General features: G+C 37.6%; 1 protein-coding gene across 1 annotated transcript; it reads right to left on the bottom strand.

The window, feature by feature from the left end:
• Window positions 1-11,802: 11,802 nt before the first annotated feature.
• On the bottom strand, window positions 11,803-44,172 carry LOC140239412 (uncharacterized). The gene is made up of 4 exons (XM_072319255.1): window positions 43,779-44,172; window positions 27,019-27,582; window positions 18,286-18,410; window positions 11,803-13,329 (listed from the first exon to the last, which is right to left on the bottom strand). Exons 1-4 carry the CDS (start codon window positions 43,906-43,908, stop codon window positions 13,132-13,134), a joined length of 1,017 nt encoding a protein of 338 aa, XP_072175356.1. The 5' UTR covers window positions 43,909-44,172; the 3' UTR covers window positions 11,803-13,131.
• Between the last annotated feature and the right edge of the window lie 27,917 nt (window positions 44,173-72,089).

Here is a 72,089-nt window from a genome sequence, read left to right on the forward strand (position 1 = left end):
TAGGTCATATTCAGTACTTCTGTTCTTGTTGTGCCCATAGTTCTTCAAATGAAGTATCATTTTGTGAGGATGGCAAGATTTTTTTTAATGAAAAATAATAGAAAAGTAAAGCCATCTTGCTGCAAGGCTTTAGACTACATAGATTTTTTCCCTCTTCTTTCACGTACTCGATGTTGGCATGGCACCGGTAAGATGTGGTTTGATAAATCAGTTGTTACCATCTCCGGTTGTGTTGTCGGCATCTTCGTCGACGTGGAGATCCCTCCCATCCCTGCAGCCCTTGCCCCTCGGCACTGTCCTGTATCACATGCCCTTTTCCCCTCTCTCCGTCAAACTTTGAGGTGTATCATTGATACATTTTTTACCTCAGAATATTATCAAGCAGTCTGTGCAAAGTTCAGATGGGCAGTGATACATGAGTGACCAAATATGACCAGTGACCACATTCCCCTTTAATACAAAGTTGCATGATAGGTTGAAATATAAGGAAGTTGTAATTGTTCAAAAAATTTAAAAGTTTAATGTTTTAACTACCTTTTCAGACTAATAAATGTGTTGCAAACTTTGAAATTTTCAAATCTAAGAAGGGCTTGCAAATATGTTTTGATTTGACATATGCTGAATAGATATTTTCACTTGTGTTTATATATGTTCATCAATGTTTGTAAAAATTGAATAAAATAAAATGGAAAAGATGCAAAAGAAACAAAGTTTTTATACTTATCCTACAAGTCAGAGTGGATCCTATCACATTTCGCTCTTCAGACATTTCCTTCCGAAGACCTTTCATTATGGGATGATTTACATTCTGTTCTTTAAGTTCCTTTGGGCAAAATTTCAAAGTCAGTTTATCAACCTGTTAAAGACTAGTCCTGAATATAGTCGGCAGGTGTCTATGGGAAATATGCATTAAAATAGCAAAATCAGCTTATCCTCAATGGGTTAAAGTCCTAAATTTATTGTCTTATCCTGGTCACTGCAATTACTTGTGTGAACTCACAATGAAGTCTAGCTTTGGTGGCCAAATTTGTTTGACCAAATTGTTCCAAAGCTTTGTTACAAAGCTTTGTTACCTGAGGTTTACGCATGAACACTGTCATTAAACCTAAAACAAATATTAGTAATATCACAATCTTAAAAATGTATCTAAATAATTTTCAGTTGATTAATCTATAATATCTGTCACTTGCTTTGCAACGAAACATCCTTCCTGATGTTCCGCGCCAGTACCTCCATTATGGCAGGGTGTGTGCAGACAATCAACTATTCTGACTGGTACAAAAAGATTAAAATGAGACACTGCATAGACACCATTTGAGTCTGTGTATTGTTTATTATGAGAAATTACATACTTAGGTATGGGATCTCCAATTGTCAAAGACCATATCAATATACTTGAAATTTTGTGACCTTTGGTAGATTATAAAAAAGAAAAGGAAAAATGATAATTTATCAATTGCAGGACAAAGATAATCCAAATATAAAGATGTAGTTTCTCACACATATTCAATCACTCAGATTGAATCTGAAGGTAGCTTCTCTCATCAGAAATGTATACTTTCAGACTACTGTAAAAGTGAAAATTTTCGCAGTGTGGAAATTTTTGTGCATTTCACGCAACCAGAAATTATCATGAAAATAAAAACATGCAAATTGCATGCTATATGTTCAAGTAGTAAACATCCTGATTCCACGGAATTAAAAACACACGGAATTCATTTTGCCTGGCTGAGCGCGAAAAATTACTTGCGCGGAAATATCCACTTTTCCAGTAAACTCATGTGTTTGCTTGAGTTTCCATTGACCAGTAAAATTGAATTATAAAAGTGTGTACAAGTTGGCTCTTATTAAACAATGCCTCATTTCCCCTCTTGCTTTTCTTTCGACTCTTATCTTCCATAACAACTTGCTTGGCCTTTGATCTGCCTGTGGTACTCACCATTGGCCTAATGGTTCGGATGTTGGAACAAAAAGGTGAGTGCACTGTGCTTCTTTGCCATGTACTAAATTTGAAAGATTCATGGATATGATGAGTGAATCAATGTTACAATCTCAGCATGTGTTCATGTCTTTTTTTATTCTCTGATGTAACGACTGTTGTCATGCTTGCTACGTTCGGATGCATCAGGTTGTGCTGTGGGTACTGAATGTGATCAGCCAATGCTTTTGAGATTAAACAGTGACAGGTTGTGATACATGTACAGAGTTAACAAGCCTACAGGTCAAAACAGAAACATTACTTTCGGCAAAGAATATGCACTGAGATAGCAATGTGCATTGTTATTTCAAGATGTCTTCCAGTCAGCATATCTGTATGAAAGTTATTTTCTGTTCCTGTTTATCATTGATGTTCACTTCTGGAAACCAGTTGTTTTCAAGAAAGAAATAGAAATATGATGTTAGCTCTTTATTTATTTCACTTTTCAGAGATTAAAAAAAAAAAGAGCTCATGGTCTTCATTACTCAAATTTTGAACCTAACTTCAAAGTTTTTTAGCATATATAGGACTATCATAATATGTGACTTGTGCAACAGAATCAACAACAAGTTGATAAAGACTTTGGGGTTCAGGTAAGGTGCAGAGGGAGGGGTGGGGAGGATGGTGTTTGTTCATGTTAGGGTTTTGTTGTTTTATTTCTACTTTTTTAAGATAACCTTGTCATATTGAATAATACTGTAATAACGTCCTGACTAAAACCGAACCTGCTTGACCTTCCCAGGAGAAGCTCAGATCAATTTTAGATGGTCATTTTGAAATGCTCTTGTTGACAAACATGTTTGTTTTCTATGTTTGAATTTTGATAAGATGGAAATAAAGTGTATTGAACTTATCTCCTCTGTGGGTTTGTATGTGAAGGATCAGCAAATAAGATATCATAAAAGACGATCTGTTGAAGAACTCAAAGCAATTATGGTCGAAGTGGGAGTGTATTTCCCATTGAAAAAAAAAAAGCGAGAAGTAAAAAAGATGACATCAAGACATCTTTATGACACTTGTCCTTGTCAATGCTAATAATTGCTTCCTCTCAATAAAATATTTTGCTCTCCTTTTTTTTCTGCCATATTTGTGGCAAGGGCGTATTTGATCGCCCCATTTTGGCGCTAACTGTCCATATCAATTTCCTCAGAGGTTATAACTTCCTATTGGGAAAGAGAGAAATTTGATATAATCATATCCAAACCATTTCCTTTTTTCCCCCAGAGTATTTATTTTTTCTCTCTCTCTCTTCTTCTTCTTCTTTTATTTCATTTCTTTTCTTTTTTTTTTCTTTTTTTTTAAGGAAGGGGATGGACAAGACAGAACTTTGCCAATAGCTGTGTTATGTCAGTGACAGGCAAACCTTGAATGTATCTCCTAAAGAGAAAATATGTGGAAATAAAAGTTCTGTGAAGGTTGGTTTGATGTGCTTTCCACTGTATGTAAATTATGGTGTGCTAGAGGAAACATCAATAGTCATCTTCTGCTAGCAAAATTCTTATTTGTGACAGAGTTTGTTGCTTATTTCCCATTAAGCAGTTGCACAGTAATGTATGACATAAAGGCATGAATATCTTAAAAAGTAAGGTCATACAGGCCTGAGCTTTAGATACCAGTGTACCTTTTCAAGCATATGAATATGCTATTACAGTGCCATTGCGGATGTGATTCTGCAGGCATAGATGCAAAAGATATGAATGCGAACTATATATCTGCAAAGAATGTTGCTTGTGGGCTTAACACATTCACTGTAGATTGTTTGTCCACTTTTTTTTTCCTCTTCATTTTTTGTTTTGTTTTAATGTGATACTGTCCTTCAGCCATTCTATGAAATGCTATTTATGTCCTGTTGTCAATTGATGCTCAGTATGAAGTCCACCACATTTTTGTTTTTCTGCTGGTATCTACAAAGATAGCTATCTGCCATGTTTGATGATCGAAATGATGGCATGGACATTGTCTTGAAAATGAAAGGACTTGCTGTAGCTAGATATGGGTACTTAGTGATGCAGTAAATACATTGCAGCATTCAGTACATGGACTCGGTGGGATATTTTTGCCATCAACCCCTTGAATCCAAGAAATTTCAATTCTTGTAAAGCTATTACATGGCACATCTGGTTTACATAAGCAATGGGTTAGTGGACCTAGTATCTCTTTTAATTGTGTGGAAAATGTATGCAACTTAACCCGTTGAGGACGAGTCCCGAGTATACTCGGGCAGGTGCCTATGGGAAATGCGTGTTGTAGCAAAAATCAAACCGTCCTCAACGGGTTAAAGGAGAATGAAACCCAAATATGTTATGTTAGGAATTGCAACAATGTAAAGAAAATTCACCACATTCTCACTTTTCTAGTATATTGAAAGAGCACTTGACATAGTTCTTTCAGAATGCAGGGGGAACAATATCGACCTTTAGATATGTCAGTTACAAGTTGAGGGAACATATACTTTTCATTAAAAACATAATTCTTTTTTACATGTGTTCTTTATATCATTTCGCCGCAGTGATATCCCAAACTGTTGTTCTCTCATCCAGTAATGGTTACACCAAAACTGAAAATTCATAACTTTTTTACAGATTGTATGATTATCCTAAAAATGATGTGTTCTATTTTTATGGCTGCATTCACTTAATTGTCATTATTTATTTTGGTCTCATTCCCTTTGAAGAACTGTTGTGAAATTTCATGAAAATGTTTGTGTATCACTAAACATAGGTGAAATCTTGCATAATTTGAAACATAGTTTAGTGATGTTATGCCATTTTGCCCACCACTCTTTATAGAATAGGTTTATTGGAGATTTGGAAGACTGTACAAGGCAGTTGCTCTAAAGACCCAGTTTTCTCTCTTTACAAATATGCTGAACAGCAAACTGTTTTCCTCTCTTCTCTCCTTTTTCTTGCTCCCTCACCCCCTCTGTCTCCATCACAAACTCACTGCAATTTCTCACAACCGACAATAAAATCATTGATCCAGAACTCAGTCGCATTTGATATATATAATATATATTTATATAATAGTTCTTTCTATTTACAGAAACATAGAGTTTTGAAAGGGAAATACACAAGTTTATGTTCACAAAACACATGTATATATGTATATGCACACAGATTACCCTCTAAAGAGTTGAAGAACACCCTTGAAACAGGGAAAAGACACTCACTTGTCTTTCACCAATTTTACAATACTTTGGCTGAATGGAAGACGAGACATATATTTCAAAGTTTAACAGCTTTGACTGTTTAATCCAGTCAAGCTGGAAACAGATTACAAGGCTTTCACAAACAAAACTCTGTAATTATCTCTGCATCTTTACATTATCAGCCTTATGAATTTAACAAAGCTATAAACTTCTACTCTTTTGTTTTCAATGGCACATTTATGTATGATCAATAACATAACATCATCAACATGACAAGTGAGTACAGTTGCTGGAATGACATTCACTACAATTTTTTTATTTCACTCAGCCCATCACCATTTCTATGTGTACACCTACTCCCAACAAAAGCTGGAAGAGTCCATGAGCAAAACACAAGAGGGAATTTGAATTATCTTAAATCATTTTAAATCTTTATTACTTCTATACTGTGTGTTCATTCTCCAAATAAAACTCAACCCTGGTACATTGAATGTGAAATATAAATGTGAAAGGTGCCATGCACAAAGTGCAAAATAAGTGTCAGTCAAATCATGTTCAGGACCCCCTCAGATCTTGTCACCAAGATAGCAGTTGGCTGATAGCATCTTGAGTTGGCTTATACTAGACTTGACCTACGCCATGTAAGGACTTGATTTTTTACTCAACTTTTTTTTCCTCGTCTAATTTTATCTTACAAAATATGCCAAGCCTTAAAGTTTTCCTTTTCCTAACAGCCACAAGTGGGGTTCACAGTTTTGTCTTTTCATTTAAGAACAATTTGAGGACATCTCTTTGCTGTCAAAATTGAAATAAATGCCTCTCTCAATTTCATCACAAAAATTCCACTCGCTTTGGTCAACATCTATGTATTTCTCATTCATTACAGGAGGCAAAATTATCATAAGAATCATAGAATATGTCAAAAAATACTTGATTATATCTAAGGTTAAGATTTAGCTACAGTTAAACCACATTTACACCTTGATTGTCCAGTCTGTACCCATTTCACACTCATGTGTACGTCATTTCAGCGTGACTGATTATCTTCCACCTGATTCATCTATGGTTTTAGTTAGAAAATCTTGTTAAATATAGGGTCACTGATGAGCTATGACTGAGTCAAGACAATCTCCATAGCAACAACTCATCAGTGTGTTTACCTGGTTTCTCAATAATGAAATAACCAAGTCATTACTGGATACCAACACTGCGCACACCTTCAGCATATATTCATACAAATACATTTCATGCCTATTAATAATACTGATTTTGTGCATAACTCATTTGGCTTTTCTTTCTCTCTCCCTCTCTCTCTCTCCCCTTTCTCACTTTCTTTGTATACAATTATCATCACTTAAAAATACACAATGATAGTCTTAGGATAGTAAACTATGTCACAAAGACTATGCCCTTACTAACTGAAAGTAAACTATGTCACAAAGATTATGCCCTTAATGAATGTCCATGCTAATATTGGTCAGAAACATCTGTTACAGTTAAATCAATGCTATAATTTGATATTCTCATATCAGTGTAGAACAGTTCCATCACAAAGTATACATTTTAAACAACTTTAGGTCACCTAATTAAGGCCATTAAGAGTGCACAGAGCTCTTCTTTTGGCCATAAATGTAGTAACATATATTTCAGATGCATTCTATAATGTTAAAACTTTGACACTGAACAAATCATTAGATTGTAGACTATCAAAGAGCACATGGTCAACATAATAAAGGGTAACAATTATCCTACATTTTTCAAGTGGTACATACTGATTTACAAAAATCAAAAACATTTTTTCTTTTTTTAGTGGCTTCTGACACACTGACCTGGAATACATGTCTATTTCTTTATAACATTCATTTCAGTTCAACTTGCATGTCAATATTAATCAGCGTACATTACACATATGTATTTGATTGAGATTACATATACAGGTGTGTAATTGTTTTTTTCAGTGCATGTACTTATTTAGTTTCAAAGTTTCACAGCTAGTGTCTTGTTCCTCTTCTGAAATTGGCTCCAAATCACTGTTAAGTAAAAGAAAAAAAAAAAGAAAAGAAAAGGGGTCTGTAATTCCCCCTTTAATGGGATCAGCACTCTTTTATCTCAGATTTTGCCCCTCGTGAAGGGAATGATAAATTTGGCATTTTTCTTGATTATTCAGAGTCATTCAGGATATGATAGATTACAACAATTACGCTCCAATTTCCTTAATGGCTAGACAGCCCTCCTTCATTCTCCAGCTCTGCTGGGCATGGAAACATAGACACACACACACACACACAACTCGTACACTCTCTTTCGCACACACACAGACACATACACGCAAAGGAGATTGCTGGTAATTAGCTTCTAATCCTCAGATTTGGCTTCAGAAAATGGATTAGGATAATCCATTGTTTCCTCTTCCCCCAAGCCTGATTGCCAGGGTCCCAAAATGCTACATTAGGTTGTAGTCTTGGTCTCCCCAGTGTTGTACAGTACTTCTGTTGACAAAGCCATACAACAAAAGCATTTCTCTTGCTCTGAGAATTGTCATATTGTTCCACTGGTAGGCAGGGTATTGAAATACTGTGAATGCTTTTGGAGATTATGTTATCCTTGAAACTTTAAGACAAATCCTTGGGATGCCATTAAAAACAGCATATCATCAACTTAGCTGACTGATTAATTGCATTCCTGCCGTCATTAACAAGTTACCTCTGGATCTACTCGAGTAGAATGCCCTTCAAAGAAGGATTACAACTTCATCTATTAACTGTCAACAAAATGGATGTAATTGGTCATGGTTTAAGCATCATCAATCAATTTGTAATGTTTCCTTTCTATAAGAAGTGCTTAGAAACCCATGTAGCATTTTTGTGTTTGTGTGTGTGCAACATATGAGTGGATTCCTGTGTCATTTGTCAGGGCTGTTGATTGGCTTCGTCAAGGATGTCTCCACTTCCTTTATCAGGATTTACGTCATGACCACGCCCGACAAGGTTCCAATGTTCTGTCAGATTGTATGTCATGAGAATGTTAGACACCTCTGTTCCATGTAATGAGATCTTGCCTACCCACTCCACTCAATATTCAACACTACCAGTTCCCTGCAAATTTTGATCCCCAAGTCATGTTTCAGATTTTTTTTCCAGCAATCGCTGAGCTCGTTTGATGTGGAGCTAAATTCATTTCAAGATATTAAAACAAAGTACCGATTTTACTCCTCAAGATTTCAGATAGTTCTTTAGACATCGGATGGGAAGTACATTTTGTATAGATTTACACTAGACATCATCATACATTGTAGGGTGATATTTTAACCCCTGTAATTATCAAGTAAAATGTCAATTGCTTCATCGTATTTTCTTCTTTAATTTCTTGAATGTGACTGCATAAGAACTTTTAGTTTGGATGACAAATAACAATCACATTTGACTGTCAGAATTGACTCCTTAATTTTTAACTGGACTTATGATGGTTGTATTGTGCAGTTGTTACAAAACACCTCAAATTCTATGGCATACTTTCCTTGCATCAGAAAGGTACAGATACAATGACTTGCTTTAAGATACAAGATAACTGATGTGCTTTGATAAAAAAAAAAGAAAAAATCTGGGCTATCTCTACATCAATAGAGGCAAAAGATATCATGTTCTTACATGTTGTATCCTCTCACGTACCCCAACCCATCCCATTACTGTCTACCTTGATTTGATTTTAAATTCCTGAACCTCTGCCCTGGAGTAACATATCCTTTCAAATGAAATACAGGAGAGAATGTTCACAGTGTGAGAAGCACTGACTTTCAAGTCTATTCCTATGCAGAGGGAATCGAAAGACAAAAATTATGGATCGATTGTTTGTCAGAGGAAACGTTTCTCAGCGTCGAGATTGCTAACTCGGCGTCGCTCTGGCACAACGGTGCCTCCTGTACGAGAGCTGTATCTGTGTTGCTATGGCGATTTCCTGACCACCCCCTCACTGCCATTATGCTATCCTGCGATCTTTCCCCCTTGATAACATCACATCAGAACCAAAATCAAGGAAGAAGGAGATGAGGTAGAAATGAAGAGTTTTGTGTTATCGCTCTTTTCTGGCAAGGTCTTGAATAAGGATCACATACAAGGACAGAACTCTTTTGGGAGAGTTTGAATCTCAGGTGAGTTTGTGGAAAAAGGGCGTAATTGGAAATGGATGGTGAGATAGAAGAAGAAGAAGGTGTAGGTAATCTTTGTGTGTTGATGGGATTTTTTTTCCCCCCTCTAAAGAGGAGTGCGTAAGGATTTTGTGCCTCGCCCCAAATTACCCCGCCCCTCTTTGCCCCTGGGCGGGATAATTTGGGGGCGAGGACCAATGTTTGGGATCAGTAAATCTATTTTGGGCCAGTTTTAGCTGTGGGGATTTGGATTAAAGCCTTAGAAATGGCCGAAGTGATGGAGATTCTGCCAGAGGTTCATGACAGTTCAACACAAACAGGCAGGAAGAGGAGAGAGTCTGGCTAAAATTCAAAGGACTGGTAGACCATTTTCAATCCCTTATGTCTCAATATGTCACAACAGATCATGGACATTTGCAGCCATTTGACAGTATTGATAGGCTGGTCACTTTTTCACCTATTTATCATGTCATGATACAGCATCAACAAGGAAATCAACTCCCCAAGATAGGGGGAAAAAGTGCAGTGTTTGGTACATCCACAACCAATTTCAAATCTGAGTCATAGAATTTGCCATTGAGAAGGAATGAAAAAATAAATTAAAGCACATTTCTTGAGGAAAGTTTGTCAAAACCTGTTATTGCCACACACGCTAGTAGTCATCATGGCCTTGAGTGTTACACGCACATGCCAGGTCAAATACATCTCAGAGTAAGATTGGCAAAAAAGAAAAAAAAAAGGCAGGGGGAGATACCAATTCAATCAGGGAATACTTGGTGTGCTCTATAATAACAGTTCTGATAAATCTTACTTTTTAATTTTCTACATTTTATAAAAAATATATCTAGAAATATATAAGCAAACCATTGAAAAATTTTAATGAAGGTAGATTGAAAAATATAAGACAAAAGTAAAAGTCTCAAAAGGCATTTATGGGTCAAGAAGGGTGGTTTCCTAATATTCTAATTATGCTTGAGGTTATTAAATTGTCTAGCTGTGCAGAAAGAGATAACACGTTCTAGTAGCCCAGGGGCTTCAAACGAATGTACAGATTCCACCAATCCTTGAATAATGAAGCCTATACAATCAAGCCATTGAAAGGAGGGGGGGGGGGGGCATATCCATCCATCTTACTCAGTGATGTAGCTGTTATTAATGAATTTTATATAAGATATGTTCCTGTTTCACTGACAAAGAACAATTTACAGACAAGAAGAGCTACTTGTTTTTTCATCGCAAACCAAACAATGAAAACAAAAACCAGAGAGTGGAGGTGAGATAACTAGTTGCATTATTTTTCTCTCCTTTTTTTTTTTTTGCATGTAAACAGTCAAAGAGATAAATAATTTGAAAAATCATGGACAGCTGTCCCTGATGAAATCCACTTATCATCTCCGTGACCTCACTTGACTTTTGCAGTCACCCCTCATCCTGTCCCCAAAGAGATACTCCAATGACCAGAAACAAAGCAAAGTGACCACTGCAACTCATCACCAAGTTTGCTGGACGCCAAATTGTCTCCATCAACAGTTGATGAATTGGCTTGAACATCATTCAACGGCAACCTTCCCTGCTCCCACCCCTCCTCCACTTATTGTCTGTCTGGTCTGAAATCATACTGGTGGGGAGGGGGGAGGGGTTGGAAAGAGCTATAATGATAAACCCTCACGATCATCTTGTGCTGCAGTACTGTAAAACCAGAAATACTTGTCAAATTGCTTGTGGCATGAAACTTTCGCAAATCACCACTGGTATTCAATGCACTGTGTAGATAAACACTTTCTTGTGCACTTTACTTTTGTGAATCTTAACTCCTCACAAATTTGGCACAAAGTTTCACACACAAAAATATTTCTGGCTTTACAGTATACCTTTAAGTGATCATTGAAAGGTGTTTATATCACCTTTTTGGGATGATTTGGCTTTTTAGATCGGCCATAAGGTTCGTCATGTGCCACAATAAGTTTTAGCTTCTTAATGATTACTACTTCACTTGTTAGATTGCCAAACTGTTCACAAATGCTGGAATTATATCAATGTATGTACCATATCATTTAATATTACCTCATAAACATTGATAATGATTGTTCATATCATTCCATCTTCTGAAGTACACCGGTAAATAGTTGTGAGGAGGCTTACATGTAGCTATTGTGTACAAGATCAGGATGTTATATAAATGAAGTCCAGTAGAATGCATCATTTCCCACAGTGATGACAGATTTAAAGAGGGGTCACAATGTTACAGTTAGATTGTTATAGATTATGATTATTCTATATCTATTGGAGTCTTGTAGAAAAATCTGACCTAAATACCAGTCATCATTGACCAACACATCTTGATACAGTGATGAGTTTGTGCTGGTGAATATAACGACGCTTTGAAAAAGAAAAATGACTTTACACATCACATCAGTCAAATCAACAAAGTTAAGCACATCACACAATAGAAATTTGATTTCCACGTACAGTAGCTCACATTGAAACATTGTCAAAGTCAGTTTAATATGCATTCATCATGTGCAATGTACTCTCTATTGACAAGAACATGGAACATTATTCATTTCAATAAATACTTTATATATACCTCTACAAAAAGATTATTTTTCTATTCACATATATCAGGAACATGTCCATTTGTCCAATTCTTGTGGATGGAATCAAAGCAATTCTTACATTTCTTTTAACATACAGATCAAATTCGTACTTTTGAGTATCATCAAACTCCGAACTCAATTCCCTTTTGTGTACAAAACATTGCAAGAGTTACATCTACCAAATTTGATGTGCTTGCCATTCAAAGGTTGTACTTTCCACATTCAAAGGTGACCATTCTCTGTCGTTCATTCCTTCTGTTAGAGCAAGAAACCTTTTTTTTGTCCATTGTATAAACTGTCATTAAATTCATACAGATGCCAAAGCTTTTACGTAAACCAATCCGTTTGAACAAAATAAAGCATGAACATTTCTGTGTCTTTCTTACTCTTTTATCGCTTCCATTAAAGGCGTCCCAAGATGTGATTTCCAGTTTAGTACAGTATGATACTTTTATATATCGACACTGAAAACAGTGCTCCTGGAAATCGTAACAAATCACATACCACTCATTTTGCATCCCCTATCAAACTCACTTTCTTCATATACAAGCTCCTCCTTGCAAAGCTCATTTGCATTGACACTCGTATCTGGTATGTACACAAATGAGATGACCACATTAACCTTACTTTACGACACATGAGAGAATGGTATACCGTCCACTTGAATTGTCGTCTTCCAAAACAATTTGGCACCAAATTCCGACCGCCACAACTTATTTCCCATTTGGGTTTGAAAGAACCTGTCCCTTTCAGGTTGTGCTATCTATGCTGTGGTTCAACATAAATCTTCCAGTGGTAGGTAACCATGGTGCCATCAACTTCTTTTTTTTTTTCAGCACACAATTCTAAGTGATTTTGCTGCCCTCTATTTGCTGACACTTCTATTTGCAATCAAGTAGAAGGCACCATGCGTGGATGTAAATTTTTCCGAGTTGGCATGGATCGGCTTTTGACCGGAGCTTGTCTGCTGCCCTCACCCACAATCCAACTTCTTCCAATCATCCAGAGGAAGGAGGTAGGAGAAAAATCACCATTACTTGTTCCTCCAACCCTTACTTCATCCTTGATCACAGACTATCAGGAAACTGCCGTACAATCGTCAGTCAAACAACTTCTCCGCAACGCTCAAAAAAATGTGTGAGGTCACACAGGTAGGTCATCCACCAAGTCATCACCCATGTCGCCAAATGTTTGCGCATCCTTTGCAAATACACACACCAAGAGATGTTTCATCATTATGCCAACGTCTCGTCACCCGCCCCTGTTATGAGAAGACGCTCCCAGTCTTCTGCCGACAATGTTTGAGTCCTTTCGTCTCCATCCAGTTGCAGTTTCCGTTGGGCAGCAGCACGCAGCTGGAGTATCTACCCTCACAGTCATCGTTGTCCATCATGTAGGGGTTGTATGGACAGACTTCTTTCTCTTTTGTCTCGGGTGGCCAGTAGAGCGTACCACTCTTGATCTGCAGGGGAAAGATGTCAAAAAGGAATAGAGATACAGAGATGATTAGGTTGAAGGAAAATTGAATGTCAGCATATCAGTTGACTTTGGGGAGGTCTCAGTGTGAAATTATATGCAGGGAAAACAGCACAAACAGAATAGGCAGACTTTTGCACATGGCATCAGTTGTTCTTCTGAATTGTGTATATTGCCATTTTATTAATATTAGCATGTTTAAAACCCAAAGCATACTAAAAGCAGGCTTCAAAGGGTCAAATATAAGGAATTAAGTGCAATTTCATAAGCACTCCTCAAATTTTCTTCAGTTCTCTAGTTTGCATTGATGGGACAATGTGCTATTAATGTTGTGCATGTGATTGGGACTTCTGACGTTGTTCACATTTGGAGTTCCTTTTTTTTTTTCTCTCTCTATACATTCCTTACATGATTACCAGTGTAAAATTCCCCCATCTTTACTTGAAGATGTGCAGTTGAACAAACAAGAGTTTGTTCAGTAAGTTCTGTGCAGTTACCATCTGGTGAAAGTGAGCCAAGTTTTCACAAAATGTTTACCATATTTTCACCATCTGTTTCCTCGCCATGCCTGATGATCCTAAGAAATCATAGAATCAAATATTTCATTATGAATGAGGAAACTCTATCTCTTCTATTCCCATGCCCTTGATGAATCTTGAAGATTTTTTTGTGGGGGGTTACTAAGAAGATGAAGAAATATCACTGTCTTTCGCTTTTGCCAATCTCCAAGAAACCGAAGCGAGGTCGTGTGCAAGATTTCAGAGAAGATGGATCAATCTAGCAAATTCTGTGGATGTCTCCAGATTGCCAGTAAGGACAGTGACAGGTCAGATGGATTGACAAAAATAGCAGTTCGTGCAGCGAGGAGCACAAAAATTGAACAAAAGACAGCTTGGGGATAGTCGGACGGATAAGTCGATCTATTTCGGCGAAAAGTTTGAATTACTCCGGCCAACAGGTGAGGATTATCATGACTACTCTGCAGTCTGGCCACTTTAAGGTGTAAATTGCACGATCCAAATCACTCAGAGGGAAGGATCAAGAACAAGCATACAGACAGTCGGTCTATTTTGTCAGACAATGGTGCTGGTATGCAGAGGTATTTTTGTCAGTACCAAAGAGTACAGTTGGGGGGGGGGGGGGAGTTGGGGATAAATGATCAAGATTTGGAGAGAACCAGAGTGGACAATGGGATAAATGATCAAGATTTGGAGAGAACCAGAGTGGACAATAGGAGACGAGATGACAGAATTTACCTTGTTCATTGTTGAGGAGGAAATATTTGATTATCACGGGCAAACATAACTGTCACTCTCTCTACTCATCCTTACTATCTTCAGGACAAGCATTTTTTTCTTTTTTGTCTCCATAATGAATCTCCACTACTTTGTTGCTGTTTTTTCTTTCACTTATTTTTTTTTTCTTTTCCTATCAGAAGGGAGACTGCTAATTACAGAGAGTCCCATACCAAGTCTGTCCCACTTGCTATGGGCTCAGAAGATGATGGGGGAAAAAAAATGTCTGTTGTTTGCTGGGTAGCAAACATGTTTTCCTGACAACCATTAGAGTGTCCAGGTCCCAGTAATTTCAGCAGGATATCTCGAAGGAAATGAACAGACTGTCCGATTAGCTTACTGTTGTGACATTTTTGCTCTTTCATGGAGGTTGCAAATAGGTTTGCTCACGGTCACTTGGTACATTTGAGGTCAGGCAAAAAGTGTTCCATTACATATAAACAAGCATTATTAACCTGGTAAAGACGAGTCCTGAGTATACTCGGGCAAGTGTCTATGGGAAATGCGTGTTGAAGCAAAATCAGCCCATACTCAATGGGTTAACTCTGTCTTAGACGTTCTTTCCTCTTTCCCAGAAAAATTGAAAGATATTTGCATTTAAGCAACAATATAGACAAGCACCTGTGTTCTGTTAGTAATGGAGGATCTATACTCAAGCTAACCATGGGCAGTGTTGGATACATCATATACCGTTTCCCCTCCCCCCCCCCCCCCGAATATTTTGTAAGAGTGACTAGACTACCATCCATTTTGACAGTTGCCATCTTGCATTAAGGACCAGTGGTCTTATTTGTTGGACTATGAATATGAACAGGAGGATGTCACTACTGTTTTACTCAGATTTCCTCCCTTATTAACCCACTGAGGACAGGCTGATTTTACTATAACATGCATTTCCCATAGACACCCGCCCGAGTATACTTGGGACTAGTCTTCAATGAGTTAAACTCTGTATTTGCCCAGGCACGGAGATTAACATGCCAAGCTTTTATCAACAGCATTCAATGTCAAATCCATCCAAACTTCACCTAGTCGTAAAGTTAGCAGGTGTGGGAATATGCCTCAACTCAACTGGAGAGCCATCGATACACAATAGGATTTACGTAGAGGGCTAGGTCATCTCTATTCATTGACAATTAGTTTCTAGACATCCGCACCAATCAGCAAAGAAAGCAATCCAGCATGCACGCCAAGGAGGTCTAGATACCTCCTTCTTTTTTTTTTCCCCTTTTTTTTTTCCTTTTTTTTTTTTTGTAGTGAAAATTTCTTCTTTGAAGTGTTATCTCTTTATAGAGTTGATAGTTATGGCTGTACAAGGTTGATTTTAGCATAGATGTGCAATATAGAGTAATTTGATGCCAGAATGAAAGATGTAAGGATTTATAAATACCACAGGCATGGCCACATGACCAAACATGAAAGGGGAAAAGTTGGTGGTGGAAGGGGGGGGGGGGGTGGGTGGAGCATGAAAGAAAAAGACAGGAAGTGGGGGGGGGGGGATGTGGTGACAAGGATGTGGAACTTCAGATGCACATGCAATGGAGAGTGAGAGGAATTATCACTTTGCAAGTACTTGTCCTTATTCCCAATGTACAATTCCATCACCACATCACATGGGGGTAATGGAGGGGGAGGGGGAGGGTATTTTACCCTCTTTATGCCACATTAATTTTTGACCATAGATAATTGTGTGAACTCTGTGCACATTTGACTCAGCACACAAAGAGTTAAGACCAAGAAGGCTTACATCTATACAATTAATAACCTTAAATTATAGCTCTAAACCCACAGACTGTACTCTAGCTGTGGCAGTGATGTTGTATACACCATCGGATGGGCATGGAGAAATATTAATGACTCACGCCTGCAGGCGTAATCATATGAACTGAATGAGGGCAATCGGGAGAGAAATTGATGTGTCATACTGTCACTGAACAGCCGTTTGGCACATAGACCTTTTTGGCATGGTCATTCTGGGCACAAAATCTAGTAGACAGTTAATACTACAGAATGATGCAGACCCAAGTTTGTTTTCCCCCTTCTTTTTCTTTTTCATCTTTTGTGAAATTGTGGCACTGTTGTTTTGGCACACCAAATACAGAGAATCTATAGAGTTTCTGAATTTCAGTAACTCAGCTACATGCATACAATAAATGTGTCAGCCTCCTAAGGAGAGGGTTTGGAATTTTAGAATTTTGTAAACTTTCTGTTCTCAGTGCCAAACAGTGGGGGCACAATGAAAGGCTGCATGCATGTATTGTGCATGATGTGACATCTATTTAATATAATTCAAGTCGGTTCCTGCTCTATTCTTTTATTTCGTTCTTTATTTCTCTTTCTTTTCTTTTTTTTGGGGGGGGGGGGGAATGGGGGAGGGGTAGGAATGGGAAAGTACAATGAGATGATTGTTTTGCTTGTAATTGTTTGTTTGCTTTAGCAACTAATATTTTGTGATGAAAATATGTACTGACCTTGTCCAAACTTATGATTTTTTTTTTTTTTCAAGTCCAATACTGAGGTGTCTGTATTTGTTGGCAAGTTGAAAACTTTTTATTTGCCCACATTTTGTACAAAGAGGTAGAATATCCCATTTTGTTTGTTTGTTTGTTTTTTTGTGGTTTTTTTTATTTTGCAGTCTAGGTCAGACTATCAAATTGAAGAAAAGAAATAAAAAGACTCTGTCATCCTCCTGCAGAGTTTTAGCTTTTTTTCTCCGTGACTAACCCCTCTCCTTCCAGTTTTGAAAATGCCCAAAATTGAAGATATACAATGAAGTCAAGTGTTCTCCTGCCAAAGGAAAAACATTCCAGTGATGGAGTGAAACAATGCTAATGATGGTAGAATCTTGTTTTCATTTCCTGTTTATAATGTCCTCCTCATTTCCACAGAGGCATGAATCATGCGACATGAACGTTTGACAGGTCACAGAGATAATAAAATCTACTTCTATTGCGATATCAGGGCATGACACAGCATTTGTTACAACAACCTCGCCTCCCTTCAGTGATGTCACAGGTTAACTTGGTCAACAAACCATAGAGGCAGTCTGCAATCAGCTGGGGAAAAATGCAATTCTAATAAAATTCTCATCTTGTGAGCTATGTGTACTTGCATCATTGATTTCATCAGCTGCCATTACTGTAAGGGTAGCTAAGGATTGAATGAGAAAATACAGAACAGAAACAAAAGAACAAACAAGCACACAAAGTTCACACCATTATCAAATCTTTAAGTTCACTAAACCAATTTTAAGGATTTTTCGAAATGCATATGTTCCCCCAGACATTGTAAGATTAACCGTCCAGTATGTATACTTTGTAAATATTGTGATGTAGTTGTGCTATGTGAGGTGTCTCTAAATGATTAATCACGGTAATGATGATAATGATGATGATGATGATGGTAATAGTCAAAAGTAATAATGAAAATTATGATTATATCAGTATTATTAAAAATGATGATATTGATAACAATAATAAAAATGATAATGAAGATAGAGACAAAATATATAACGAAATATTTAAATGATATTGCTCACTTTATGACATTGCAGTATATTTCTTTTTAGTAATGATAATAACAATAACGTAAATAATAAGAATGCTGGTAATAATGAAGCATAAAATGCTTTGTTGAGATTTACTCACCTTGCAGACATCGCAGTATTTTTTGTAGGTATGCCTGAGTCCCCTCCTTTGGTCCTTGGTAAGCTGGCTTTTCTCAATGACCCAGTCGCAGAGGCCTATGAAGATTTCTCCGTCAACATAGTAACCTGTAAATGGGCAGTGATAGGAGAGATCCAATGCATAATCATACTTAACTAGGCATTCATAAAGTGTATGTTTCAAGGCAAGTGCATACTTCACTCAACTCTCTCCTTATCAACAGAAACGTGCAACATTGTTTCTTAACTGGTCAAGGATGGGCTGATTTTGCCACAACATGCATTTTCCATAGACACATGCCCGAGTATACTTGGGACTTGTCTTTGACGGGTTAAAGTAAATACCATGTATCTTCGCTTTACAACCTATCATATTGTAATTATACTATATTCTGATATAAACATGTATATACGTATAGTGTGTGGGTTTTTTTTTAGCATGATATGTTTCATAATTTTGTATCATTTCTTGTGGAAAATGAATTGAATGGATAGAATTTTAAATGCAATAGAGCCAGAGAGTGAGAGAGATAGAAATGTCACTAAACCATCTCTTGAGAGAATGTTTTTGTTATTATTTTTGTTTTGTTTTGTTTCTGAACGAATGTGGACAGGGTAGCTTTTTCTTTTTCTGTCACCATAGACTGGTGACCCAAGATGACTTTTAGTTCACCCTTGTGGAATGTTGTGAACCAGCTTTAAGACACTCTTCGTTAAGGGTGACATGTCCGGATAGTCTCGCCCAGGTGATCTGTAAACAAGCTCCTCAAATTTCATAAACAAGTCAAAGGGAAAACCATTCAGGCACTTGCACTATCATTAATAGGTACACGCCTCTCAGCAAGCAACCCTGTCAATATTCCAAACTATTTCTTCCCTGTGAAGATAGCTCCTGTGAAATTGGAAGCACTGCATCTATTCGTTCCATTGGGTCTAGCTTTACCCCCATCCATTTTCCCCTCAGCCTCCTCGCTCTTACCCCCTTCCCTCCCAATTAACCCCCTATTGGGCCATCTCCTTAAGCTCTGTGAGACCCTTTCTTCATTATACCTTACATATTCCAGGCTGAGCCAGTATCTTCTTCCAAACTTTAGACATTCTTCTCTGTTGTGTTTAGATTAACTGTAACTCCTAAGATGCAGAGTTTATAGTTTAATCTAAACAGTGCCATGTCTGTTGATTAACTCTGACAACCCCATCATGGTAAGAAAATAAAACTACTTCTTTTAACAGGACTGCCCAACAAGATAAAATAAAATTTGGATGCTTGGCAGTCTATTGCACAGTAAAAACACACATTGCATTTTCATACTTCTAAGTTAAATCTATAAGTGCATCCAACAAGCGTAAACCCTCCTTGGGCACTTTTTTTTTTCTCTCTCTCTCTTTGAATAACATTTCAGTGCAAAGGCCTTGAATGACAAGTAAGCAAGCATAGTGTAGCAATATAGGAACAATTTGTCATTTGATCTTGGCAATATTTGGTGATATATTTGTATGTTTATATGTTTCTCTTCCTGGTTGATGAGATGAGATGGGGTGAAGCAATGGTGGTAATGCCCTCTTTTTTTATCTCCCTCTCAAACTGTATCCTGAGCTTAATCCACGAGTGACTCAAAACCAATGAGTAATCAAGAAACATAATAACATTGTAGTTGTTTCCCCCAGACAGAAAAGTTGGCAGAAGTGGAAAGGAAAAAGTGGACACACCCCTCTCATGATTCCTAGGGCATCTGTTACATATGTTTCTCATTCTAAATGTATGACATTGATCCGTACCAAATGACAGACATAAATGTCACACTTTCTAAAACTTCTACACATTTTTTTCTCTTCTTTTCCATACCAAAATGTCAGTCCAATGACTCGTTGCATGTAACATTTTACTTTTCTTGTCTGAGAGCTCATGATACTGTCTCCAGTGGCTCCTTCAGTAGGAAAAGAAAAATATACCACATAAAAATCAGAAACTTTGGAAGTCAACACATTTGTCTTCTGTATGATATAACACTAGCCTTTCTTTCATTCACTCTATTAGTTTTCCCTGCTCTCTTAATATGATCTGCAACTCAGTGGAAAACATAAGTGGTGCTTTCAATATTCAAGATTATGTAGTGACTCTCTGCTTCCAACAAGCTGAAATGAAACCGCAATATGTCTGATGATGACATTTCTGGCTAGTAAGTGACATATTTCAGTTCATTAACCCTCTTCTCGGTGACAAAGGGATCAAAAACACAAGTGACATACTCACTGAACTTCCTTCTGTCTTTGGGTTTTCTAGGAATCTCCTAGCTGCCCTAGAATATGCCCAATGTACCTTGGATCAGATTTGTCCCATACTGTGTGATTTTTTATCTCTTACACGGGTCGTGAGTTCAGACGAACTACATGCATGTCCATTTGGCTTTTAGACGCCTACACTGTTTTGCATGCTGCATTTTCTGACTGACAAAGAATCATCACAGAAATGCTAAGTCACAGCAAGAAGCAGATGTGTACATAATAAAGATAGACATCCAGTTTCTGAGTAGGACCAGCATGTTTTTAATGTACCAAAAAAGCAATTGCAAATGATTGACAAATTACCCTACATTGATGTAATTCATCCATCAAATTCATTCATTTGAAGAAAAAAAAAATCAGGTTTCTTGAACTATTTAGCATTTAATTTGTGGAGCCAAAAAATTATTATGATCCATCCAGATGCAAGTCGAATCATTTCCATCAACATGCATTCACAGTGTTTTTCTTTTTCTTTTTCTTTTTCTTTTATAACGTGACCAAGGAGGTAATGTGTTTGGTTGAAATCTCAACTTCTGACAATTTTATAGGGACAGACCTGTAGAAGAAGTTATTTTCTAAAAGAAAGGAAGGGATAGCGTGCAGAGGATATCGTGCAGAGCCTTCGACTTGAACTTCAAGTGTCTATGGAATAAGTTCATAAAAAATGAATTATTTAACCTAGTTTACACTCATTATTCAACTTTCCTTCTTGCTTCCCTGCATGTAGTCTGTGTGTGTTTGACTTAAGGGACAGTTGCTATGGTGATTCAATAACAAACCACTTCATAGGGCGTGGATGACACTCATGTACGCCTTTCCCCCATTTTATTTTTAATAGTCTAATTTGCTACTAATAATAGCATGCAGACTTGTGTTTATCAAAAATAAAATTGTTTAAGTTCTCTTCTCTTTATTTTTCCCCCCTCACCACGGGAAGATAATTGTAATGCAGGAAGTGTAGGGATGTTGTTATTAGGACAGTGGCAAACCTCGTAATGACGGAAAACAGCTGAGTGATTATCCATAAGCATTCCAGGAGTGCCTTTTGAATGTCAACTTTGGTTCTTTTCTGGCGCTCCATACATTCACACTGCCTGGTGTCGAACTTGCTATGTAACGCACCTCTTGCATCCTCACCCCAACCACTGTCCCCCCATCACATCAGCTCGCACAACTTTACAACACCTTCCTCTTTCACTGCCCTCCTCCAACAGAGCCGAATTCTCCTTAATGAATTGAAGAAAGTTCAAGCTGATGCTCCATAGAATTGCTTTTGTATCATGCAGTGCAGTTCAACCAAGATAGTACAATTTTGTTTTGTCCTTTATGTTTTTGTTTGTTTGTTTGGGTTTTTTAACATAAGATGTATTTTTTTTTTCTAAACAAGGTGCCATAGGATGGCAGGTTTTGATATTTTACTTACATGCATTCTTAAAGGCTAGGTAGGATGTGGGATATGCTAGAAATACATGTATGGCAGAATAATCACACACACACACACACACACACACACAAATAATTCTCCACTGGTCATGTATATGCATGTTGGATTTTACTCTCATTCCAGGCCCAGTAGAGTAAATCAGTTATGCATACTAAGCAAAAGTTGTTCAGGCAGAAAGAAAAATGCAATTAACCCCAAATGTACTCACTTGGAATTCGTTTGTTTTGTTTTGTCTGGTTTCATCCATAGTTGACACCTATTAAGAAAACTTGGGGGTTTTTTTTGTATTTGTTTTCCTTTAGGATGATTGGAAAGAAGACAAATAAAGTCTTCAGTCATTTTCTGTTAAGTAGCTGCTCATGAAATACCTTTTGATGTGGCACTTTCAAGGGCTTCTAATTTCTTCATTCTTACATGATAGATCATTTAACACTTGATTGTACGGTTAATGATTCGGCCATCAGCTTACACAAAATGTCATCCTTTCTTCATCAAGTAAAGGTACACACAGGGAGGAATAAGCTGGCTACTTTAAGTGTCGGCATGCTTGTGTTTTGGGTATTATGGGAAGGAAGGTTTGGAAACTCTGAACAATGCCGTGAAATGTTACAAGTGCTCCAAAGATTTGCATGGCTTCATATAATGACATGGTTTCCTACCATAGAATGTTGAACAAATATTGATTTTGTTAGTCTTACAGGAAACACACACAACACACCAACAATTTTTTTTCCCTGTCCCTTACCTTTTTTCATACCTCTTCTACTACTGCCCTGCTTTGCTGTCAATAAAATTCTAAGATAAATGGTGCTCCCTAAGATTACAAATCAACTTGATGTATTGAACTTTTTCATCTTTTCCATGCAAAAAAAAAAAAGTTTGTACACAACTTTCTCAGTGTGTAAAAAAGACTTATTGAAGTACGTGATAAAGAAATCCTTTGTAAAGGTATACCAATATGTAAATTCTAGCAAATGTTTCATAAGAGGGCTCAACATTAGCAGTGACTCAAGGCCACTAAAAATTGGTTCATTTTGAATCTTAGTTGCCCTATTGTGCTAATTGGCCTAAAAGAAAAAATGAAATAAAATGAAATAAAAAGTTAGTGTCGAGCATTGACAAAGGGTTAATATTGGAGTTACACATTCATTTTGAGCATTTAAAAAACCTGTGGAATGCTTTACATATATTTCCAAGAGCAATATTTGGCATTATTACAAATTCAATTCCAACACCACTTGCATAGCCATACTTGGACCCAACATGTTTACAAGAAAAATAATCAAATGTGCCACTGGGCGGGGTTCTTCTGGTACAGAATTCACAAGATCGGAACTTTTATCATCATTACATGTTGTTATGGCATTTCACACCTATACGCCCACGTACAAAGTACCAGCACCTTATTTTGCCATGTGTGCTGAGAGTTCTTACTATTTTTTTTTTTTAACCTTGTTTTCTTCTGGCTAGCGTCAACCGTCAGATGTATATTTTTGGTAGGCATTGATAGCAAACGAGTGCCATTAATACAATCATGATTGATGTTCGATTGCCAAGGTTTTTTTATCCTTTTCGCCCTCCTGGATGTACTTTGTGTGAATTTTATGCTTGTTTACGGCATCAGTCCTGGTGCGTGGGCAGAATATAAATACATTGGTCGTAGTAGCGTGTGTTGTTGTTTTCACGCACTCGTTGTCGTTACCACACCCCTCTCTCTTTTCTCTATCTACATCTGTCTCACTCAGAATGTGTTATGTTCACTTTGCTTTCTTTTAAAACCTGGCAGGGCAAAGATGTGAAATAGCAAAACATTCAGAATAAAACATTCAGTCATTTATTTGTTTTCTTCATTTTTTTTACATTCCATTATATAGAAGCGTTTTTTTTTTCTTACTATTATTTCTTTTCTTTCTTTTTTTAACTGCTGAGAGAAAGGACTAAGTTGGCATGGAGCCCTGTAGTGGAGTTGAGATCTTCAGGATTATTAGCATGTATGATGACAGCTGAAATCATCACACTTCAACTCAACTGTGCACTACTTCCTCCGACTAAACAGTCTTGTCTGCTTCAGAAATTGCGGTTGCAATTTTGTGGATGGACATCCAAAATGTTCTTGGTATTATACTTTTTAAGTCCTGGAGATAGTCCCCCTCCTCCCCCAAGAGAGTAAGAGAGAGAGAGAGAGAGAGAGAGAGAGATTTGTTAACAACAAACAAAATGAAACGAGAAGATGGTAAGAAGGGCAGTTGTGAATTGACCTTGTGGTGACACTCAAATTGAAACTAAGTCTGGAATTTTTAGTAAAAAAAACCAAAAAACTAATGGGTAACTATCATCACTAGAATGATGCTATCCATATTTACTTTTCATCAAGAGTAGTGATGTTCACTTGTTTACCACAACACAGTGATGTAGCCGTTCAAAAAATGAGTTCAGAGCAGTAAGTAAGTGTGTTACTTGTGCCAAGGTTTTAGGTCCATCAGAAGGCCTGCCTCTGATTATACAATATGTGAGTTAAGAATCAATTAACCCGTTGGGGACGACTCCCGAGTATACTCGGACAAGTGCCGATGGAAAATGCATGTTGTAAATTCATCCTGTCCTCAATGGGTTAAATGAGGTATGAAAGGGATGGCTCATGAAATTTGTAGGACTTAGAATTAATCTGTATGGCACCAAGTCTGAGAAGTTGTGATGCGAGAATGGAATGACATATATATGCTTTAAAAAAAAAAAGTGAAGGTAAATTAGTCCATTAAAGTTATGAATACTAATGGAATGAGTCTGTGAGTGCCACTTTGAAGTTTTATTCACTTTCAGCAAATTATTTCCTAGCTCTCTTCACTGCAGGTATTCCTGCCTTTGTGTGCTTGTTTGTTTGCTGAATTTCAGTGTACACAGAGCACTGCAATTGGCAGGTAAATGTTAGGAGTAGAAATTGTTAACAACAATCTTTTTGGTGTAACTGTTCCAAAACACATACCACACTTTGTACAAACCAGAAGAAGAGAAAGACATTCGAGATGATTACATGAGAGCTCAGGAGAAAATGAACACCAAACATATGCCACAGAACTAGGATGTCAAATTAGCTATACAGTGCATTGGTTTTCTTTTACAGTAATAACTGTTTTGGTCAGGTGTGTACAGTACAAATTGCAACGTGAGTGATTTTGGAATACAGTGGTACACAGACAACAAGGTCTGTAAATATCACCACTTTGCCTATTTGCCCAAATACCCCTAGTGATCCAAACATGTTGTGAGGCATGCTTTCTGGTGTATTCAATTTGGGTATTTGCATGTGATCCCTTTCTCTTTCTTTATCCCATAAAAAAAGTGTCCTTTGTACAGGTTACAGGGAAAAGCAGCTCAAACAGCATGAAAACACACTTTTGGAATGTTAATAACAAGCACTTAAAAAACAGAGTTTTGCCTCTCAAATCCTCAAAATAAGTTCAACTAAATGTTTGATTACTACAAAGGTGCGAGGTAGTCTCATGGCTAATTCTACATTTCACATTTAACAATGGTGCAGGTTACTATAGCAACTGTTTGATAAACTTTTTGAGTGAAACTCCCAAATTTTTTCTCCAGGTGCATTGAAGACATCAAATGAGAACATCATTTCCTTTGCTTTTTTTTCCACATTAGTTTCGTTCTTAAATATTTCATATGCTAACCTGTTGAGGACGGGCTGATTTTGCTGCAACACACATTTTCCATAGACGGCACTTGCCCGAGTATACTTGGGACTCGTCCTCAATGGGTTAAGCATCTTCAATTTTGTTATTTCTTTTGCTTTTTTTTTCTTAATAGTTTCATCGCTAAATATTTCATGTGTGAAGCGTTTTCTATTTCTCAATGAAACAAAAAAATAGATTCGCTATTTGGTCTGCATGCTTGCCCTGTGTGTGAACGCGTCACAAATTGACACTCCAAGCTGTGTGAGGGGGAAAACTTTTCTTGTCGCTATCTCCCTCTCTCGCTTCTGCGAAACTGCAGCATTGTGGTTGTGAGTAAGAGAGTGAGGGGGGAATTAGCAGGAAACCATTGATTCAGCGGCTAATACTTTAACCGGGGAACAGGTGACAGCAGTAATAATCATCCTTTGTTTGTTTTGCTGTATTTCACCAGGTCCCTCCTTATCTCTTCTCTTGATCTTCTCTTTCATCCATGTACCCCTCCAAGGTCATCGCTTATTTCCCCAACTTCTCTCATGTATGCATGTATGTATGTATGTGTGTCTCCTCATACTTCCCACTAGGCCAGATACATTGCAAGCGTCTATGGGAAATGCGTGTTGTAGCAAAATCAAACCGTCCTCAACGGGTTAAAGATGACAAAATGAAATAGGTTAGCTCTGTCCAGCTACCAATCCTGGCTATTCCATATTATCCTTGCAATATTCTACCTGCACATTGGCAAGTGCATATTTCACTGCTTTTTGTCTACTGCATGATATACATCATGTATCCAAGGTGTCAGATTTGAGTATTAAAATTAATCGAGGGGAGAATACATAGGATTTGTAGCCGTTGCCTCTGGCAAAGACAATTGGGGAAACCCCTTGGTACAACCTACATGTCATTGACATCAGGCAAGGGATAAGTGTTATCCATCAAACCTTTTCCAGGATTCCCCAGTCTGTACACATTGAATTCAACTTGCTTTCGTTCTTGAGCAACCCTACTAATCCCCTGATCAAATTTGTTGGTATTTGTGGGGGATGTCCCTGGACTATCTTTGATATTTACATTACCAACATCAAGTAAACAAAACGTTCGTATATATCTGCCATCTCTTGTAATAGGCATTTAAGTGGTGTAATGTCAGCAAAGAGGAAAGGCCTGGTACAATGTTCATTTCAGAGAATTTATGCCCACCAATTGCCATGTCTGGTATTCCATTTCTCCCCGTAGCTCAAAACTTGATTTCCCCAGAGGGTTCATTAGATATTCCATTTGGATTATTACGAGGACTCACCTGCTAAGATATATCTCGAGTCTATCTTGAGATCCTTTCCGCACATTCCTTCACTGGTCTCTGTAAAGATGTTGATGGTAGATCTGGCAGCAATCCTTTCCTCCCCCTTGTATACCTTGTCCACCTTAACTGTGTATTTCCTCAAGTATTGCCATGGCAACCCGTCATCCTTGAAGCCTCCGCTGCTGACTACAGGTCTGGGTTGGTGCAGGGGTTGGTGCCGGGGTTGGTGCTGGGGTTGGTCTGCCACCATGAGGGGGAGGGGGTCTTCAATGCGTGCCACTGGCGGCTGATCCGCAAGCACCAGGGGTGGATGCTGTCTGTAGCCCATGAAAGGGTTCTGCCACTGAGGAATCGGGCGGGGCTGGGGCCTGGGCTGGGGCTGTTCTCTTGGGCGTGGCCTCAGAAGAACAGGTTCCCACCATGGTTCCTGCCACTGGGGGAACTTGAATGGGGTGCGCTTGGTGGTGGTTGGTGCGGGAGGTAGGGTTGGAAGAGGTGCCTTTGAGGACGTGATACCTCCAGCCGGAACATAAGTCTCTGATAGTATTTTTCCCCTAATAACTGTGAATACAAACAAAGAAATCAAGTGCATTATATTTTGATATGACACAAATATAATTCAGAAGTTGGTTAAGCTGAAGTCCAAACATTGATAATGCGATTAAAATATTCAAAAGGTAAATTGTAGGTATTCATTCTACATTTTCAATTTTGGTGTCCTTGTACATTGAAGAGATGAAAGGAAACTAATTTTGAGTAGATGGATTGGGGATATCATAAGATGGATGTACAACGTGACGTGCAAACATTGAATTCAGCTTCGAAGTCAGGCGATTATCAAAGGAATGTAGCTGTTGCATGCTTTTCTCTACAGGTGGGTGTGTTGATCTCTTTGAAGATAACAAGTTCCAAAGTCACGCTATGCATGATGGAATATCTTTGACAATAAATCAAATTGCAGCTGTCACTGCAACAACATGCGTAGATATATAATATATTTCCTTTGCATGAGATTATCACAATTACAAGATATACTTTACACTACATGGTAAAAATATAATGGCTTTAAAAAGATTTTATTGTCAGATTATTGCATCTTTCTGCATTCCTGTCCTCTCTCCCCCAAATATATACTATATTTCATTTGCCATTGCCATTGCTGACAAGCAGAGATTTACTTGTGGGCTAATTATGAAGTTTTAAGGTCAGATATGTTTTTTTGATGCACAGAAAGAAAAAATGCTGGAAGATTGCCATATTTCCTTGTTGCCATGGTGAACATAACCCAGGGTAGGGAGACTCCTTCCTTTGGCCAAGGTGAATTTGCTCCGGCCAGCAGGTGTGACGACAGAGAAAGGGGGAACTTGATACTTCCTGAAACCTGCAGTGGACTTTGTCAGAGTTCTGGGATCCAATATGCTTGCCTTATGCACAAGACCCTGAGCACTTCTTGGTCAGTAAGAGATATCTGAAAAGTACACTTTTATTCCTTTCTTTTTGAATTTCTCTCTGATGCAATCTTCAAGTTTGGTCCTGTCTTATTCCTATAATTCAGCTCCTTTATGCAATTCATTTATCCATTATTGAGATGGAAGATGAGTAGTTGAACACACGGTGTAGTGTTCTTGAAGTTTCACAGTGCTGCTTGTATCAAGAGTATTTGTTAACCATTCCTGAAATAAAGGTCCAGTTTACCTTTAGGAGCAGTGATTTTAAAAATGTTCAAGATATCATGCTTGATGCACATGTGTAGGTCTGTTGTATCACAAAACGACCTACTATACAAAATTTTTGCAATAAAGCCTGAAATATAATGAGATATCAGTATTTTTCTAAATAGACCTTAACTGTAGACAGTTTCATCTGGAAGTATTCTTATTATAACTATTGTTCACATTTTGTGTATTTAACAATACTTAACATCGATTATACGGACTCAGTTTTTTACAGTGGTTGTTTCTATCCCTTACTCGCATTTTAGAACTAGTTTAAAGCACTAATGCTGGGTTTTTGTTTCATCTGCAAATGGTATTGTTATGCCTTTAAATAATCTTTTTATATGAGAGGCATTTAGAGGTACACTTGATCTGAATTGTAAAGGGTTAGTGAAAATAAGTTATACATAATGGACCAGGATGTATTTGATCAAGAGGTAATAACAAAACTTGGCTCCATAATAGAGGATGCCCATTCAGATCCAATTAATAGGCACCTTATGCTATTAGCTAGATTCTACTAATTGACACTGTCTGGGGCTCCATGATTACCACTCATGAACAAAATTACATGTTTATTCTGCAGGGATGGTTTTGTCACTTAAGTTACTCTTATAACATTAAGAAAAATCATATTTTCTTCGCTGCTCTGCTTAAATAATAGGGCCTACATCATTCCGTGCCCATGTCGCCTCCCACGATCTGTCAACGTGAGGTATTCGGGGTCAGGTAAAGTGGGCAAGAGTTTCATGATGGAGTCACCTCAATTTCCTGCTGCGGTCCTTGTGGTCAAGCTAGCACCGGCCGCAGCCAGAATATCATACCTCCTACACGAGAGTACCACGCCATATCATTACCAATATATCTCAATTAACCTATCGTAACTTACATGTACTACGACAAACCTGACGAGTCACAACATTTTATATATTTTCATCTTTCTAATATGCGGTGGGTTTTTCTGACAAGACTTTACTCCCGAGAGGGGTATTCAGGTTACCCACTGTTGTTTAACGATTGTCAACTCAGTGGAATATTTGGCATTTTGATGTAGGCGGTTGTGGTAACACTGCAGACTTATTGAGCAAAGGAGGGAAATGTGCCATCCCAAGGTAGCTGCTTATCCTGCTATTAAAAAAGTATATTTTAAAATGAGAATGGTGTTTCCATTTCCTTTAATTTCCTGGTAGCATGATGTGTCACAAGAGGGACATCATCATGATCGTTTCAGACTCACATGTCATCCTTAAATCGCTGGGGTGATGAAAATCCCCACGTCCTGAAGTTGCAGTAAGGATGAATTACGTAAGTGTGGATGGGTCAGTTTGAGGGGTGATTTTGCAATGTCCTCAAAGATCATTATTTCATACTCTCTGTCATACTTTCATATAGATTTGTTTTTTTAAATCCTTTTTCAATTTGAAAAAACAACAACAACAACATCAAAAATCAAACAGCAATAAATAAACTGGACTGTTAGCACATCAAACCAAAAATGTTCAGGATTGTGATGTGACTCCAGTTTTCACAGACACATACGCGGCACTGCTTCCGTTATAATTGTCATTTATACTCCTTTCGTACATGCTTCACCACCTACCATCATTTTCCAGTATTTGTCAGTGTCTATACTGTATTGTAAGTAAGAAGGACTTAAGGACAAAGAAAAACATATGTACAGGCTGTGTCAATTAATACCTTAAAAGTATAACACGCACAATACATGTAGTTAGAAATAGGTTCAGCCCAAAAGGGAAAACAAAAAAGACAGTAAACTGTCATAATAAAGACACAGAGAGTCATGTTTTCTGTCACTTCAGTGTGGGATCATCCTTGAAGTAGTCTTCCAAAGAGGCCAGTCGATATTTTACAAATACCTGAGTATGCACAAGTGTAATTATGTATATCCTCCCTAGTCACAATTATAGTTACTCTCCTGTCAGTAGATTGCAACCTACAAGTTACAAGTGCATATTAAGTCCCTCGTTTGCTGTCAACAATTTCACGCTGTCATTTCCTTTACGACTGTACCATTCACTTTTTCTGAAAAATGATTGTCATTTCTGTGCAGCTGTATTCTTGAACTGGCATCAACCACTTTCGTTTATGGTCACAGAGTGTTGTATAAAACAAATAGTGAATGGCCTTTACTTATGGTAAATGCAACTTGGATCAATTAGATCTTGCATGCATCACATCTTTCACCTGGTGTGCGAAATCATGTACTACCGCACTCGTGACCGTTCACTGTTTATGATAATGTGAAATATTAAAGAGGAATGCAGTGATTTTGACAGGTCTCTTGTCACTACTTGAGGTACAGAGCATAAGTGAGTCTGGACAAACAGACTAGTCACTCCAAGCCCATAAACTACCCAAGCAGTCAGACTCACTCAAGTTTTTATTGGCTATCATTGCTCACAATTTTTATTGGCATATCAGCTCAAACAGGTCAATGACAAGCTACAGGTCCAGGGGGCATAGAAATGATTCTTTTTCAACTGTGTGGAATGGGAGAGATTAAAAGAAAATAATCATAAATACCCAGTGTCTGTGGGCAGCCATAAATATTGCAGTATTAGCCATGATTAACTACACATCAAAAGTCATCCCCCTTATATTTGACTGTATAAACAAATGCTGATGGACAGTCACAATATACATAGACAAGAAAATTTGACATAAAAAGGAATATTTGCAATGAAATCAAACTCCAAGAAATTCTAACTAACTTCAGTTTTGGCACAACTGATACACAGTAGTTTGCAAACTTTTCAGAGGAATAATTTGCTACTTGTTTATAGCATTGTTGACGATGGAATGTCAAATTGGACTGTTCCAGGCTGTTGGGTAGTTTTGATTGATGGTATCGCAAACCTTTTCTGTTCAGATGACAGTTCTATCCTGCATGTATAGACAGTACTCTTTCGGGTAGCGTATCCCATCGTCTCCTGTCTATACCTGCTCGGCAGTTATGAATCGCTCTGTTTAACTCATTGAAATTTTGACATTCCATTTTATTTCAGGCGTTTCTGTGTAGCGTGACAGCATTTATTTCTTCTACATTCTTTTCTTGTATTTGATTTGGAAGGTTTTTCAGAAATCATTGTCATGAATGACACCAATGTCACAGAAATGTCTGCATACAGGCAAGCGTGCATGGCGATGTGCTTGTGTGTGTCCTGTGTAGGCCCTATATGTGTGTTTCCCTTTATCATGCCTACATGCCCTGATGTAACTTTCCTTTTTGTTTGTTCTTTTAATGTATTTTTTTTTTTGGGGGGGGGGGGGGGTATCGTCATCAATATTTGTCAATCATTATCAAGCAGACATATGCAGTGAGACATATGACTTTTGATATTAAAGGGATGGTACAGTATTGGTGGAGATGAGAATTGGGCTTTTAACGTTTTGCAAGAAAACACTTATGATATACAGATCATACCATTTTAAGAGGAATTCAAAGTTTATTTGATGAAAATCGGGTTTGGAATGACTGAAACATCCAAAAACAAAGTAAAACAAAGCGATTGTAATAAAGTGTGGGTCCCACACTTTATTAGATTCGCTCTTTTTTTGATATCTCAGCCATTTCAAAACCAATTTTTATCAAATAAACGTTCAATTCCTCACAGAATTACATGCTCTTTCATATTTCATAAGAGGTTTCTCATTATTTCACCAAAACATGTTAGAAACATGAAATTAGGTCTCAACCAAAACTGTATGATCCCTTTAAAGTCTTTGTGAGGTGTTTCCATTTTGAACGAGCGATGTCACACAGTTGTATAGAGACATGGTTGAATTGTATCCCATAATGACGTACGAGATCGGTGACAATGAATTGTGAGGGTATAGCATTCCTACTACATAACAGGAAGCATATTACATGCATATTGGCTGTTTCGGCACACACCACTCTAATGAGTGTTGATAAAGTCCTACAGCGAGATGTTAAAGGGACTGTACAGTACTGGTTGAGGTGGAGATTCAGGTTTATAACATTCCTAAGTGAGATTATGAGAAACCTCTTATGAAATATGAAAGAGCATGTAATCTTAAGAAGGATTCAACATTTATTTGATGAAAATTGGTTTTCAAATGGCCAAGATATCCAAAAAAGTGATAATAATAAAAGGCGACAGGCCACGCCTGTTATTAGGATCTCTTTGTTTCATCTTGTTTTGGGATATCTCAGCCATTTCAAAACCGATTTTCATCAAATAAACTTTTTATACCTAGCTTAGAATTGCATGCTCTTTGACATCTCATAGAGTTGTTTCTGAATATCTCGCAAAACGTTTAAAGCTAAATCCTCACCTCAACCAGATGATGATGATGATGATGATGATGAAACAGCAGATCTGTACAGTCCCTTTAAAAGGGCAAAGCACTTTGTACAACCGTTGTCATTGCACATGGACAGTGTCTATGCACATCTGGTGTCAGGTTAAGCCCTTCTGACCATGAACAAACAAAAGGATCATGTTCTATTCTATAACGAGCGAGCGGTAACTTGAAACATTGTCTGTCTATCCTATCCTTGGAGGCTGAACTAAACAGGCATCACATCGGGCCGAACAATAGTGTGTATTTTCTCTGTGCATCCATGTACAATGAAAAATCAAATCCGTCACGAATTATATTCACAGGACAAAGTTAACATTCCCAGGACATATCCTAAATTAGGATTTTTGTTTAATCAGGCCCTATATTGTGATAGAATATCATTCTTAGTGTTGTAAATCTCATTCTGCTTAGAACACTTTGCTCCTTTTGAGTTTCGAAATTTGAACTGAAACCTTTGTCCCCTTCATCATGCCTAGCCTGTAGAACTTACAAGATTTGGCTGCTTGCTCCCAACAGACTACAGAAGGAATTACCAAACACTTTGAATCCCTCATAGTATGCTTCACGAACTATCTTCCCGGTCAGGAGTATCTCCTGGTCTATAGTTTGGTCTCCTCCCTGGAAATAACTTTGACCCTGCCAACAGGTGCAACCACATCGGGGCCCACTAGCGAATGACGTAAACCGGAATGTCTGTCCCTGTGTCAGATGCTGGATTTGATTAAGTCATGATCCAGTCATATCGTGGTTTTCCAAGAAATATGGAGGACAGACGGGAGAATTTCTCCGATGCAGCTCGTCTCCCCTTTCCTACACAGATGCTCAGCCAGCCGACGTTGGAAACTCCTCGGTAATCAACGAGGAATGATATCTTGGAAATCTTCTCCTTGTCGGTCGAATCCTGCCTACCCCATCTGCTCCCAGAGCTTTGCAGTCTCTACATCCTACCTGGACCTCTACCCCTCCCCTCCGATCCCTCCCTCCTCATGGTGTCACTCAATCCAGCTCATTAATGCATGCCCATATCAACATCCCCATTTCATTAAGGTTTTTATCATCACCAGTCTCTGATCACATGTTTCACCTTACACCTTCTAGGAACACATTCAAAGATTCAGTCCGTCCAAAACCAGACAAATATAATTCCAGGAGGGTCAAATATAGATAATCGAGTTTGCTTGTTTTATTTTGTTTGTTTGTTTGTTTGTTTGTTATTCTTTTTTGTCTTTTTTCCGAAGTCACACATCTGGATTAGCATCAAGAGCAATCGTTTATGATAAAGAATAGAGACAATTTGATGGTGTTCTAAAAATTTTCAGTGTGTACAAATTTACTGGTAAGTTTGATAGATAAGATATAAGTTTCCATGCCTAATCATTTACGACTATATTTTATGAGTGACATTTGAATTTAAACCAACAAAATTAGAAACATAGGTTTATATGATATCCTATCCTTCCATCTCAAAATATGTGTAAATATGTAGTGTTACATTGTGTTAGCAGATGAGATTAGAGATAAGCAGATTTACATCTTCAAAGGCTGAAATGAATTTAGTGATACATTGTATTAACTGCAAGTTGTTAATATTAGCTCAAGGGCAAGTCCTGAATCAATTTCTCTCATACACAGAGAGCAGTAATAACATACTATCCCTTTTCCAAATAATCAGTTGGTACAGACCCAGTCGAGCTGAGGGCTAGCCCATAAGCCCCCATCAACCATTACAGGGGTGATAATCACCCTAATTGCCGCCGTAATCAAACGGTAATTACAGTAAACCCTGCCACTGCGATGACAGCAACTCTACAGAGCATTTGAAAGAGAGAGAGAGAGACCGCAGAGCTCGCTGAAGGCATAGAGCATTCCTCCCCCTTTTCCCTTTTTCCCCTGACTCAATCAGTTAGCTGACCACTGCTGGACATTAGTTTTAGTGGCGATTAGTCTTGACTTGTCCCAGAGAATCTTGTTTAGCCTGTGGCTTGGAATATGTCCAAAGCGTCACATCTCATCACCAATGGTCAGACAAGAAATCTTAGCATCTATTCATCCCATCTATCCCCGTCACCCCCTCCCCCCCCCCCCCACCTATCCCAGGCACCACTTTGCGAAGTATTGTTTTGCACCTTGGGACTGCATCTCCAAAATGTTGAAGATGCCTCTGTACTATTCTTGGGGTCAGTTCCAAGTTTCAAAACAACAGTGTTGTTGACCTGTCGGTAGGTGTCAAGTGACATTAAATTTAGTTAGGCTTGAATCATACACTTTCTGTTGCGGTTAAATCATAACGCTGGTCAAACCTCCGCATGGGTTTTATTACTGTTGTCATTGGAGTTTATCCTTTATTTTCTTTATTTGTTTTTTTGGTGTTTTTTTTTTTTTGGTGTTTTTTTTTTTTTTTTCATTTGGGGATGAGGGTTGTTGTCTGCTCAAGCTGGTAAAGCTTATGGCCAGAAAGTTACTGTTGACAAACAACACTGCCACTTTCTTGCAGTTTGCCTGTTAAATATCATTGTGTGTGTAAAAAAAAAAAAAAGTGCACTTTTTATTTGCAACCATTGCTAAAAATAGGTCATTTAATTTGCTTCCTAGTATCAAATAATCTTATAAGTTCAGATTTTCTGTTAATCTTCTGAAAAATAAAATATAAGTGTTAAATTTGACATTTCCTCAGCTATTATCATTTATTGGTAGCATTCCTTGAAAATGTTTCACAATACTTACTGTACAAGTAAAAAAATAAACCTTTACCCAGTTCTAAATGTTAAAGTAGAACCTTAATGACACAGAGGGTACTGAAAGATGTGGAAGTGTTGGTTTTCAGCATGAGCACCAAATGAGTGTGAGTGTGTCTTCGTCCTCTTTGCAGCACAAACTGTTAAAATCATCACATCTACTGATACCGAGTCTAAAAAAAAACTGGTCAAACTGAAACGTAAAATGGAATTACCACCTTTTTGGATGTGGATGTATCATAGAGGAAAAAAAATCAAGGCAAGCTGACAATGGTAATAATCAGTTTGATTCCTCAAAAATGCAGCATCAATTGTAGTCTCAAATAAACGAAACCGATATAGAAGCAAATAATAGATTTTGACATTGTTCACAGTCATCGAAGCAATCACTGTTAGGCTCTGCAATGATTGCAATTCTTGCGAAATCAGACTTAAGAAGAACAGGAAGTGAAATAGATAGCACAATATCTGTGTTCAAAATGCGAATGAAATTTGAAGCTTGCATTCTCAGAACTCCATACTGCTGTGTGCAGATCGGATGTGTGATAAATTTTGTAGGGTTTTGATATGAGAGTGATTTCCCCTTTAAAAAACCAGGCAGCGTGACGATACTGTGGAGTGGGAAGGCTGGCCTGACTTGGATATACTCAAGTATCCCAGTAATGAATTATAAACAGCTTTATCACAGATTTAATAACACAAACAGCCGAAAAATCGCGTTTGGAGTCGACTGTGACCGATGAGCGGTCACTTTTGACTCACATACCGGTTTTCGTTGACGGGCACTATTCATGGTTTTCGAATGTACCCCAGTCAGAATGAAGAATTATTCTATTGGACAACCCAGGTTTCCCTACTAGTACTTTTAATCCGTTGAGGACGGGCTGATTTTGCTACAACACGCATTTCCCATAGACCCTTGCCCGAGTATACTCGGGACTCGTCCTCAATAGGTTACAGGCAGTCAAGACCTGTGAAAAGGAGCTCTAAGAGATCATTGCTATTCCCATTGACCAACTATATATGTGTTACGGGAGAGTAACCACCAGCAAGTGGCCAAAGGAGGTGTGACTTGGACGAATGTCAACAGAGAGACAGAGATAGGAAGAGATACAGATGAGCTGTGAACGTCAATGGGGTTCCCAAAGCATGGCCATTTAACCGCTACTTCCTCTGTCGCAATCTTCCTTAGATTAGGGGACTGGGCCATCCGTGGCAAAATTAGTTGTAGGAGGAATCGCACGCAAGATGAATGAAAAGTGAAAATCAGGAATGTCATAAACTGAAAGTGAATTTGACATTTTATAATAAAATATTGCATGATAAAAAGCAGCAAACAAAAAGGACCTCATTTGTATTTGTAGCATTTCTTTTTCTTTTTCTTTTTTAATGGGGGAGCTCAATTTAGGAGATATTCATTACAACAATTTAGAAAATTTATAATCTTTCCTCTCTGAAAGCAGTTTGGTATAACGTAATTTCCTCTTTGAGCAGGTGTCATAATACATCACTGGACTTCATACTGGAGTTTATCAATACTGTATAGGATGGATCAAATCTATAGCAGCTTCATGGGTAGGTCTAGAAACAAGTCCATCATTTTCATTTTATGGAAGGGTATTTTATTAGTCCAGAACAGAAGTGGGCTCCTTATAGATCATGAAGAGAGTTTTTAGATATCTATTTTAATAACAACAGTCCAGTGTTCAATATGACATCAACTTGGTGCTGTAGACCCTATGAACTTGAGGTGAGTGAAATCTTAAATGGCATTGGAGTTGAATGCATGGTGTATGTGTCTTAAAGGCATAATTTACCATTTGCAGATGAAAGCATTAGTGCTTTAAAATAGTTCTAAAATGTGAGGTAGGGATAGAAACAACCACTGTCAAAATTTGAATCCATATAATCGATGTTCAGTGTTGTTAAATACACAAAATATGAACAATAGTTATAATAAAAATGTTTCCAGACTAAACCGTATACAGTTACGGTTTACTGAGAAAAACCCTGATATCTCCTTATATTTTAGGTTTTATTGCAAATAGTTCATATGGTAGGATGTTTTATGATACAACAGACCTACACATATGCATCAAATGTGATATCTTGAACATTTTTTAAATCACTGCTCCCAAAGGTAAACTGGACCTTTAACCCATTGAGGACGAGTTCCGAGTATACTAGGGCAGGTGTCTATGGGAAATGCCTGTTATAGCAAAATCAGTCCTTCCTCATGATCATTACTCTCCAATATCTCTCCAAATTTGTTTTGTTTGTTTTTTTTTAAAAGAATGACTGACCCTGTAATATCTATATCACTGATTCCATTAGGGATTATTTTCCCACCGAATTGGTGTAGATTTCCCTTTCATGGAGAAAAAATACCTCAGATTCACATGGGGGAATGACAAGTTCTATCCGAAAAGCTTCTTACAAAACTGGAAAAAGACAAACAAACAAGCTGATGCAGTGTCATTGGTTCCATCGCAACCGGTCTGTTTACGTTTCCGCAGGAAATTGTGCCGGTTGTTAAATACCTTTGGGGATGTACCTTCTCTGTGAAGCTTTCCAGAAATCCAACATTTCACAAGGGGAGGGTGCGTTTCAGGAAATAATATATCCTGCTACTTTAGAGGTCACTCGCTGAATAAGGCAGTAAGTTAATGCAAGTTTTTTTTTTTTTTTTTTACGTCAGCAATAGAGTAACCAGAAGAGTGGAAGTGGAGAGTGCAATCGGATGCTAGAAAGTAGTGAAAGTGTGACAACTGGATGTCATATGATTTAAGTACTTCTGTGTGTTCACAGAGCTAATGTTTACCCTTTATTAGCCCAGGAAACCAAGAGCTCTATAGTTTGTTCCAGCTATTTAATGGGCATTTGATTAATGCTCCCCCAACTTGAACTCATCATAAGTTAGAGAGCAGGCCACTGATGTCACAATGCCTAGTCCAATGGTAAGGTCATGATGACACAATAGAGGATTAGGCAATTTATATTTAACCCCCCCCCCCCCCTCCTTGATTCACAAAGAAAGCACTCCAGTTAACATGCTAGTCAGTGATAAAACACCAAAAGAGTCATATATCTGATGCTGAATCCATGTCATCATATGAGATATCTAATGGAAGAGTATTGATATAAACATCATTGAACTGAGCAAAATGCTAAACAGAATGATAAAGTATATGTGAAACAGCAGTATGATTGCATGTGGTCTATCTATGCCATCAGAAGAAAAAAATAAATTGCAAAAAAAAAAATGTTGGGTGACATATCTGTCACTTACTGACAACATACATGGTCATTGCTGAATAGTGTAACAAGTGGTCAGTGTGGTTACTGCCCACTTATACTATAGAATGAATAGTCAAAAGTATTTAGGGCATAGTCCCCTCATTCACACTCCCTAATATCAACCTTCACTGATGCTTGGCTTGTCATACTTAATTCTGCATGCAGTCATTTAATTGATTGCACTGATTGCAAGAAATGACATAGCACCATTGGAATGTTTGACATCTCCATCACAAATATCACCCTCGGGAATCCTGTTGTACTGACCAAGTTCAGCTCCATTTCCACTTATTTCTTTTTTCTCATCATTCCAGAGGTTTGTTCAAAAGCATCAGCCTGTGACCTAGGGGTCTGACCCAAACTCCAAAAACAACACTTGTACAAGTGCGTGGGTGTTGGAAGTGAAGGGGGTCACCTTCCATGTATGGAGAACTAAGGTGAATTCCCAGAATTACCTGTTTCTTGCTGTAAGTTTGTTTGTTTGTTCCTTTTCAAGAAATGTCTAGATTTCCAGGAGAAAGCAGCCCTTTTGGACATTGATTTGGCAAATTATATTCGGAGGAGGGCAGTGAAAGAGACATGGTCAGTCACTTTCCTGGTATAAAAGGATAAGAAAACCCACAAGGACCATGAGGTGGTAATCAAAAGGAATAAAGGAAATGTTATCAAAGTGTGTGTATTTTCTTCTTTTTCACGTGGGCGAAGTTGGTGTTTAGTTTAACCTTTTTTGTGCCAGGGATTTTGGACAGTGCGTACAATGTTATGGGGTTTTGTGTCAATCAGCACTCAGAACATATAAAGGGTTAAACTGGCTACACTATGTCATCGAGAGAATTTGACCTATTCCAAAGCAAGTAATAATAGAAGACCTTTTTGCATTCACGATCGCTCTGCTTCACACTTGCAGGCGGAAGACAGTCGAGATAGTTTTTAATCGCTGCATCATCTCGTTCAGTCGCGCAGCTGCAGCACTAATCTGTGTTTGGGCGGAATGGTTTTGCAGTCAATCCTGAAAACTTCCTCTTATGAGATTATCACAGAATTCTGCTTCTTTTTCGTGGTAGTCTGTCCTATCTCTCTCTCTCTCTCTCTCTCTTTATCTCTCTTTCTCTTTCAAAATGATGTCATAATGTAATCATCCTCATTGCTACAAATGTAAAAGAATAAAATCTGATTTTCCAAGGATCATTAGTATCTCGTCATCAGCTCATTTTTTGCCAAGTCGTTACATGAGGCTGTTGCTTGTGTTCTTAATTCAATCCTTGCGATGCGAGCTAGACTAATAATCTTCAAGCAATGTATGCCTCGCATCCTCCATTCGTACATAGAAGTGATGGTGCAATGTTTTGCCCATTAATCAGTTGGTAGATTGAGTGTGAATCAATGATAAGCAATCTGCTGATAACCTCATTTGATTTCAAGCACTAATGGAATGACATTAGGATGATAAAGAGTATGTCTATCCCCATATTTTTGTTTAATAATATAGATCCTGATACGCACTTATTGATTTGAAAATAATTAGAAGTTGAGGGATGACATTTGTCCATTGAAGTAGTTCCAAGTATACTCGGACAGGTGTCTATAGGAAATATGTGTCAAAATTAAATCAGTTCATCCTCAAGTGGTTAAGCATAAATTTATTCCTTTAGGCATATCCATTCTTCATACAAATTGTAGTTAATGATTTACTGATCTTCCTGAGCTGAATGAGAGTTTACTTTTGCATCCTTTGATCATGGGAGTAACGCATCATATCATAATAATAGATTTTCATTTCAACATATTATTTTGTGTGTAATTGTTTAAATGTTCATAGTATTCTCCATGATTACTGTGAACAAACTGAATATTGTATTGTAGCCTTTGGGTCATTTGGGATATTCTGTGGTTGAAATAATTTCTCATCTGAGAATGAAAGTATTTGTCTTTGTTTACTATTGAAAAATCTGGTTCTTTACCAGATGTTAGTCAAACATTGCCAGTACTTTTCTGCTGTTTGCTGTCTGTGTAGCACATTTTGGAGTGGTTGCCAAAATTGCTCTGACTTTGAGAGAGAACACTTTAACCTTGGAACAAGTGGATTTAATGTTTATTTGATCAAAATGTTTCCCAAGCTAGATCACAGAGGGCTTAAAGGTGCACACTTGTTAATGTCTAAAACATAAACCTGATTTTGTTGTTGTTGTTTTGTTTTGTTACATTGTTTGTTTTCACGCAGGAATCTGCGATGACCTAAACTGGAAACTGGTCTGCTTCTTTTTATTTCAAGACTAGGCTCATAGAAAGTATGTGATGCTTTTAGGCTAATTATTCTTCACTTCTGTACTTTTTGGATTATCACATTTCAATTTATAATATCAACTTATGATGAGTGTTTTGAAAGTGGTATATAAGTTTGTCAAAGTTTAAACTGAGACAAGTCATTAATGCAATAATATGGCTGTGGACATGAGACATTAAGGGACTCAGAGAATTCCTAGAAGATGGAAACATATCAGGTAATCTAGTGAGTGCAAGCACACATTAGCAGCAAGATGTTAGGAATTGTTGAGTGCAATTGTGTCATGTGTAATGTGTGTCATTCTTTGTGAATTAAGATATAATGTTCCTTGGCAGAGAAGACTATAAATTTCCCCTTTAAAAGGCACAGGGACTACCTCACATCACTGTACAAGGTTGTTCCACAAAGTCAGAGTCTTTCTTCTCAAGAGTTAAAACCTTCTTTTGGGGGTAATGCCATTAGACAAATCCTTCTACTTGTATTATGACGGCTGATCACCCACTCACCTCATTTGCCTCCCCCCCCCCCCCTTGTGTTTTACATGTACAAGTAAATGTTCATTTGGGTACAGTAGTCAGTAGCTAGCTATGGTTTGTGTGGGCTACAGAGTTCAAGACCTATTTGCTGTGATTGCGCCAGCAGCTGCTACGTTGAGACAGGCATGATTTTCCCCCGCAAAACCTAATAAGACGTCCAGAGCCTGGAGAAAAATCAGGGACCGCGCCAGTGATGACGACATGTGCCACCTCACGCTGTCAAGAATCGCAGTCAGCCAAGAATAGCCCGGTGACTGCATGCACTTGCCCTCGTCTACCATGTCACAACACCTTGCAATTTGTATAATGCCGCCGACACAATATCTTTATCTGTTGTGTATTGATACCGGAGTGAATTCCTTCATTCATGACAGGCTCAACGATGACAAGTGAACCTTGCATGTGCCCGCGGGGGTCATTGTGTAAATACTCGTGACCTGGACGAGCGTGTTGGTGTGTGGGTATGTGTTTGTGTGTGTTACAGAAGATGCTCGAATGAAGGGAATGATATGAATGAGGTCTTTTCAGTTCTAGCAGTATCCAAATGCCAAAGCTGTCTGGCTTTCATCGTCGTTGCCCAAAGCTCTTGTCTTTTTTCATGACACCACAATTTTACATTTTTTCATTGTTTTTAAATCAATTTAGCATATTTGCTATGCAGAATAATTGTACAGTATACTGCACTGCTCTATGGTATAGCATGGAATATATTAGAGAAAAACGAAAATTGAAATGTTATGCGATTTAACAATGTTAACCTATTGATGACGAGTATCGAGTATACTCGGGCAAGTGTCTATGGGCGTACCGAATATACTTGGGCAATTATCTATAGGAAATGCATGCTGTAGCAAAATCAGCCCATCCTCAATGGGTTAAGAAGTCTAATTTCACAAATACAACCTCAGCGAACAAATTGGGTCATGATATAACATTCTCTGTACTGGTAGCCCCATCTTGATATATGCACTCAGCCATTAGGGTACTGTACAAGCTGAAATATTCGCATACAGATATTTTCGAGAATTGCTATTTTCGCATGTTGTTAATTTCGCGGTTGCGAGGGTCTAACTGAACTTACTTATTTGCGCATTGTTATTTTCGCGGTTCAAAGGCGATTCGCGAAATTCGCGAAAATAAAACCACTGCGAAAATTTCAGCTTGTACAGTAACCTATTTGTGTCGTTATGTTTCTTTCTCATGTCATGGATGTAGTTTAAAAAATACCATCTTTCTTGCTCTCAACTTATGATATTGTTGTATCTTATTCATTTGGCCATGTTTTAATCAACTGTTCAAAAATGATATGAAGACTATAGAACTGTATGCTCTGTAATGAAGGTTAGCAAAGCTCTAGTCTAGTGACACAGAAAGTTGGTTAAACTTATTGTCATGTTATACTCTGCCTTGCATTCATAACTTTTGAATTGATGTTTACTTGAAAGTAAATTAAAAGTTTTTGCATTGTGGGTAAACATGAGTCTTGAACATCTGGGTACCGTTTCATGAAAGTTGTCAGCGCTGACAAGTTGTCAGTCTGAATTGATGAAACAACCCCCTGATGAGAAAGAAACATAGTATGTGCCGTATCAAATCCTGTTGACTTTATCTGCAAATTGTCACAGCTTGCTGGTATTGATAACCATAATGTATGTTTTAAATAGATATAAGGCTGTTGTCAGTTTCCATTGATTCCAATCAGAATGAATTCCTGCAAATAATCCGTGTAAACATACATATTCATGTGTGTGTGTGTGTGTGAGTGTGTGTTTGAAATTGCGAATTGACCATAGGAACAACTCAAAAACAAAAAAAAAAGAAGGAAAAAAAGTTCACTCACCATAGTCAGCATCACACATGTACTGCTGGGGGTGTTTCTGACGGGCACACTGGCACCCGAGGACCTTTGATGAACGGAAATCCAATAAAAACATGGCCACGAGCATCCCCAAGACTAAGTGCAGATCCATCGTAGCAGTCCGTCTGATCACTGACCCCTACAAAGTGAAGTCCAAGTCCAAGACTGCAGTTTTCGCTTCCTTCAGTTTTATGTTATGCACAGTAACACCTAATGGCTGCTACAGGCTACCACCAATCTCCTTCACGGAATGGAATTGATCCTTGCAAGGAGATTTCACCGTCATGTGAAAGACAAAGTGACAGTGAAGAAAAATAAGAACTATCATCAATTAATTCATCAAGCTTTGGTGGAAGGACTAGGTAAGTATTCCCTCAGGAAGAAGAATCTCCTGCAACAATTTAATTTGCCAGTCAGATCCTGGCTCTGTGTCAAATAGAGACTTTGATGCTCACTGCCGTACGGCTACAGAACAATTGGTGTCATTCTCGAGAGCCGCAAATGCTTTATATTCAGTCAAGAGCAAGTGGGGTATTGTAAATTTCCTCTCAGATGTTTAGCGGCAGGAGCTGGCACGTGGATACGACTGCGTTGCGACATTCTTGTTTATATCCCTCTCTTCAGCATACTTTGCAACGATAACACGCTCGATCTGTGCACACACAATCTCCTCATAGGCACACAAGCAGGGACGATATATGTGTAAGTGCTGTAGCACACATGCACATGCTTCTGTGTGTATATTGGTGTGTGTGTGTGTGTATGTGTGTTTAGCTCCACACGTGTAGGTAAGAGATTCACGCTATCTACATTCTCTTCACTCATGCATAGTGGAACAATCACTCCACATGATGTCACTAGCTGACAATACCATATAAGGTAGTGTGGGTGGGGCCAAGTAAGTGTAGTGTGTGTTTGTGCAGACCAATCAGTCAAGCGCAGTGCTGAAGTTCTCCTCACAGCTGTGAGGCCACACCCCTTTCCTGTCAGGCAGTGGGTGATTATTGGCTTATTGTTGTTCCAGTAGATTGCCGTAGCAGAGCTTATACCCAAATTAAGATGATAATATCTGATTGGTTTATGCACTTCCTGAATGAAGTCCCTACAGTGAGCAGTGTTCTCTTAACAGTAGGGAGAATCTGTCAGTTTACTGTCAGTGCCGATTGTTCTTTTCATTTCAAGGGAAGGCATTATCAAGATAATAATACACAAGATTAAAGATTTGTATTTCCTCAGTATATTTCAATAGTCATAGAGCTGTGTGTTACAGTGAAATCACATTAGATTTCTGTTGTGATGTCCAAGTAAAGAAGAAACTTTCATCAGGAATGATGGTGTCTATTTTAGTGCATTAACTCCTCCTTGTTTCTTGGTCAAACATATGTGAATATTTATTCACAATAATTGCTAGGGTAAAATCAGAATAAACAATTAGTTTGCAGCAAGATCTCAGAATTTCCCAGCGGCAGAATAACAAATAGAAAGTCGGATGATGACCTTTGTTGTGAAGCTGTGAAAATAGCACATTCCAATGTCTAATTCAAAAATATGAAGGGGATTCAAAATGAAAAATGAAAGTAATATTTGCAACTATTTTTCCCAGCTGTTATATCTTACCATCCTGTCTAAACTTAAAAGCTAATTCAACAGGTTAGTTGTTGCATTGTACTCACAAATCAAAATGTAAGAATGTTTGTAATATGTAATATGATCTTGTTATCAAGTTTAATGTATGTGTTTGCAATGTTATCCTTTTTTTTTTAATGTTGATGGATGCATTTGTATTTGTCATTGGACCAACTGAAGAGCAGCCCTTGGATGAAATGGGTTTCATGCCCCCCCCCCCCCCAAAAAAAAAAGTGACATGTAATGAAATGAAATGAAATGAAATGAAATGAAATGAAATGAAATGAAATGGAACAGAACAGAATAAATTGTGAAATGAAACGAAATGGAACAGAACAGAATAAATTGTGAAATGAAACGAAATGGAACAGAACAGAATAAATTGTGAAATGAAACGAAATGGAACAGAACAGAATAAATTGTGAAATGAAACGAAATGAAATGCTGCTTTTTTTTTTTCTCTCTCTCTCTTTTTTACCACAGGAGCTTACATCCCAAGCTACTACAAGCCTACTTTTTTTTTGTATTTTTCATGCACCCCAAATGTTTCACATGTTAAGATATAAAATTTCTGGGTGCATCCTTTTCGAGTTACTTTTATTGATTACATGCTAACCTATAGTTCATCTATACCTAATATGTTTGATCTGGTACATTGTTAAGAAATGTGCTTCCCTGCCACCAGTTGTTTGCTGGGATGAGTGACTTCAGATCTTACAATATAAGCTGTCAGCATCACTTTGCAAAATTCTGAAACAGCTCAGGCATTTTTCCCTGAACATAAATCAAATTTCAGAAGACATTGATTCCTTATCATTCATAGAGTCAGTCAATTCTTGCATGAGCAGTAAAACAAATTGAATAATCAAATTACAGTTTCTGTAACCTGATCACAATTTTTTTATCCATTTAAAAGTGACTTGCATTATTCATTCATAAGGTATTTTTCTTTTTTCTTGTTAGCGCCTTTTGCAAAATGAAATTGTAAGTGTCACTGGCACTGTGACCTCCAGGCATTTTGACTAGCTTTAGTGCCTCAAATATGAAAATAACTGCTGTGGCAGTAATCTCCATAAGGGAGAGGGATGGGAGACAGTTATATCAGGAAATCAAGTGATTCGGGGGGGGGGGGTAACACAGCATGGAGTGGTGATAGATTTTCCGATTTGCTTCATTTCTTTGCATATTCTGTACTTGGGTGCTTCTCTGCAAACTTTCTACTTTGGATTTTTAGCTATCCTTCAAATATGCCTTGAGTCTAGCAATGTTCGTGACACAGAACGCCCGAGTGCCATCTTTGTTCCTGTCACTAGCTGTTACTTTCAACGAGGGAACCCGCAACCCGTTTTGACCTCCCCCGTGACATTCTTTGCTCACTTCCTGAATATCTCTACGCCTAGGAATTTTCGAGATAATTAGCAAATTTGAGAGTGTGTGTTTTTTCCCTCATTCTTTCCTTTGCATCTTTCCTCTCCCCCCGCTTCAAAATTTGTTTTACGCCAAGCAAAAGGTATGACACGAGTGTCAGAGGTGCTGAGTGTGTGTATTTGAGTGAACAAGTGACTTTGCACTTTCCGCCGCAGGATTTGTTAACTAGATGTCAACACCTCTGTGTTGGGGTCACCATAGTCACTGATTTGCTGATATATTTCAGGAATTTCTGAAGTGTCACATGCAAAAATGAAACTCCTCAAGAGACACAGATGTTGTTTTTTTATCCTTCTTCTTTTTCACACATTCACTGTATATTTTTCTTAATTAAGTTTAAGATCTTGTGATTCTCTCTCTCTCTCTCTAACAAAAAAAAAAGACTCAGTTTTAAGGCAATGAATGAAACATATATTTTATTTTTTTCCTTCTTTTGTACCGAAGATAATGTGTTGTAGTGTTTGCGTTATTTCTTCTGCACATTAGGAACCAAAAACACATAAATCCATGATTTATATTCTCAAAATGCCAAACAACTGCAAGACTTGGAATCTCTGCCCTATTAAGTCAATGTTACACTTTACTACAATGATGAAATGACAAATCCTTCAGTAGTAGCTCAATCTTTTTTATGGAGGAAAAAATACTTTTAGAAACTGTTGACTCTTTACACATGATAACCTCTGGGCTTCTGCTTAAAGTTCTTGAACAGTTTAGAATTTTGCAGTCAGTTGGCTGCAAGGAAGTGCCCCCATCTTGTTTTTTGACGGGATGTATGGATGAAATTTTCAAATGTTCATCATGGCTAGGAATGAAAACGTACTATCATAGGATTTTCAGTCATTGACCCATAACAACTTGTTTTCAAGATAAATTTAACTGATGATATTTTGGTCTTGTCAAAAATAGATTGCAAGATTTCATTGCATGTTTGTTTTGAGATAATATGATTTAAACAATAGGATGGAATAGTTTCCCACCTTACTGTTTTGTCCTATCTATATCCTTTTCCTCAATTAATGTGTACATTGTATTTGGTTCTGTGTATTTCTACTTGCATGTGCTCCTACTATGATACCCTTTTACTTTGAACTGTCAATAATTTATAGAGTGGCCTACATTCTTTCAAGTTTTACTTTTGAATGGGCCTCTCCTTTCCAACACTGCAGTATTTTTTTTTTCAAACAGTTTGATGTACGATTGTAGGTTCAGCACTTGCTTCTTTTTCTTTTCTACCTTCAAATGTACTGTGTGTTCATATATTTTGTGGTATATTGCTTCTTGTAATTAGTGCATTTGATACAATTAATGTGATAGTGGTCATAAAATCTGGCTTGCATTGAATTAACAAAAGGCAAACACAAGGGCCACACTGATAGTAACTTAACCCATGGCCTATGGCATCTTGGTGTGTACTGTATTACAATGTAAGTCCACAGGCTTCTCAGAATCTTACAGAGAACCAGTTAAAACCTTGATTTATCAATGCACATGTATCTGGATTGGAATCACCCTTTCCATACAAATTTTTGTACCGAGTGGGAATACCTGTGAAGCAGTTCATAATACCTTTAAGGAGAAGCCAACCAAATCATGACAGATTAAAAAAAAAAAAAAGATCATGTCCTTGTGCCTGTTTATTTACATTTTTATGTGTGCAGTGCAGGCAAACAGAATATTTGCATTATGTCCAAATATTCTGGTGCATGTTTTATCTCAGATCAGCAAGATTCTTCATACTTCATTGCTTTTGACACATTTATAGATGTGGAAGATTTCAGGGGGAAAAAGTGAAAAGAGATGGAAAAGGATTGCAGCCCCAAGGAAGAATTTCAGTTCCGGAAACTTTAGCTGGATCTTCTCACTCAAATAGATGTAAGGCCCAGAGAAGGAAATAGTAACAAATCAGTTTGCTTGATGGGTAGCCTACTTGATAGCAGTCTACGGGTGCATTTATCAACTCACACCTGCCACAGAATTAAGTTTTTCTAAAAACTTTCAGGAAGTTTTGGACAGTTAATAAATGCAGAACTGTTTTGATTATGCGGTTAGAAACATGTTTCTGAAACACCAAAATTAGTGCAATCGCAAATGTGTTTCCGAAGAGTTGATGAAAGCAAGGTCATTTTGAAAAGTGTTAATAGCTCTGACCTGCCCGCGCTGACCACCGCCATGTGCACATCTCTGCTCCGCAAGTCAAATTGCGCAATGGAGCTTCGCAGTGACAAGGCCTCCCAACCGACTCATGACAGAGTTGATAAATTCAACAACTTGAGAAACACAATCCGAAAGGCGTATGCAAACGCGCTTTGATTGAGGGTATTGAAACACATTTCAGGCATGGGAGAGTTGATAAACACAGCCTATGTCTGTTTGTAGAGCCTTTTACACTACCACTTAAAGATTTTACTTTTCAATGAGAAATATTGGATGATTTTTAATGTTACTAATGTTTGCTGTGACATTTGTAATAGTGCCATTCTCAATCGCGATAATTTGTTGACCAAACTGCACATGCCCAAAATCTACCAAAATAATGACCCTTGCCTTGTGTTGTGCTCTATTGCAATGTTTGTTTTGAATGATGAGATGAAAAAATCTCAAGATTATACGCTGATGCGCTATTTAGAGAGATTTGAATGTCCACACTGGCAAAAATCTAATGATTTCGATCATGATTCAAATTTCGAAATTTATATCCTTGGGTCAGTATGATTGAATCCCACTACTGATTGTGTATCACTTCAAGTCTTTACACTGAGTGCAAGTCCACTTCAAGTCTTTACACTGAGTGCAAGTCCATTTCAAGTCTTTATACCGAGTGCAAGTCTATTTTGAGTCTTAACACTGAGTGCAAGTCCATTTCAAGTCTCTGTACAGAGTGCAAGTCCATTAAAAATATGGTTCCAAGTGGCTTCATCCAGTATGAGTGGGGAATACAACATGTTTTTCTTTTTTACTTTTTGTTCTACCTGTACATCCGGCCAAAGTCTCCAGAGAAGTATGAATCGAGACTGTGCAAAATCTGGTAACAAAAGATTGTTATCAGTTCTCTGTGTCTTTTCAGAAGATTGTGATAAAGAAAGTAGGCCTACTTGTCATTTCTGCATTTCTGTGAAATAGATGATGTCCATAGATACAATTCCAAGATTTCTGTCAGCAATAGGTATAAACTTGTTACTGTCTTTAATTCAGAGAATGCCCAAAACAAGTGTGATTATATCTATATTAGGTGAAGCTTCATCTTCTTCAAGTTGGAATGAGGTATCAACATCATGTTGTTTGTGTGTCTTAAAAATATGTGTTTTTACTGATATAATTATCTGTCTTAAAATAGCTTATAGCAGGTATTGTATACTGTACAGTATTCTGAACATGGCTGCATGCTTTAATGAGTTAAATTCTTTATTTTGTATGTGGTTAATAGATACAATGTATGCATGTTTTCATTTTTTATTTGGTATCATATTGTTCATCCCATGTTACCAATAAATCAGTTGTTACCACGCTTTATTGGTAATGTGGTGATTTCACTCATCATTACATAGACATTTAACTTTTCATTTCAAATCCAACTTGGTGTGATAGTGTATGTAACCCATGCAGGATTATGATCTTGATTTTGCATCACACACCAATAAGAATAAAGGTGTGCACATTAACACTACTACCCATGGCAACAGCCAGCCTTGTAAGGAACAAGAGAACAGTTTACCCTAATTTGTTCATTCGTATACCTTAGTAAAGCTGATCTGACTCATTCAGGAAAGCTCAGAGCTCACTTGGTTCCAATCAATGTCACCCTGGTACCTCTGTAGTCATTCGGGCTTGTACATCATTTTTAAAAAGCATGGATTTACCACTCATTATTTCCTTTTTTGTCTAAAAACTACAGGTATACTGCACTTTTTCAATTAATATTCCTGTTGTCTATGTCCATGTGACGAAAGGTACACATTTTCCATGAGATTTTCTTGAAAACTGTCTTGAATGTTCCTCCGACATTAGTGGGGCCGGCCTTTAATTTCTGGAAGAGTGTTTGTCTTTCCGTAGTGTGGCAGCTGCCATACTATCACGTAGAAACCAAGCACATTATCTCATGAACTGATCTGTTTTTGTCACTAGCTCTCGATCGCCTGACATCTTCCATTTGTCTGGACTCTGCCCATTTCTCAAGTGCATTATTGTTATTATTTTTTTCAGATAATAATTCATTGAGGCAGCTGCCTTACCCCTTCCCCCTCTTTATTGACCTTGGCTAAGAATTTGTCACTGTGGAGAATCTAAAAATTGCACAAATTGTATCAAATCTCTACTGCCACAGTATAAATATGTCAGACAATTGATTGATATCTAACCATCAAATTCTACACAACCTCAGCGGTTTTGGTCTGGGAAAACATAGATATATGAAGATTGGATTCAGAAAAATCATACTACAAATCTTAACTCAAAGACTCCTATCTTTATGCAATTATTTTCAAATATAGCTCCCATTTTCAACTTCTGTGGAGTTCATTTTGATAAGAAAAATGATTATTGATTATTCTTATATTGAAAGTGGACAGATATATTATATGACTATGAATGACAGAACTGCTAGCAATGTTTCAGTGGCAACAGTGCCATAAAAAAATAAAACATCTTTTTGAAGAAAAAGTGTCCGAATTTGGTTGCTTTGTAAATAGAGCTCTTTTTTTTTTTTTTTTTGTATTGACATAAAATAATTTGATAGTAATTGAATTCTCATTTGTCTTTTAAGTAATTTCTTGCTTCTACTCAATCACCACAGTTATCTTCTTTTTCAAATATTGTCTACTGACCAATAAGGAAAGACATGGAATTTCTGGCATGAAAATAGTGATGGTCTCCCAATATCAAACTTGGAGTTTTGCTAATATACTTCTCTCTACAGACATCAACCTCCACTATTTGATTTCAAATGGGTGATTAATGATGCTGAATTTGGAATGTTAAACACATAAAAGAATAAAACCTACAAAGGATGACAGCACACAAAAATAACCTGTCTGACTTTGGTTTTCCTGGCCAAATGTTGTCATACATATTTCTCGTATCATAAAGATGCGATTTGCCTTTGTACAAATTGTGTCGTCTTTAATTTCTATCTATCCTCATGTAGCAGCACAAACATCTGCACTGAATTTGGATGGGAATGCGCTACCTTCAAAACTACCAATGGGGAGTTATTCTTTCACTTTTGAAAGGGTCATGGTACCTTTTTTTCCTGACAAACCAATAGTTTGACTGACGAATTGACCAGAACCGTGGCTTGCTGCCAAGGGTCAAACGTGGGGACCAAGGCAGCGCCAAAGAAGAGTATTCTTCCACAAAGGAGCGTGGTGTAATTTCAGGAAGAATATTGAATCAAAACTTTAGAGGAGATAACAAAATGTATGGAATAGGAATGGTAATTGGCCTTTGAAATGAAGCATCCCACAGGAGTATCATTCCCTCTGTAAATAATACAAATATTAAAAGAGGAAGGGTTTGTGACTGGAAAATATGACTACTGAGGAGAATGGAAGTGAAAGGGGGAATGTGTTTTGACAGGGATTGTACCTGCTCTTCTGAAAATAACAGTTTTGATAGTGGGAAGACAGATCGTAAGAGAAATATTGAAAGAGAAGAGAAACAGAGAATATAAATGGGAAGGCATAGATTCTGTCTCTCCCCTCCCCTCTCCTCCCCCTCCTGTATCACACACACACACACACACACACACACACACACACACACACACACACACACACATGTATAAATAAATATGTGTCAGGTGTATAGAGTGTCTGAGAATTGTACTGTTGTTTGTCAGAACTTTCACTTTCCCTGTCTTCCATCCATTGTCCCATCCCACCCTTTATCATTGGTAGTCGCTCCACCCAATACCCCCTACTTGCTCCGCAAAGTGACCACATGTCAATGGAAAGGAATGCAGAAAATGTCAGGAATGTGAATGCTTGTATCTTCCTGGCATACTTCAGTGTAACCCACCCCTCCCATGGATATTCTACTAATGCTGTCTGGCAGTTATTTGTGTAACCATGAAATCACTGTCTGAAAATGCTCCCCTTGAATTAATATTTATGCCAATATAGTTTTTGATATTGGTATGTGTAAAATGTGGGTGGGTGTTTAGGTCAGGATTTAAGGTGAGCAGAAACCCTGGTTTATGACCTTGTTTTGCTGACATACCTCTCTTTATTTACTTGGTTATTTTTCTTAACAGACAGGTAATGTAGATGGAAAAATAACTTTGATACAATATCATTGTTTTGGTCTTCTTTTATTCCACTTTTGATTTATTGACAAAGTAGAAATGTGAGGTGCAAATTGTTGTAAACACTCCCTTTGTAGTGGGTTTAAAATGTCATAACTTCTCATTTCAATTTCAGGGTGTGTTTGACAAGATGTCTATCCAGATAAATAGGTGTGTGTTTTATTAGTTGATGCATTCATCATTTCGTCTTTTAGTTGACATATGCAGGCTCTTTGCATCATGCAGATTCATGGTATATACCTGACCTTTCCTTTTGAACTACTAGTGCAAAAATAAAATGGCTCTCTAGAACCATCATATAATTGATCATAAACATGTGCCAATGCACATGTTTATTCTTTTGTTTATTTTTGCTAAATATCATCCTTCACATGCTGAAAAAGATGGAATATAGGTTACTAGGCTTTAGAATGTCACTTTTTTTTTCAATTTTATGCATTTCTGCTCCTTTACAACGTAGAAAACTGCACTCTTTATGTGCTTCATCAGCTAAATTAGTGTTTGCCTTATTTTGTCATTTTGCTTGTATACCATTTTCGTACTTTTTATCTTTTATTCAGCTACATTTGAGCATTTGCAAAAATTCTTTTTTTTATATCATTACTCTTTGTGGTCTCCTGAAGAAACATTCTTTTCAAATATCAGTTGCCAATTTAATCTTCCTGTCAAATTTCTAATAGGTGGCATTTCTTAATAAAAGCTAGTTCTTGCATGCCGTCCCCCAATAAGGTGCAAGGCACTGCCAAGACATGTTTTTAATTCATGATAGGTGAATATTTCAGATGAAAAGACACAGCAACTCTTTAGACACCATCATCAACATACCTTGAATTGTCAACCACATTTCCAAAGGGAGGGATTAATTTGCACCATAGTGTACTAAACATGCATGGAATGCAATCTACACAGCACAAAAGACATGAAACAATTGCCTGACAGTAGAGTACCTAAGGAAAAATGGCACAGTCTTTTGTTACAGCTTTTGTTAGAACCAGGTGCAAGCATGCTTAGCAACAATAGCATTCTCTGATATTTGGGCCAGGTGAGGTTGTTTAGAACCTGTGTCCATGACGATGAATGGGTATGAGATACCCTATTGCATTGTTCTTATTTGAAATCAACACTCCACCACATGTTTATCCTTTTATGAATGTAGTCTGTAAAGGGTTAAGTCACTCTTTTTTAGTGCTCTATTCTGGTGCAACTCATATTTTTGTGAAATTCTAGGATGACAAATCACATAGGGTGACAAGTTTACTGAAAATAACATATAACGACAAGACCTTCTAAGACTTGTTCATGCTTCCTTTGTTTTCAGAGATATGAAAAAGCTCCTCATACTTTTGAAGTGAACACAAATTGGCATGGCCCATTTCTTTTTCCCTTTTTTTCTTTTAAGCATTGGTTCTTTTTTGGGGAACCGCTGTGAAAATACAACCCCTATCCTGGCCTGACATCTTTCTCTCTCTGAGTGTTGACGGAGGAAGAAGATACTTTTCACCTCCCGTGAATTAAGTGGAACTGGGTTAAGCCAGGGCTTTTAAGGGGGAGCTGGAAGATCCCCGCGTCCAATCCCGCTCCTAATCTCAGCCGACCGAAGGTCAAGCGAACCCCCAGCAAAGGAAGTTTGTTACTGTGAAGGGTTTCAGAATGTGATAATAACTCGTTTGCAAACGTATTTAAGAACATGTTTCGTGCTTATCAAAAATTGTTTGTAAGTCTGAAAGCAAGTAATAAACTTTTTATTCTCTTTAGATCATCTCTCATATTGTGTTTAGGTCAATTCTGGTCCAGAGGTGTTTTCTATTGGAGTTTCACTCAATACATGATACATGTGTGCGGTTGGAATGATTCGAATCTCAAGACATGTTTGAAAAGGCAATGCATAGCTTAAACATCGATCACTTCTACCAACGAACAGTGCACTCTTCTGTGGCATTAAAATACACTTGCGCACATGTTTATCAAGAGATCCGGGTTTGTCACATGACTTGACTGAAGTGTGGCTATACATTTGCATCTTGCATTAGGAAGACTCATTTCAGTGTGTGAACACCCGTGACTCAAAGTACAGTTTTAAAGAATGCATGTCAGGAACATGATCACAAATGAGAAAGTTTCACAGTCTGGAAGAATACTATGACATGGGAGGATGTGCGGGGTTGAATATGATGATACAGTGTATGTGGTAGAATCCAGTTCATTTGTACTTTACCCCCATTTTTGACGAGTCTTCCACAAAAAGTTGCAGAAAGTGTGGCTTACATTCTTTTTTCCAAACAAGTTTAAAGATGGAGATTTAAATGTTTTTGTTTGTTTGTTTGTTTTTGTGTGTGTGTTTTTTTAAACCATAAACAATGGCAACGTTACATGATTCTGGAAAGTGAATTTTAGTGTTTAATCCTTTGTGTGTTTTGAGTGCTGATTGGCCCAGTATTAAAACCCTATAGCATTGTGCACACTGTCAAAGTCCTTTATGCAGAAAGGGTTTAATCTGTTGAGGACGGATTGATTTTGCTAAAACACGCTTTTCCCAGAGACACCTGCCTGAGTATACTCCGAACTTGTCCTCAATGGGTTAACAATAATCACATTTCCAAAGTTGATTTTTATTCATTATATTAATAAGTGTTCTTGTAGTGATGAAATACATTTTAATGCTTTCATGCTACTGTGTGGTACTTTGATTTGATCGTCATCTTTTTTTCAAAGGCCTCCTTTGAAAGGAAGCTCCTAAGAAGAAAAAAAAAAATGTTTCAAATATCTCAAAGATATATCTTATCTAGTTATAATCAGTTATATCATCTGTAAACATAGTGTGCATATATTGATACTTCTGCATGCAGAAACCATGTTTGCTGACTTCATAATTGCATTTCCTTTGTGTGTGATTCTGTGTTTACTGTTTGCAGTGGATTGATTTATGTTATATGTGACAGCATCCAACCAACCTCTTTAATAAACAAAATGAATTTTCTCAGTTTTGCCAGCTAAATACATCTTCTGGGGTAGCTAGACTACTAGGAAACAGCTGGACTGCAAATTTCACTGTAGCACTGGGGAGGGATATCATTGTATGCATGTTTTTTGTGAATTGAGAAGGCCTACTCACCAGAAAGAATGCAGTGATGAATATGACCGAAATATGGGCCTTGTCGTTTTGGTGCCCACACTGTACATATGTCTCCACGCACCTGCTTGGTCAGAGGTGAATGCACTGCTGACTGGTGAGTGAAGAACATAGTGCCTGCTTTTTACGTGAAAGAAAGAAAGAAAGAGAAGAGGAGGGGGTGGGGGAGAGATGGAGAGAGAATGAAAGAGAACGAAAGATTCACTTACAGGATGGCTCTGATGGGTACTGCCAGGTAGAGGAGGCAGCCCGAAAGTGACATGTCCCTGAACCTGTTACAAGCTACACAGAAGGAACAAATTATGTGTTGAGATTTCTCACAAACATTTCATCTTCCTCGCCCCTCCCCCACCTCCCCCTCCCATAATTCTGTATATTTACCCTTCTATCAAGAGCCCAAACAGTCCCCCAGAATTACTCGTGCGATAATAAATCTTGACCCCGGAGATGCGAGAGATTCCGCTCTGTTGTTTTAAGAAATTACAGTTTTAGTGAATCTGTCAGGTGATGCTACAGTAGCAGGGTTGGTGCTGTTGATGGCAAATCTGTTTACTGCATAGTTTTGAACGTGGGCGTGGTGGTAAAATATATTTGTGACTGGTGGACAAAGATAGATGGGAAGATGGAAAAATAGAGAAGCAACAGTTTCAAAAATATGTAAAATAACATTGAAAAGGATGAAAGGAAACCATGTGTGCCTCTTAAACATTTAAAGCTGGATTCACCCCAAATATACACAAGGACTCATTGAAAACAGAAATAGATTAACACATTGCATATTGGTTTTTTTTTAATGTATTCATAAGTCATGATTACCTGGTATCATAATTTGACAAACGGGTGTATCTTGACATAGGCCCTAAACCGTATTTGTCATATTTTCCCATACTGCGGTGAAGCAACAGAAGGGTGTATGTCATCGTACCTTCAGTCCCATTTTTGTTAAAATTTCACTGATTTCTAGCACCAAGTCTATCCTTCACCATCCACATCACATTCTTTTGATTTTGTCAATGCTGGAGTTCTTGTAGTTGAGTGGTTTGTACACTGCATCTTCTGAGAGAGAGTGTCTAGGGTTCAAACCTTGCCATGGTGCACCAACAACGTCAAGCAATACGCTTTGTCCTCCGTTCTCCTCCAGAAGCATGTGTAAGATAATGCATGTTGATATGGAATGTAAAGTAGTAGCCGCTTGGCAGGATTACTTTTCCAGGGAGTTATAGAATAATAGACCCAAGGGGAAAGGGTGTGGTAAACATGCTTGGATGAATATTTAGTAAGGCGCATTGTACAGTAGCTCAAGAAGCTGATCATGATGTAAAGATGCTATATTAACCCATTGAGGCCTGGCTGATTTTGTTACAACACGCATTTCCCATAGACACTTGCCTAAGTATACTCGCAACCCGTCCTCAGTGGGTTAAAACAAACAAATGAATAAACAAAAAACAACCAAAGAACAAACAGAAACAGTCATTATGTTATTATAGGGTCACACTCATATGATAATGCCACTTTTCAGAAGTTTTGACAGGTTGGCAACTATTTCTTTTTTTTTTTCCTTCTTCTTCTTCTTTTGCTTCTTTAGTGTTTTTTTTTCTTCTTTTTTTTGCATGATTGATACCAGAAACGTATACACAATATCAAAAATTGTTCAGTTGATCATCATGTGTTTGATGTCACTGCGAGCTGTCATTTTTGTTGAAATAGTGTTAACCACTCAACAATCACAACTATCGTCATGAGGATCATCTACTCAGGGGTGTAAATATGTGGCAATCCAATCCCATGTTTATTTGCGTTGACCCAAAAATGTGGCCCAGATAGGGGGTGGGGATAGGGCAAGTGGGAATAATGACATTTTTCGGTTCCTCCCAGGTATTTCACACTCCTAATTCCTGACAACTGATGTGTTTCTTATAGCACCTTGTAAATGTCACCCGTCACCACGTACGATCACAGAGTCACAGATATAAAAGCTATAAAAAATGCAAAATAAGGTGATCTGGAGGCAAAACAAAATTGTGTACTTTTGTTCAATAACCAAAGTTTGATATCCTTTAAAATCTCTTATCCAAAATCAGAAGTTAGAAACAATTTAAAATTCAAACTCTCCAGTTTTGATGAAGCATGTTCTGTGGTGTTTTGAATCAGCCAACTACATATAAATGCATAATTCAATCTTGTCTGCATTCAGACAACAAACATGCAAGTCTGTTGCCTGGCTACCTTACCATGTCTGCTTCAATTTTTATTTAGATTAAAGTGGGACAAATTACATTTCACCAAAATCTCAATGTCCATAAAAGTTGGAAATACCACAATCAAAATGTCTGTGAAAGTGAAGTGTCACCTTAAAAGATGATGATATCAAATTTCAGGACAACAGAAATCAATGTATTCCTCACAAACCAGAGATTAAAGGGATGGTACAATATTGGTGGGGATGAGAATTGGGCTTTTAACTTTTTGCGAGATTAGATACCAAGAAAACACTTATGATATAGTTCAGAACATACCATTTTTAGAGGAATTCAAAGTTTATTTGATGAAAATCGGGTTTGGAATGACTGAAACATCCAAAAACAAAGTAAAACAAAGTGATCGTAATAAAGTGTTGGTCCCACACTTTATCAAAATCGCTCTTTTTGAATATCTCAGCCATTTCAAAACCAATTTTCATCAAATAAACATTGAATTCCTCATAGAATTACATGCTATTTCACATTTCATAAGAGGTTTCTCATTATCTCACAAAAAAATGTCAGAAACCTGAAATTAGGTCTCAACCAAAACTATACGATCCCTTTAAAGACATCAGATAATAAACTGTCTCTTTTTTTCTTCAGATGATGTTGTTACTTATTTATGAAAAGATTGCATATGTGACCCGCGACAACGGTTTCAGGCAAAAGTCGGGCATTTTGAAAATTCATTTTTTTCACTGAATCACATTGCCCATTTCCTAAGCTTTGCATTGATATAAAACACTTGTATTCTTCGGCACCATAAGTTGGCATGGAAAGCGAAATAGAATGCACTTTTTAAGTTGTTAGCCTGACAAAATTGCGAGAAAACGGGCTTTGAAGTTTCACCTCTTACTCAAAGACAATGTCCGAGCGGCGATGCGAGGTGAGAATCACCCATCCGTACGATGGTGCCAATCGATGTTAAGCTCCGCCTCTAGCAACCACATCGCCTTCTGATTGGCTCACTGAGAGAGTCAAATTTCCCGGGCACCCTTCCTAGTAGCTCAGCGTATGGAGCCGAAAAACAATGCGGTTCGCTCGGGTTTGTTTTACCGGTACGTCTTTCAAGATGGCGGATGCGATAATTGCACGTATTGTGTACATTGTGTATGGTATACGCATTACGCAATGGCATCCACACGCCATGATCATGTGCATGTAAACGGGAGCGGGTGGCGAATCCACACATTTACAAATAGCGTTTTCATTGTTGTTGATTTGACTTTATCATTGACGACCCTTTTGAAGGCAGAAAAATAACAGTGCTGGCAAGGGTCATGATTCCTCTTTGTTTTGCTTTTACAAGCCGTGCATATGTTGCCTTGTTCGGTGTTGTTGATTATATCAAAACAAACAAACAAACACGTACGACTCGTTTGGTGCGATCTTGATGTGTAGTATTTGAATATAGGCCTAACTGGTTACATGTGACCTCTCCTTTCCTCTCATCATTCTTCCCTTGAGTAAGTCTGCTGTCATAATTCTTACTACATGTACAAGTAGACTATTTTTTTTTTTCTTTCACACGATTATGTCGTGCTACATGATTTTTGTTTCACTTCCGTTGTCAAACAATGCGGTAGAATAGTTTGGATAGAAAGCCAAACGAAGAGCACGCACTACAGAGCGAGCGTGTAAACCACTATAACAAGAACAATGGAGCATGTAATCATGCACGCGTGGACAAAGCATTCCCAAAACGCTGCAACTGGTGTCTCCGAAGGCCGAATTATGTAAATGTGTGCGACGCACCAGCCAATCGCGTGCGAGATCCTGCGCCGTAGCAACGCTGGGGATATTGGCGCGGCATTCGAAAGAAGCTCGAAACTGACGAATGCGATCCAACATGGGGTGCTTAAAATTCAATTTTCGATAGGAAAAACATAGTCTTATGCTATGAAATTTAGTGTAGATGTAGAAAACATATCAAAGATTCGATTTCTGCAAAAAACCCAAATCGACAAAAATAATGGTAAAGATCGTTGTACCCCGCCTAGGAGGGAATTTGTGACCGGCGACAACGGTTTCAGGCAAAAGTCGCGAATTTTGAAAATTCATTTTTTCACTGAATCACATTGCCCATTTCGTAAGCTTTGCATTGATATAAAACACTTGTATTCTTCGGCACCATAAGTGGGCATAGAAAGAGAAATAAAATACACTTTTTAAGTTGTTAGCCTGACAAAATTGCGAGAAAACAGGCTTTGAAGATTCACCTCTTTCTCAAAGACAATGTCCGAGCGGCGATGCGAGGGGAGAATCACCCATCCGTACGATGGTGCCAATTGATGTTAAGCTCCGCCTCTAGCAACCACATCGCCTTCTGATTGGCTCACTGAGAGAGTCAAATTTCCCGGGCACCTTCCTCGGAGCTCAGCGTATGGAGCCGAAAAACAATGCGTTTCGCTCGGGTTTGTTTACCAGTACGTCTTTCAAGATGGCGAATACGATAATTACACGTATGGTGTACATGTACATGTGTATGGTGCAAGCATTACGCAATGGCATCCACACGCCATGTCCGAGTGCATGTAACAGGAGCGGTGGCGAATCCACACATTTACAAATCGCGTTTTCATTGTGGTTGATTTGTCTTTATCATTGGCGACCCTTTTGAAGGCAGAAAATTGCTAGTGCTGACAAGGGTCACGCTTCCTGTTTGTTTTGCTTTTACAAGACATGCATATATAATAATGTTGCTTTGCTCGGTGGTGCTTATTGAATTAAAACAAACAAACAAACACGACTCGTAAGTTTGGTGCGAACTTGACGTGTAGTATTTGAATATAATTGGTCACATGTGACCGCTCCTTTCCTCTCATCTACCTTCCATTGAGTCAGTCTGCTGTCATAATTTATACTACATGTACAAGTAGACAAATTTGAGAATATTTACACTGTAGTTTTCTTTTCACACGATTATGTTATGCTACATGATTTTCGTTTCACTTCCGTTGTCGAACATTGCGGTAGAATAGTTTGGATAGAAAGCCAAACGAAGAGCACGCACTATACAGAGCGAGCGTATATAAACCACTATACCAAGAACAATGGAGCATGTAATCGTGCACGCGTGGACAAAGCATTCCCCAAACGCTGCATCTGGTGTCTCCGAAAGCCGAATTATGTAAATGTGTGCGACGCACCAGCCAATCGCGTGCGAGACCCTGCGCCGTAGCAACGCTGGGGATATTGGCGCGGCGTTCGAAAGAAGCTCGAAACTGACGAGTGCGATCCAACATAGGGTGCTTAAAATTCCATTTTCGATAGGAAAAACTTAGTCTTATGCAATGAAATTTAGTGTAGATGTAGAAAACATATCAAAGATTCAATTTCTGCAAAAAACCTAAATCGACAAAAATAATGGTCAAAATCTTTGTACCCCGCCTAGGAGGGAATTTGCTCTTGCGACTTTTGCCTGAAACCGTTGTCGCGGGTCACATTTGCTCTTGCGACTTTTGCCTGAAACCGTTGTCGCGGGTCACATATTGTCTGATATTTCATCATGGCCATGCAAACATGAAGCCATCTTTGACAATGTTTCATATGTTAGTCACCGAGCTCTCATTGTTTTGTTTTCTTTCTTTTTTTAATAGAGGTACCATATTGTCTTGAAATTAAAAAATTTGCATAATTTTGTATATTCAGAATAGCTCAATGCAATATTGCAGGTGCATCCAGATTCATTCAATTGCATGTAAAAAAAAGATATTTCTAATGCCTTGTCATTTTAATTGACAAAATATTTTATGGGGAAAAAAGGAATTTGATATATATGACTTCATTTTGGTGCACCTGTGACGTGAAATTATCTGCACAACTCACAAAAAAGTCATTTTTTCAACGTCTTTAACAACAATAGATTACAATTACATAACATTGCTTTCAGAGAAAATGTTCATACACGACCATATGATATTGAGCCTGTATTACCTCAAGATGAAATTAAGAATCCAATTACTATGATGTATTTCATTGATTATGCAGGAAAAATCTTCATATACCACAAAATTGAGGATAAAAGCTGATAGGACTACACAAATGTCATGCAGACAATGCAGTCTGAAGAGACTTAGCAGAGAACTTGGGCTATGAATCATTTTTATTTTCTTATATCAATATTTGACTGTTTGTTGCAGAATGATGGTGATTTCTAGTAGTGTGTGAAGTCTTTTATTAGTAAATGAGTGCAAGAGGGCAGTAGGCAATAGGAGTGTAACTTAGATTTTATCTGTCAGTAAGAAATAGCTTGAGTGAAGTGTCAACATTAAAAAAAAAATGTCTCACCAAGCATTAAGCTTTTCAATCAATGACTGAAATGTTTTGTTTGAAATCATAAAAAGGAGAATGGTCATAACACAGTTCAACGTACTGATATTTGAACTTTTAGATACACGTACAAGAATACCCAAGTTTTTGTGACCATTTTTTTTTTTTTTTGGTCAATATTTCTTTCTCCGCACAATTCAGGCTTTACAGCTTTCTGCACTATGAACTTGTATCCAATGCCATTTTGCAACACCATATCTATGGTAATGCTATTGCTACGTGTATTCCATTAAATTTTTGTCACGGGTTGTAGATTCAGTATATCGCCCATTTCATCAAAGGATACTTGGTCTACCATGCAGAACTCTGAATGCTACTTGTGGGGTAACGGTTAGTGGTATATTTTGGTCACCCCCATCATGCACATGGCCAATGCCATATATAGCTCTCTAATGAGTGCTTGGTGAGAGAGTCCCTGCTTCCACCAGTTAGAATCAATGTGACTTTGGAAGATTAGTCACCAATATACACCCACATCTCAAGTTTGCAATTCCTGGCCCCCTGTCTTGTCTCTTCATAGTCCTTTCTACTTCCCCCCCCCCCTTCTCTCCCTCTCTTTCTTTTCCCACACACTCTTTGTCCTCATGTTTCCTTTTATCACGCTGTCTCACTCACTTTCTGGTCACTTTCATCTTTTCATATGAAAGTTTCCCCATTCTCTGTAGAATGAACAGGGCTTTCTTTAGACTCGTATCACTGTGAATGGACTATGTTCCATCCTTGTGCACATAAAATGTATGTATATATCATGTATGTAATATATAGTGTCAGATATATTACGTATATGAGCCATAAGCACATGGATATTAAAGATGAAAATATGTATAAGATGGTAATTTTGCCAAGATATGAAATTGGATATTTATTCAAAGTCAAAAGTTTGGTTTGCATATCTTACTATGAATGTTGTTAATCAACTTTTTTTTTTGCTCTGAAATGCATTAAAAATGTTATACCAACTTTCTGAAACATAACTTTGTCTGATGACCTGCATTCTTACTGTTTCTGTTTTGTTTTATTATTTTTTTTTTATAGTGACAGTGGTATATAATTCGAAAGTCGTCATAAGAGTGTGGAAAACACCAAAGTCATGAAGTCAATGTTCAATGATTTTTATCAGGATTTTGTGATCAGCTGTATGTTGCTATCTCTCCCTTTCCATATTTATCTCCCCCCCCCCCTTTCTCATCTCTTTCCTGTCTTATATGATATTCATCTTCATTTTTTTTTCACACAGATGAGAAATATTTCACTTCAGTAGTCATTATTTTGAAATACTTGAATCTCATCTGGTGGATGAGCAGTACAAAAAATGTCAATGTCGAAGTAGTTCACTCTCTAAGGTCACATTAATATAGGTCTGATTAAATTTGTGAGTAATATCCCCTCAAGGCAACATATTACAAATCAAGAACCACAGGTATGTCGGGGACATTTAGTCTATAATAGAGTACTGAAAAGGCAATGTTTTCTTTTAAAGCAGTTTGTGGGTCAAAGGTTAGTTTCTCAAGCCAGTAGTAATTGGAGCATTTTGATTTTCCAAGCCATTTCCTCTAAACTAAAAGTTGTTGTTTTTTTTTCTGATCACCAGAGATTTAATATAAACTGACAAAGCTTAATTTCAGTACCGCAGTAATAATATCACCATCATAATGATGCTAATAACATTTTACTTAAAGAGACCCTGACTTCTCAATGATATTGTTGATGCAGCGTCCCCCAGGTATCAAATTCTGATTTGTTTTTCTTTCTCAGAAATTGAAAGAGAAAATGTCAAGAGCCTTTTGTTGAAGGTCAACTTGGAAGTTTGCCAGCAGCCAGCAATGTTGCTGTCGGGGGCGGGCTGACAAAGAACGGGTCTTAACGAATGCCACGGTCAGTTGACGATGACCGCCAGGGTGTATTACGTGTCCTTCCAGACAGCAAGCAGCCCAGACATTCTTGGGATATCATACTATTAGTTGTGCAGACTGAAGATATAAGAGGGAAATCGAAAGATAGCTGAACTTGTGGTAGCTGCTGCTTCAGGATGTTAGTGGGTCATTCATGAATATATATTTCTTTGACGGAAGGAAGCGATATTGGCTAGCATTTTACCTTTAACATCACAGAGAAAGTTTGGGTTATTGCAACTTGAAATGACAACAGAGTAAAATACTTAATGGAATTTAAGTTCCTCACAAGGATATGCCACATCACAGTACATGTGTCAAAATTGCACTTACCAAGTACATTTGACTTTGGCAAAAAGGAATGGCAGACTAATGTGAGTAACTTTCTGTGATCTTTACATGATTCAGATGCCTATGAATTGTTTTGAGAAAGTAGCAATAAATGACTTTACTCCAAATTATGATTGAGCGTTAATCTGCATCATGATAATTATGTACAATCTATAACCTACTGCCTATGGGAACCTGATGTGCTGTGCACATTCTCTGCTGTGATGGCAAAACCTGATAGGGAGTGGAGTAAGCGGTAATTTCAAGATTTTTAATCTCTTAAATAACTGTGATGATATGAATTTAATAGTTGCTATATGGTGCTGGAGAATTAAAAAGAAAAAAAAAAATAAGTGATGAAAGCCATGAGCTATGAGCAACAAATGGGTGAATATTAGAAGATGAGGGTCAGTAAGATAATTTGAATGACCTCTTTGTATTCCTCTATGGCTCCATGCTCAAGATGTACAAGGACACATGTTCCTATTGAGTGGCCTGAACATTTTTCACGAAGAGAGAGAAAAAAAAACCAACACAATCCTTTGGTCTCCTGATTCGTTGACAGTGCAACTAGAAGCCATTTTATGAAAAAAAGAATATTTTTAGGGGGCAGCACCTCATGACTTGATTCACTAAAATTTTATTATCTCTCTCGGAAAAGGAAGTGTAGATCTTTCCCTTTAGTTTCTGCAAAGTTATATTGTGCTCACTCTGTGAGATACACACCCGGTCATGCTGAATGACCGTCACAGCTGAATGGGACTGGATTTCTACAAAATGGCCTTACGGTGCCACGCAAGTTGATTTATTGAAATGCAATCACCACTGCCTTTTGTCCTCAATATCGTTTTAACCGATCTTTCTGTTGTACATTAAATGCATGCATTTTCCATGCTTTCATATTATGAAAAAAAAATTCCTCTCTATACTTGATTTCCTCCTCAGCAGTTCAAAAGCAAAGAAAATAATTGATTCTGAGAAATCATTCTTATTGCTTGACCGTTTCAATCTCAGACATTAGAATACAATGTCAGCTTCTTTTGAATATGCACTTTGGTAACACTTTTTTTCCCCAGTCAATATGGATAAAATTTAAAAGAAAAAAAAAATCAGAACTCTGGACTCAGAAATATGGCTGCTTTTTGTGAATTGTCCATTTATTGTGATCTGCATTTCCGTGCATACTGAGCTATCAAAAAATAAAGAAAAAGGAAAGATAATTATGTAGATGATTGTTATTACTCTCAACTACCACAGAATGGCAGTTATTTATTAATGGATGATTTTTGTGGCCTCCACGTAGTTGTTTGCCATGAGTTATATAAACTCTCTCAGAATCACTGTTTTAAAATGTCTTTGATATTGTACATAACAGTCTCGCCTTTGGGAGTGACAAGGTTCAGTATTGCTAAACTCAAAGGGGATCACGTTTGTGCAGTTGTCACCAGTTTATCTCTATGCAGACAACTTTGGGTCTTTTACCAACACAAAGTAAACTCTTAGCTCATGTCTTTAATATTCTAGTTCATCGACCAGGAAGGAGACAGTCCTTAAATTTCTTGTCACATTGCATTTAGTATTGCAGAGATCGAGGTTCCTTTCAGATAAAAGATATACTAAATGCGAGACTGGTGTCATGTTTGTACCTAAAACTTGAATGTTGTAATGAATTTGGTACATAATTTGTTGTGAAAAACTTCCCATCATGGTGTTGAGTCTAATGTATTTCCGATGGAGATGTGCAGAATTTTCTTTTTCACCATCTTCTGATTCTTAAACCTTCCTATGTATTTGTAATTTTTGTCTAGGCCTTGTGGCGTAGTCAGCCTCCCGTATTTCCGTCATGTTGGGTGAAATGTCGGTGGTTTTTTGCTATCTCTAGACTCTGTTCCTGTTGTCCTGTTCATGTGATAGATATGATAAACATATTTCATCATGTTGTCTGTGCTTTGTCTACATACGTCATCGTATTCCCTCACAATCCACATCCTTTTCATGGCCAGATTTAAAACAAATTCACAGCAATAGGACACAAGTTCATGGAGTTACCAATTTCATAGTGGATAATGAGAGTAAAAATATTGAAAATATCCTACAAATTTTTAGACACCGAAGAGTTTTCAGATTTGTCACCAAATAAGTACAGTTTAAGCTGGCTTAGGAACATGAGCAACTTTAACACGTTCAAACAAATGATAGACATCAAATTTCTTGGAAAAAAAAAACCCAAACAAACATCCAGTTTAACTTCCTATTTCCTCTCATCTTGGCTTTTAGTGACAACAATAACCCTTTTCCAATCCTCTGTTCTTCTGTTATACCTCTCTGTAGAGACCTAGCACCATTCGCAGTTCCTTACCTGTTCTGAAAAATAGACCAGATCAGGTAAGTTCCCAATTCTCCTGGCCCAACTTGCATCCTGGTTTCACTTTTTTGAGTGAAGCATGCAAAGAGATGTCAGCAACCACCCCCTTCCCCCCCCCCCCTCCAACTTCTTGCCCACAAGATTAAAATGCACAGTGAAGTGTAACCCTCATTCCTTCCAACCATTTTTCCTGCTTTCATTCATTTCAAAGGGAACTTGCCCCAAATTTATCTGTGAACTCAGTGAAAGAAATAATGTAGTTTAATGCATCAGTGAAATTTGAGGAAAATCAGACGGTCAATTCAAAAGTTATGAATTTCTAAAGTTTTGCTTAAATTCATGTGCTGTCATTGCTAGATAAGAAGACTACAAAAATGTATGATGTCACAGTACGGCAAAGACAAAAAGAAAATGTAGAGAGAAGTCAGCCCCTTTCCATCTTTTTAGGACAATGAAATAGAGTTTTAATCTATTTATTTATTTTTTACCTTCAAAAGTTGAAAATAAATATTTACCCTAAACAAATGCAAGTAGCAAGTCAAAGGAAGGTTTTTGTTTTTGTTTTTTGTTTTTGTTTTTGTTTTATGATTAAAATTTTGTGGAATTCCCTTCATATTTCTGTGACTTGTTTCTTTTTTTTTTTTTTACTACTGTGACATCACAAACAAATTGTAGTCTTCTTAACCAGCAATGATTTGCAGATATATAACCAAAACTTAAAAAAAAGAGAAAAAAATCATCACTTTTGAATAGATAAGACTGTCTGATTTTCTGCAAATTTCGATAAAGCGTTCTACTAGTATTTTTTTTTTTCATTCACTGAATCAACATGTATGTATCGGGTATATCCCCCTTTAATTTCTTATTTGCTTTGAATGCTGTGCAGATCAATCCCTCAAACATACATTGCCTTAATGACATTTGATAAGTTTAATCCTTTCCTTTCATTTGATTTTCACTGGAAAAGCAGTTCATGGGAGTTGAAAAAAAAAATAAGCAGACCATACAACTTTGTTTTTTTTTTTCTTAAACTATTTGTGAGACAATGGAAAAGCCTAAATTGTGTCTAGTTTTGATACTTACGATCATTCAAACAGATAATAAAACAGTTGATTTTAGTCCTTAATGTCATTGTATACCTTATTGTATCATCAAACGTCACAGTTTTGCATGATTTTGCCCTCTATGTCATATTTCGCTTTACCTCATCAGACAAAACTCTCAGGCTTCGTAATTCTCTTGGCACGTCTTGAACACATCTTCATTTATTTTTTTTTTTGATTTGTTATTGCACCTGTGCTGTCTTTACATCCTGTCTAATGTATCTGTTGTGTGTGCTTGTATCCGCATGTTTGTTTGTTTTACATGTATATCTTCATAAGATCAAGAACAACACATGCTGTAAACTGCTCGTAAATTGTAATGAGGATAAACCTACAGTATCTGTTGGGTACGTAGGCCTTGGTGGGTAATTGTATGATGGGTGAGTTTATTTTCAAATGTGTCTTGCTACGATGCTGCTTTGAATTTTTACCCAAATTTGGTCATATCTTAGAGAGATGGGGATACAAAAAATCCTTCTCAACATATTTAGGTGACCTAACGGACCATTCTATAAAAATATGATAGTGCTCTGCTCTACCAGCATTGCAGTAAGTACGTGCAAATTCAGAGAAGCGTGTCAGACGAATTGGCGGTAAGTGAGAGTCGATGCAGCTTATCCGAGCGCAAAGTTCATAATGCCCGCGTAATTGCCTCATCTGCTATGTGATCAAACGATTGAATTGCGTCCTCTAGAAATGCCTCCAAACACAGCAGAGTGAATGCTGCAGGGGACCAAAAATAGCCCGCGCTGGCTCACAGGACCAAACATCGCTCCACCATTCCCACTGCAAAAGAGGACATAATATATCAAAAGCATACGTCAAAAGCCCTCTGCCACTCCAGCTGAATTTACTGCCACAACTCAGCGATTATGAAATGCTGAAAAGTGGGCATTAACGAGAAAGCCATTTTTGGCTCCACCAGTGACTTTGACGTCAACCCTACCTCATGGTAGTGACATTCCTAATATCCAGCACCCGTATGAAAAAGATGACAAGTATATTTATACTTTTATCCTTCTTCTCTTTTTTTCCTCCTTTCGCATTTCCTGGTTGCAGTGTCCAGCTGAGAAAACTATTACTTGCTTCTGTGAAGCCCCCTGGCACTATAAATAGGGTTACTTCGAAGTAGAAGGCTAACTCTGGCCAGAGGGGGCATGTTCACACTTGTTTGCCAAGTGAAATGGATCGTAGGTCTAACATTTTCCAAAGTGTATGTTTGCCTTTATGTTGTTAATCCAGAAGGTTTTAAAGGAGTGAATTCTACCAAATCTATCAATCACTACAACTACTATCCCCCTTCCCCCCCCCCCCCCAAAAAAAAAAAGAATACTGTAAAACCAGAAATGTGCATTTTGATATTTGCAAGTTTCATGAGAGCCAAGATTCGCGAAATTAAATTGCATGTGAAAGTTCTTTGCTACGCTATATGCATTGAATGCCAGTGTCAATTCACAAAAATTTCACACTGCAAAAATATCTTGCTTTGCAGTATGACATTTAGGATACATTTGGCATGTCGAGAATGTGCAAGAGGAAAAAAAAAAATTGAATCTAAAAGTGTATCATTTATATCCTGCAATGTTGTGTCTTCACTGGTTCAGAAAAACAAAAACAAAGCATATTTTTTGGTGAGTCATCAAAGTCAAAGTGGCTTTCATTTTCATTTTGTAGCTTTGATATCCAGATTGAAGCAGCTCATGCCAACTTTTACATGACAATTTCTTATTCTAGTAGACCTAGGAAAATTGTGAAGAAGAAATTAAATAATATTTTATTTCTGTTGTCATGATTGTCATAGTGAAATGTGTGTAGTATTTTTTCCTCCCTGGTGTCATGAGCATTCTAAGATAGAGGTACCGATCAAAGATTACAATTGAAGGACAATATAAGGAGCACCCATACAATTTGATGTCTGCCCCAAATATGTTATAAGATACTGCTAATTCCATGAATGTAATGCAAAGTATGATAAGTTTGTTTTTTTCTTTTTTTTTTCAAAATTAGAAAACAATAACTTGTTTGCTTATCAGGAAAAAAAAGAGGAAAAAAAAAACTTTCAGAATATCATACAATTTACAATCAAGTTAAACAACCGAATGCTAAGAATGCAAAGTTGTTGTTGTTGTTGTTGTTGTTGTTGTTGTTGGGGGGGGGGGGTTTCAAAGAATATTTTGTGAATCATTACTGGAAAGATAATTTTGTGAATGGTTGACTTTGCAACCAAAAACCACATCAACAGAAGGAAAAGTATGCATTATCCATTTTCAAGTGCGAAATGAGCAAATTCCCACCTTGGCGATGATGTACATGCAGCGTTGTTACAGGAGGTAATATTTTTCAAGTTTTGCAAGTTGCTCATGGGACATTCACATCACACGAATCAGTATTGCATAGAATGTTTGGCACCAGAGCCAGAACTTTGAGTCAGTAAATGATGTCATGTTACTCATATCATCCTACTTTCCCACTTTTCGACATGGATAATCTTATAGCAAGCATTGCCAACTCTACAAGCTCAAAGAATTCCACATTTCTGTTGACATCGCTTTTCAGCAACCTCATTTCTTTTTTTCTCATCCTCTCCATTGGTTGTTTTCCCTCCAATAATAAACATGTAAAATAGGGGCATCGTTCAATTATTTCTGGAATTTCCTTCAAACCATGTGTATGTGCAAACAAGCCATTCTGAAACAAAGGCAATAACAGCAAACTGCAGTTGCAGGCTTTCAAAATTCATTGCTTGTTTATGACAATTGTGTATGTGTTTTTAGGGGATTCTGGAAGCTGTTCAAAAATAGCAGTCGTTGTTTGCGTTGGCATTCCCAGAGTTGTTAAAGGGCAGGTACAGTTGTGATGACACAAAATTTTCGGAAAAATTTAATGTGTAAAATGATAGCTTTCACCCTTACTGTACTTGCTTTGCCGATTGGCACGGATGTCTTCAAACTAATTGTTGATGAAAAGGGATTACCTGATCCCCCAATCTTTATTGTGTCACCAAGGAGTGCCTGTTGGACTAAGGTACGTTGCTTCACATTGGCGAGCTTGCTAATCATAACTTGGTAAAGTTTGAATGGATTTCGTGCCTGGGCATAAAAAGGAATAATTTCCTGAATGTGACGGCAAGTACAAAAGTATGGACGGAAGAAATAGATGTATATTACAGAGCTTGCTGAGGATTTGTGGGCAGAAAAACTGACAACATGGAAATACTCTCGTACCTCCTTGGTAGGACATTCAATTACAGTTCAGTGTAAATATATATTTCTTTTAAAGGGGAAAATGATGCATGAGTACAAAGGGAATACTTCCATCGTTCATTGTTTCATGTCTATTGCACTGCAGAAATTTACATTGTATGCATGAATTCATCAATTGCTTGTTATTTGCAGCTCTCTGTCACTCTAACAGGTGAACTATGGGAGGAATGTTCATGCTTGGTGATTAAAAACTGGCAATCGAGGTGCATTCGTGATAGAATTGCCATGGTATTGAATACCACAGTAATCTTTTGGCACCGTTCTCATTGATGAAATA

The sequence above is a fragment of the Diadema setosum genome, chromosome 2 (assembly GCF_964275005.1).
Source record: "Diadema setosum chromosome 2, eeDiaSeto1, whole genome shotgun sequence".
NCBI classification, from domain to species: Eukaryota; Metazoa; Echinodermata; class Echinoidea; order Diadematoida; family Diadematidae; genus Diadema; species Diadema setosum.

Coding starts and splice junctions, on each gene's coding strand:
- LOC140239412 (XM_072319255.1), bottom strand. CDS start 43,908: ATGGATCTGCACTTAGTCTTGGGGATGCTCGTGGCCATGTTTTTATTG. Junction 27,583..43,778: donor CATGTGTGATGCTGACTATG/GTGAGTGAACTT, acceptor TTGTATTCACAG/TTATTAGGGGAAAAATACTA. Junction 18,411..27,018: donor CTCGAGATATATCTTAGCAG/GTGAGTCCTCGT, acceptor GCCCATTTACAG/GTTACTATGTTGACGGAGAA.